This window comes from Malus sylvestris, chromosome 10 (assembly GCF_916048215.2).
Source record: "Malus sylvestris chromosome 10, drMalSylv7.2, whole genome shotgun sequence".
NCBI classification, from domain to species: Eukaryota; Viridiplantae; Streptophyta; class Magnoliopsida; order Rosales; family Rosaceae; genus Malus; species Malus sylvestris.
In genome coordinates this window covers 5722413-5794147 of record NC_062269.1, presented here as the reverse complement: position 1 = coordinate 5794147, position 71735 = coordinate 5722413, and the positions used below count along the sequence as shown (strand labels likewise).

At 38.7% G+C, this 71735-nt stretch overlaps 5 protein-coding genes and 1 pseudogene across 13 annotated transcripts in view; 3 read left to right on the top strand and 3 right to left on the bottom strand.

Annotated features, from left to right (window-relative positions):
* The window catches only part of LOC126586567 (bifunctional riboflavin kinase/FMN phosphatase), a 10641-nt gene extending 10636 nt beyond the window's left edge, over nt 1-5 (top strand). For all 8 annotated transcript variants that reach the window (XM_050251426.1, XM_050251425.1, XM_050251423.1 and 5 more), the window contains one exon: nt 1-5. This exon is cut by the window's left edge and continues 339 nt beyond it. The gene's annotated coding sequence lies outside the window, so the exon portion shown is untranslated.
* Nucleotides 6-1350: 1345 nt separating this feature from the next.
* Nucleotides 1351-5538, bottom strand: LOC126587434 (sucrose transport protein-like). Its single transcript, XM_050252503.1, has 4 exons — nt 3967-5538; nt 2025-2088; nt 1859-1902; nt 1351-1739 (listed from the first exon to the last, which is right to left on the bottom strand). The coding sequence occupies exons 1-4, from the start codon at nt 5194-5196 to the stop codon at nt 1554-1556; spliced, it is 1524 nt and encodes a 507-aa protein (XP_050108460.1). The 5' UTR covers nt 5197-5538; the 3' UTR covers nt 1351-1553.
* Nucleotides 5539-16790: 11252 nt separating this feature from the next.
* On the bottom strand, nt 16791-25149 carry LOC126587854 (protein PSK SIMULATOR 1-like). 2 transcript variants are annotated; one of them, XM_050252936.1, is made up of 12 exons: nt 24735-25149; nt 23089-23381; nt 22878-22970; nt 22686-22776; nt 20700-20778; nt 20156-20247; nt 19886-19955; nt 19518-19618; nt 17960-18070; nt 17785-17861; nt 17489-17533; nt 16791-17415 (listed from the first exon to the last, which is right to left on the bottom strand). In XM_050252936.1, exons 1-12 carry the CDS (start codon nt 24888-24890, stop codon nt 16920-16922), a joined length of 1704 nt encoding a protein of 567 aa, XP_050108893.1. In that variant the 5' UTR covers nt 24891-25149; the 3' UTR covers nt 16791-16919. The 2 variants fall into 2 exon arrangements, with proteins under 2 accessions (XP_050108893.1, XP_050108892.1); XM_050252935.1 differs by having other exon boundaries at nt 20156-20250; nt 24735-25147.
* A 3326-nt stretch (nt 25150-28475) lies between these two features.
* On the bottom strand, nt 28476-43620 carry LOC126587623 (protein PSK SIMULATOR 1-like). The gene is made up of 10 exons (XM_050252707.1): nt 43353-43620; nt 42791-43116; nt 42452-42644; nt 31414-31510; nt 30844-30938; nt 30678-30750; nt 30369-30475; nt 29108-29224; nt 28922-28998; nt 28476-28751 (listed from the first exon to the last, which is right to left on the bottom strand). The coding sequence occupies exons 1-10, from the start codon at nt 43503-43505 to the stop codon at nt 28589-28591; spliced, it is 1401 nt and encodes a 466-aa protein (XP_050108664.1). The 5' UTR covers nt 43506-43620; the 3' UTR covers nt 28476-28588.
* A 5532-nt stretch (nt 43621-49152) lies between these two features.
* On the top strand, nt 49153-50632 carry LOC126587626 (uncharacterized; annotated as a pseudogene).
* Nucleotides 50633-59284: 8652 nt separating this feature from the next.
* Nucleotides 59285-71716, top strand: LOC126587628 (uncharacterized). The gene is made up of 2 exons (XM_050252711.1): nt 59285-59543; nt 71655-71716. The coding sequence occupies exons 1-2, from the start codon at nt 59285-59287 to the stop codon at nt 71699-71701; spliced, it is 306 nt and encodes a 101-aa protein (XP_050108668.1). The 3' UTR covers nt 71702-71716.
* Nucleotides 71717-71735: the final 19 nt, after the last annotated feature.

Here is a 71735-nt window from a genome sequence, read left to right as displayed (position 1 = left end):
GGAAATGATGAAATTTGCTCAAAAAAGTGAAAATTAAAATGAATGATACTTATCTGTTGTCGGAAATTTGCATAAATATGTCGATTTTAACTGAAATTTAAAAAGTTTTTTCGATACGGATGAAATATAGACTTCACCCCTCTTTACATCTCTCTCTCTCTATCTCTCTCTCTCTCTCTCTCTCTCTCTCTCTCTTATGATTAGTTTACCCATTTATGTCTTTCTATTGTGATTTTTCTCTAATGCACAATACTAAAAACACATCGTATATACACATTGAACAAGAACCGTCAGACTAAAATGTACAGACAAGATAAACACTATAATTTGGACATATTGCCCTTGGTTCTTGCTCTTTTTAGGCCCGGAAATGAAATTATCATTTGTATTGACGATAAAAAACATGAAAGGCAAAAAGAAATGTGATATCATTGGCTCCAAATTGGGATGTGCAAATATCCATTGATTATGGGTAATCGCGGTTATCCGTCTATTTAAATTAAACGGTTACGGTTATGGGTAACCGTTTAAATAAATAAACGGTTATGGGTATAACCGTTTACCCGCGAAATTTAAATGGACGGTTATGGGTATTAACCACGGTTATAAATGAGTAACCGTTTACCCATTTATTTTAATACATGACTGCCTCTGCGTTTGGCCGTCGTCATTTCGTCATTTTCCTTACTTCTTTAGAGAGGGACAACATGGCTGTGGCGCCTACACATAACCCCCCTCCTCTCTCCTCTCTGAGTCGGTTCCTTCTTCTTCCAATTTGACCCTCCTCTCCCAACCTCCCAAAAATCACTCTGAATCTCTCTCTATGTGTTAAAGTTCGTTCCTTTAAATCGCTATGAGTTTTATTGAGAGAAGCAAAGAAAAAGTATGTTATTTTCTCGAATTTAAAGAAGCAGCTTCAATGGGTTGTGCCAATTTTTTTTAATTTTCAAGTTGTTAAAAAACATGTAGACGGGTGAAAAAAGGGTAATGGTAAAAAAAAAAAAAAAGATAAACGGGTTAAAAATGATAAATGAGTAAACGGGTATTAAACGGTTACGGTTAAATAGGTATGCGGTCATGGGTATGGTTAACCGTTTATAAACGGTTATGGGTATGGGTATAACCGTTTAAGCAAATACCCAACGGTAAACGGTTATGCGGATATGAGCATAAACGGTTATCGGTAAATTAACCGCGGTTACCTGCCGCATAACCATTGCCCATCCCAAGCTCCAATATAGTCAACCTGTACTCCTCTCATGAAAAAATATACGAGAGAAAAAACATTATACATGGAGGAGCGGCATGATTACTTTTCGTAAGCGCTAATAAAAAGAATCGAAACAATAATGAAAACTCAAATGCTCTTCTTCATTATACAAAGCTAAAGATTTAGGGGTTCAACCTTGACGTCTTTTATGACGAACATAAAACCTTGACAGAAATAAATACAAGAAAAGAAGAAAAAGTGCGACTAAATATATCCTGCTTACGCTTGGATGCATACGGTATTGATTTTTTTTCTTAAGAAGTTAAGAGGTAGGGCAAGCAAATCAATGGAAGGCAACAACAGGAGCTCTTGCATTTTTGTTCGATGGAAGATCGGGTGGCGGAGACGGTAGCATAAAGAGAGCCAATATTCCACTTGCGACGGCAGCAACCGCGCCGGCGACAAATGCCGGTAAATTACCACCTCCAAACAAATCATCCCACGGTCCACTTACGACGGATACAAACATCTGCAAGTTCAATATTTTAGTAATTAACTATGTAGTTAATTTGAATTAAAATGTAAGATAACATGTATTTTTTCAAGGAAATTTTACTAAAGAGATGAAATTAGGGAAGCATTACGTACCTGTGGTACGACAATTGCAAGATTTAGAACTCCCAAAGAAAGCCCTGTTTTAATTTAAAGATAGAAAATAGGAGAATTCAGAAAATATTAATCACCAAAACATAATGATTTGTCAGGTTTTGGAAAATTAGTATAATTAATACGTCTAAAAATTAAGTTAAATAACCTTGGCCTGCACCAGAATTGCTGGAAAATATGGATGCCAGAGCAAAGGGAATACTGTACGTCACCTGTGTAAAGATAACAAAAAACATGATTAGGTGGTAGGTAAAATTCCAACATGATGCTCTCTCTAGATCCTTTTAGTGAGGATCCTGAAGATTCGTAAATCGTGTACGTTTATCGTATATCGTACGATTAATTTTTATCAAGTATTATTTATATTTAATTTTAAATAAAAATATTTAAAATAAATTTTGATCGCACGATGTACGATAAACGAACACGATTCACGGATCCTCAGAATCCTTACAAAAAAAATCCCACAAGGGTCAGAACTCGTTAAAATTAGCAGAGGTCAATGAATATTCCTTAATTGTCACATCACATATGGATGGATTTATTTAAATGTAAAAATGAATTGCATCTAACTTTCACTTTGCCTTCAACTGATTAAATGCTTGAGAATTATGAAAAGTTGTTTTGTTCAATTTAATTTTGAGATGGGGAAATTTGTTGATTAAAAGGAGAGATTTAATTTGTTCAAAACACGAATACATACGTTATATGTCATTATATAAGTGAAAATAAATAAATAATTTTGGAAAAAAAAAAAAAAAAACTTTTCTCAACTTACATGATAAGGTATGACTTATTCTCCCGTATTCCGAACACGTTAAAAAAAAAATCTTCGAAATAAAGGAGTTGAATAACATGGGATGTGGGCCTTGACAAAAAGAAAAACGTGGGAATTGTACCGACAAATACAAAACAGGAAAAGTGAACTATTATCGATGAAAAGGATGGGATCGAAAAGAACGAGGAAAAAAAGGTAGATGCTGCCGGAGAAGATTAATTTGTATGATATGACCAAGGTATAAAATATTGATGATATCGGAAATATCAGTAGTCTAAAAATACGAAAATTTAGATGGAAATATCGGGATATTATCGATATCGATAAAAATTGAATAAAAACCACATAAATTGTAAGAAAAACTTGGGAAATTTTTATTGAAACTTTGCATAATATTTATTTAGTCAATTATCTATTAGTTTATCACAAAAAATTAGAAGGAAATGCATTGCATGATAGATATAACTAATTTAAGTTGATTATATAGCGAGCTGGCAAACATTGTGAGTATAGAAAATATGTAGTAATTAATGAAAGAAGTTTAAACACACCATACTTATTTATATACAATGAATTAGTAGAATATTTTACACTTTATATTATACAAGGTCTAAAATATCGATGTTATCGGAAATATCGGTAGTCCAAAAAAATATCGGTAGTCCAAAAACACGGAAATTTTGATGGAAATATCGAGATATTATGGATATTTTAGACCATGGTTATGACTAGTCTGTGACATGACGTGAATAAAACATTTTTTCATATTTTTATTTTATAAATATGAGATGCATTTTAAAGATATTTGCGTTATATAAGTCATTTCCATATTAGCGGTAGAAAGAATAATCACGCACATAATTAATCAATCCCCTTAAATTATGAAAAATTAATTTGTAAAATAAAACCGCAATTGCGGAGTTGTTCAAAGAAGCAAAATAGTTTTCCTTATCCTAGTAAATGTTCCTAGTAAATGCATGATGAAACCCTTTCTGCATGCACTAAAAGACTTCGGATAAAAACAAACGAAAACGCCTACTGAATACGATAACAGATAACACTTTGGTTCTTGAAAAACAGGACAAAAATATGTTACCACAAAAAATTAAACGGTAAAACAATGAAACTAATTAGTCCCCAAGCTCCCAAGTGAAAATCTGTTTTTTTTTTTTTTTTTGTCGAATGAAAATCTGTTCTAATTAATAAATAATTATTTGGTATCAGATATCTTTTTTTTTCCTTTTGTGTAAGAAATTGGTTGTGAAATTAATTAAGAAATAATAAAACGTGTAAAAAAGATTTGCAGACTTACCGCTAGAGGAATGCCAAGCACGGCGAACAGAGACAATGCGCCGGCCTTGATACCGGCAGGTGGCGGAGGTGGCTCAACTCCGATGTGACCGTGTCGGCTGGCCTCAGCCAATTTAGTGATTAAAACAGTCAAGGCCATGCAGACGGCGAGCAAGAAGTTGACAATAGCCCACAATCTCTTGACCCCACCAACCCAACGGCCGAGATGCTCGACCCCGAGAGACATGAACCCCAAAACGACAGAGTTTAACAAGAGGCCGAGCGAACCGGCCCTCACCCCCAAATCGTACAGTCGCCCTTTACGGACCTGGCCGCCGTACACCTCCTTTCCCATCCAGTCAGTGTCGAACAGCAAGAACGGGAACCACGCAATCCAGTTCAGACACGTCACCAGAAGCAACACCAGCATTGGCCTCTGCAACTCCTTGAATGCCCCAATCATTTGACCAAAAAAGGGCACCTTCGGAGTTGTCGTTGACTCCTCCTCCGGCTCGTCTGGAGCGACGTCGGCGGGGGTTTCCTTGACGATGGTGAGGGCCAATACGGTGAGGGTGATGAGGAGGGCGATGGAGAGGAAGAAGCAGCTCTTGAGATTGGCGCAGTAGATGTCGCAGGCTTTGGTCTTGGTGAAGGGGAACATTTTGTGGAGGTTGTTGTAGGCCCCAGCGGCGTAACCTAGGACGTTTCCGACAGCCATAAAGAAGGCGAACAGCGCGTTGGAAGTCCGCATTCTCTTCGGGTCGGATCCCGAGATGTCGGCGAGGAGGGCCCTGCATGGCCCTTGCAGCGTGTTGTTGGCGACGTCGAGGATCCAGAAACCGACCACGAAGACGGAGACGGCACGGGGCTTGGTGGCCTTCTCAAGGGAGTCGCCGGTGAGGTGTCCAAGATCAGCAGCGTAGCCAATGAGGAAGACGGCGACGGCGACGAGGGCTGAGCCAGCAGCGATGAAGGGGCGACGGCGTCCAAAGCGGGAAGTGCAACGGTCGCTGTGATAGCCGACGATGGGCTGGACGAGCAAGCCGGAGATGGGGCCGCAAAGCCAGATGAAGGCAGCCCAGGTGTGGGGGACGCCGAGGAGCTGGACGTAGGGGGTGAGGAGGGAGAGTTGTAGGGCCCATCCAAATTGGACTCCGGCGGCAATGGAGGCGACGAGGATGATTTTTTTCAGCGGGCTTGCCTGCTGCTCCTGCTCGGCGTGAGGATTCTTGTTGGCGTTTTCAACTTCCATGGCTGGATGGCAGGACACACTTTCTGTCTTCGTGACTATCTTTCTCTCTTTTTCTATGTCGATGTCGCTCTGTTGGGGAAACGGAAAACTAATCCTTCTAGAGAGAGAGAGAGAGAGAGAGAGAGAGAGAGAGAGAGAGAGAGTAGTTATGAAGAGTGTTGTGATGACTTGTCTGGAATTTATTGAGGTGGTGATGGCGGTGTTTGCATGGAGGAGGAGGAGGCAACTGGTGAAAGATGGAGATGGGCTTATCCGTTTGGAGTTGAATGCTATTGAGTCAGTCAGTCTCTCCCTCTCTCTGAGTCGTGAAATTCATTGAATAATTGATGCCAAGTGTAGAAAACTGCCTTTCTCACTCACTTTTTACTTCTTCTTTTTTCCCGAAAGGTATCCTCTCCCTTTCTCCTAACCGACAAGACTTGGTTTGGTGTCAGCAAGTCAGCAAGTCAAACCTCACATTCAATTATTTCCTCCTTTTTCTTTTCTTTCATTAATATATTTCTTTTTGAGAAGCGTACAATATTCATTTATGGATAAAAGCATAGACTAAAATATCCATAATATTCCGATATTTTCATCGAAATTTTTATGTTTTTGGACTACCGATATTTTTTTGAACTACCGATATTTCCGATATCATCGATATTTTAGACCTTGCTAAGTCACTCATGTATTTTACCATGCAATGTATAAAGTGTAAAATATTGTACTAATTCATCATATATAAATGATTATGGTGTGTTTAAACTTCTTTCATTAATTACTACATATTTTATACACTCACAATGTTTGCCAGCTCGCTATATAATCAACTTAAATCAGTTATATCTATCATGCAATGCATTTCTTTCTAATTTTTTGTGATAAACTAATAGATAATTGACTAAATAAACATCCTGCAAAGTTTCAATAAAAATTTCCAAGTTTTTCTTACAATTTCCGTGGTTTTTATTCAATTTTTATTGATAACGATAATATCCCGATATTTCCATCGAAATTTCTGTGTTTTTGGATTACCGATATTTCCGATATTATCGATATTTTATACCTTGGATAAAAGAACGTACAAGAGAACACGGTGCGATTCGTTACAAAATTGGCACTTGAGTTTTATATTTTTGTAATTTAGAAATCTTAAGTTCAATTTTTTCTGTTATTTAATATTATAATTTAGTGGTATATTTTTTTACTTATAAGTGAGAAATCTTAGGTTTAATTTTTGTCAAAGATGAATTTGAGCTACATTATTGTTAACCCATTTTAAGGCTAAACCCATTATCCTTCCTTTTAGTGTAGATAATATTATTTGTTCAAACAAAAAAAAAGTTCGATACTAAATTATTTTTATAAACTTGTGTGACCTAGTCCAATCTCTCACCTCTTCTTTAGTATAAATAATATAGTTGTATTCAAAATATATAACAACATAAAATGTTATACTATCCTCCGTTAAAACATTACAGATCACACTGGGTTCTTCAAACCAAAAACAAAATACACCAAAATATATAACGCCATAGGAGAAAAATAATTTTTCATTGGATATTTTTCTAAAGGGAAAATTAGGTTCACATCCTTCTTTTTTTTACTTTATTGATTAGAATTCTATTCATTTTCAATTTTTGATCAAGGTCCTTGGGTATTAATAACATCATTAATTATTTGAATAATAAAATATTTTTATTTTTAAATATATTCCTTTAGTGTTAAAAATGTTACAATTAGTATATTTATATTTATGGCTAAATTTTTTATCATATATTTTTATTTTTAGTTTGTACGTATTTTTAATTTGCAAATATTTTTTAATTTGTACCAATTTTCTTTTCATTTTTAATTTGTACCCATATATTAGTTTCTTTTTGTGCCCAATTTTTTAAAGTTTTATTTGTGTTTGTACCCATGTGTATACCATCATGTGACATTGTATATTTAATCAATGATAGAAAATTACATATGGTATATTTATGTTTTATGCCTAAACTTTGTATCATATATTTATATTTTTAGTTTGTACCCACTTTTAATTTGCAACATTTTTTTTTTAAATTTGTAGTATTTTCGTTTTAGTTTTATTTTGTACCCATGTATTAATTTCTTTTAGCACCTATATTTAAAAAAAAATTATTTGCACTCAAATTTTTTTAATCTTTTATCTGTACCCTAATTTATTTATAATATATTCATTCTTCTTTATTAATGTACCTCTTTGTTATATGTGAAATGTACATATTTTTTTGTAAAATGTACCAATTTTTTTAACACTATGGATACATTCTTTTGCCATTAAGTATTTCTTATTTTTACATAGTTTTTATCCATTTATTAAATCAAAATGTTTGAATTTTTTTTATTGTAACCGTTTCTAATAGTATTATAATGAGGGATTTTAAATTTATAGGATTATAAATCTCATAAAATATCAAACAATTAATGTCAAAACTATAAAAATATAAATATTAATAGTAATATAATGAGGTGTACAAAGTCAAGAGACTTTGATCAAACTTTGAATACTATTAAGGTTTTAATCAAAGAATGTTAAGGATTAGGGACCGCATCCAAAGTATCCATTTTCTAAACCTGAGATTCAATAATTAAATGTCTTTCATGATTATTCAACCCATTTAATGTTCTGCCACTTGGTACTACAGTCCAATGATATTTATCTTCATTGGTAGATAAGAGGTCTTAGGTTTGATTCTCGACACATGTGAATTTGAACCACATATTGGTAGTCCATTATGAGGCTTAACTCACTTTCCACCCCTTTAGTGAAGATAATATCGTTTGTTTAGAAAAAGAAAAAAAAACCCGTTTAATGTTAATTACAAATGTACACATTAAACATAATTTTTGCATCAAATAAAAGGATCAAATTAAATTTATTTTTAAATTATTTTTTATTAGGGCTAGGGAGATAAGTTCCAAACTTTACAATAATAGGAGAGGGGAAGTTTCGAAGCCGGACGCATGAATAAAAACTCAACACCTTATCCACTAGGATAAATTAACTTTTTATTTCATGTTAAATTGTGTCATTCTCATGTTAAGCCGCTTGACCAAAAACTCAAACTATTTAATAATCATAACACGAACACAAACTGTTTAATAGCAGTGCTAAAAATAGATTCAAGAACAACATTTTCGGTAAATTAATTTTAAAAGTCAAGAGTACTTCTAATAAAGTGATATATTATTAAACAATAATACAATGCAATGTGACATTTTACAAACGTCTCACAACTCTTTACTTGTAAATGAAATCGGTTAATAAAATTAAATAATACAATTGGCGTATTACAAAACGGCTTTGCAATTGTCCCGCATAACACATGTACAAAAGAAAAAGCTGAAAACTTAATACAAAATTTCATATTTTTGAAAAATTTATAAAATAAATAAATACGAAAAATGCTAATCCAATGCAAATCAAGTTCTATATATATAATAAAAAATCAAAGATAATGCAAATGAAATCGGAAATATATAACGCACAGCAAAACTATCATAACTTGGAAATATCACATGCATAATTACATATCAATTATATATTCTTCTTCAGAACAATTATATAAATTTTCTAGCATGCCGAAACGAAAAAAAGAAAAGAAAAGGCAGTTAGGTATATATGCTGAACTGCTGAGCTGAGCATGCATTGTGGTCAATGGAGGAATGCTCGTGAGGGACACTGGGGTGGTGGTGAAGTTCCTTTGACCTTGACGTACTACGTTATCCATATCATCTGTGAGAGATTAAAGCTCCCGAACCCCAAAAATTGTTGCAAAAGCAATTAAAAATCCGCAGAGATCTGTAAGTAACTTTGGAAGAGATGACCCGCCTGACTTGAATTGCTGTTACCCTCCTCATTGGATCATCATATTACATTGGCTGATTTATGACTCGAACATTTCGTTGTGTGTGTATATATAGAGTAATGCTTGAGAGACTTCATTTATAAACAAAATTTATAAATTAAATGATATATCACTTATAGAAAATGAGTACGTTTATCAATGCTTAAGTAATAATCCAGTCATTAACTTCTATTTCTTTTAGTTTACAAAATTTTGTCTACAAATTTAGTCTTTCTAGCATTACTCATATATATAATTGCTTTGGAAGATGTGATACTACTTATTTCTGGGGACCAACCTCATATCATATCCATTAATTTGTTGAAACCATGCATGCATATTCCTTTACTTCAAGGACATAAATTAGAGTTCAGATTTTCTTTTTTCTATTTTGTTTCTTTCAGTCAAGGCATGTCATTAGTGAAAGAAAGATTTAGGCCAACGGAGGGAAAAATAAATCTCAAAAAGTTAGATATAAGAGGGATTAGAATGCAGTGCATGAGCATTTGTTTGGACCCAAATTTACAATATCGGCCCGTGCAGTGGCGAAGCCAGGAATTGACTGGGGGAGGGGCGAAGTTAAAAGATTGCAAGGTTCAAAAAAATAGCAACAACCAAATCCTTACACCCTTAATCTTTGAAGGATGATTTAAGTATTGTTTTTTATAGTATCGTTTCATTATGTAACTGTAAAATGGAAAGGAAAAAAAATTCTTACACTCTTAATCCTAGAGTAGATTATACTAATATGCATAATAATTAATCCAACCAACAATTCAATTAAACAATACCAATAAGCATACAAATTATTCAATAAATAAATATTCAATTCAACTAATCATATGAAATAATCAAGAATTTTAATTTTAATTTTCACCCAAAAAATACATTTTAATTTCATATCAATAATCATAGAATCAGATTAATAATCAATAATCAATAACCAATAACCATATTAGTGCATTACCATATAATTCTATACCTATCAAACAAAATTTGTATTAAATAATTAATTAGGGTTAGGGATTGTAAATTTAAGAATTAAAAAAATTTACCTTTGAAGGCTGAAGCCGGCGGCTCAGGCGCTCAGCGGCTAGAGAAGTGGAAGAGAGTGGCTGGAAGATTGACTATCCAATTGGAATTAAAAAATATTTTTTATGTTGCTGATGGGACTTGGGGTTGCTGACATTCTGTGCTCTCTGGCAGAAAGGTTGAAAAAAACAAAAGGGAGAAGGACACGGCAGCACTGAGGTCTGAGTGGTTAGAGGGATTGAGAGCGAAATGGAACATGCGGTCCCCCAAGATATATATTTTTTATTTTGAAAAGTACAAAACGGCAGGCGCTATTTCAATTATTCTTTCATTTTTTTTTACCAGAACCAAAACGACGTCGTTTTGGTCTGGATGTTTAAAAAAAAAATTTCAAACTCAGTCTGCTGCTGCGCGCAGCAAACCCAGACATCACAAAAGCAGGGACAGCTGAACCAGTGGGTTTTCCGACGAGGGGAGGGGCTGACCCAGAGATCCAGTCCTATTTTCCGGCGAGGGGGGTGGCGGCCGCCACTCCTCGCCCTCACGTGGCTTCGCCACTGGGCCCGTGTAATCAAGGTCGTTGAGTAAGCATAGTTCTCAACCGTCGGATGAAAAAGTGGAGATAATTTTTGTTATTGTTAAAGGATAGTATTATGGTTTTTATCATAATAATTATCTATTAATATGAATTATCTTGACATATTCTTAAACGGGATGGATAGGATGCAGATTATATACCCAAGCAAGCGGTACAGTTCAAATTGATTTGGGATATCTGGCATGTGGTGGTGGTGACAGATTGACAAGTAGTCAGAAATGAATTTAAAATGATTTGAAATTCATTAAATGGGATCAGGATGCATGGATGGGTGCTGGAATTATATGTGACAAGAAAAGAAAGCCTAGCTAGGCTAGGTTTTTAATTACGATGGGATAAGTCAAGATGGGCTTTTATTATCTTTGAAGAATCAACCATCTGAAGATAGGCTTTAGCACCTATGTCGCGGATCAGTCATTTTTACGAGTTTGAGTTTCAGTCGGTTTCTGCTTATTATCCAGGCCGTGCCAAACAGAAAATATGTTCCTATAAATACAGATGTCGTGCAACGGAAAAGCCCCTCCAACTCAACACACAAACTGCCCTGCGCAAACCCGTGCTCTACGCGAAACCTCTCAACAACCTTGAGATTTTTATTTTCTTTTTTGCCAACACATCTTCAATTTGGATAAACAGCACTGTCGCCGTAGAATCAGCTGACCGCGAAGCACCTTCAGTTTAGATAAACAGCACTACGTCAAGGTCGACTGGTTATCTATCCAAGTCTCGGTCGAGAAAGGTTTTCGAATCCTTATTGGCAAAGGTCATCTCATGAACCTTCTCAGCGAATTGAGGTGTTACGAATCACTAGACTCGATGCATTGAATGCCGAGTTATTTTATGATTGGATACTCACAAGTTGGATTTAGAGTTCGGCATTCTGACGGCCGAACCACATTTACGATTAAGACGTACATCTGCTTTGAATACTTGTGTCCATATAGTCTAGTGTCGATTTGGCGTGCTTATACTCTTACGAATATAATCACCGTGACCGAATCCGACACCGACGATTTGTGAACTTCGTAGAACTAGCAGCCTTGTCTTCAGGCTTTAGAACTCGAAGGCCGAGACGTGTTCATTCCTTGGCCGCAATCGTAAGATCGAGAATTTAGCAGCGCATCCGACACAACATCAACATAATTTACTCCTCGGCCGAGCTCAGCCGACGAGTTGGCTCGCCCGCATGCAACCGAAAGACGTAGTTTGCTCATTAGTTACTCAGCCTGTGCGCCATGTAAGCTTAGTAGTTTTTAGGGTCAACGGCATTACAAAGACATGTGAGTGAAATTTGTAAAAAACTACTTGGTAGGAGTTATTTGTAATGATCATGTAATTGATTTCTAATCTCTCATATCTAATGTTTTATAGTGCATATTTTTCTTAATTTAATTTGCATAAACATCTTGAAACTTAGAAGTCGCTAACACAAACAAATGTTTTTTAAATCCTTAAAATATTACAAAAAACTTAATTACTATTTTATTGAACATTAGCTTCCTACTGGAAAATAACCCCTTGACTTTATTCAAGAAGAGAGAAAAAAAAAATAATAATCTCTTTTTTGATCGATAAAGAAATTATTCTCCTCCAACAAATTAAAAAGAAGGAAGGAGGAGAAATTATTCTGCTGACTATTATATATATTATAGTAGTACGTAGTGCCATACCTTGGTTTCCCTTTGTCGATCTGTTTATATTCTGAGCCCATGCAGAAAGGGGGAAGTACGTACCTGGCATGGAATGTATTCTTTGCCGGCAAATGAGCAGAAGCATGCCAGCATGTATTCACGTCGGCCAAAAACCGAAAACTAAAAAGAACAAATTGAACCGAAAGCTATTGGTTCGATTCCAGTTTCAGTAGCTTTCAAATCAAACTAAACCGAACCGATTCGAATAGTCTGTCCCTTTCATACACCCACCAAATTGTTGTCGTTTTATGGTATGATATGACCTAAACGCTTCACTCTCCTCTTCGCTCTCACTGCGCACGCCTCCTCTCCTCAATTTGTCGCGTCTTCATTTTTCAAAGGACGGACGTGCCAACACAGTAACACACAGGGTTTTATCAACAGTGCGTCAAAGTGGGTCAGTTGACCCCTTGGTCGCTAGAAAATTAGCTGGGAAGTCTCTCGCTTGACCCTGTGATCATCTGGACGGCCGGCATTTTGTGCACACTATGTGTTTGATAAAATGCTCTATCCAAAACTAGGCAGCAACAGGAGTTGTGCAGCGCCCAGCACCGCAAGATTCTATTTTAAACACCTGGCCAAAACGACGCTGTTTTGATCCAAATTAAAAAAAAAAAACCAAAATACAAAAAACACAAGTTTGTCCTCTCCTCTGTGTCCATAAAATAAATCAAATGCTGGATGGAAAAAACCGGCTCATTATTAGATTTAAACATATTGTAAGTTGACTATATTATTTCTACAAGGGAGGAGAAACTTACAATTGAAATCAGTTACTTATGACTTCATCATTTGGTTTCTCAAGGTCAGATTATTCTAACATTTAGAATATGAAGAATCGTTATGAACAATTGTAGCTTATAATATTTTTTTCTTAAATTTTGTATGAATGTTTCGTTTAACTTGTCATTGTTATTTCCTAATAAATTCTTTTTAATCACGTTTACATCTTTGACGCCGTAGTGTGAAAATCTTGAACCCACCCACCACGAGTAACACGTTTTTGTGTCTATTCTATTACAACAAAAAAAGAATCTTATCTGATTGGATCCGACTCTAACATTTGGTTTAATATCCAAATGAGTTGAAATTGGACAAGAACGTCAACGGCTGTCACGTCGTAAATCAAATCGGGGTCACGAGAAAGCATAGCGTCGGAGCCACGTAAGAACCAGGAACTCGTACAAAACTTCCACTTCTTTATCTTCTTAATATAACGAAATATTTTACATTAATAAGAAAAGGAATTCGATTAAGCTATAGAATAAAAAATTTATTTTAGTATCAAATTTACTATTTAAAGGATTCGAATCTAAAACCACCAATCGTAATACTGGCAACTCAACCACTTTTTAAATTGTCTGAACTCTACTGAAGGTGCAACATTCCGTCAAAAGTAAGGTCTACTTGCTGCTTTGAGCGTGACTATATGTTTTCAAAGTTATAACACTTTAGTCTTGTCCTTAAGTTTATGCTATAATTTTCTTAATGCTAAATGTCACGTGAAATCTCTAAATTTTGCTACAGTTATAATTATCCATGCTAATGCCTCTACTCACGGAGTATTCATTTACACTTATAACTAAGATCATCTTCAAATGAAATATCAAATTTTAAACGTAAAATTTAAATTTGAAGGCTTATGTGACACATTGATCTTTTTTTTTTAATTTTGTTCTCCAATCGATATGTTAATTTTTATTACATTATTTGCTTTTTATAGTTGTTTAGTATTTTAAAACAAAAGATAAGTATAAAAATTATGAAAAGCATTTATTAATTACTAAAAATAGATTTGAAGCTGTTGTCAAATTTGACAACAACTTCCTCTGCTGCCCTTTCTAGCTGGTTTGGTATTGCTGTGCTTTGAAAAAAAAACTGCTTCTGTTGTGCTGTGAGAATAAGTAACTATGAAATAAAGCAGCATAGTGTTTGGTAAACTTTTTTTGTAGAAGTGCTTTTGAAAGAAAAAAAAACAGTATGATAGTGTTTGGTAAACTTTTATGTAAAACAGTTGTAACTGTGTGAAATGACCAAAAAGGTATAATACCAGATGTGCTATGACAAGCCACGACGTCGTTTGCTAGTAACCTTCTCCTTCCTCATCTTCTCCTTCTGCACAGTCTTTGAAAATGGGACCCACCTCCTCACCTCTTTCGTCGACCGTGACCCTTCTCTCAAATCCCTCCTCTTCTGCCTCAACCTCGCTGGCGTCGGGAATACCAACCACCGCTTTCCCAGATCTCTAGCCGAGTCCCCTTCTCCGATCTTTCTCCGCTGCCGACATCACCCATTTCTTCACCTCACCCGTGTCGGAACATTAGACGATGATTTCTTCTCCGGCGATGACGACGACGCTCGCTCCCTCTTCGGCCCCAATTAGATCGCCCCAATCCTCATTTTCTCCTCCTCCCCTCACTCCACCTCCAAATTAGGGTTTAATGGAACTTATGGGACTAGGGTTTCTGAAATTATGCGCTCCAGCCTCACGTTCAAGGCTGAGAAATTCACCATTTCTGATGACAGAGCTAGCGGCAGAGATGGTGATGGAGAAAGCAATGAAGGGGAGGAGAAATGCGGCGACGAAGAAATGGACGATCGGGCTATCAATTTGCAATTCTTGATCAACGGATTGGAGCTGGGTCGCCGGGACGTGGCGACGTTGTTCTTCCTCCTGAAAGTGTGAGGAATCAAACTTTGAAAATAAGCCACTTTTTGAAGCTGCTTTTTGCAGCTTCCACTTTTTAGCTTTTTTTCATCTGAAACTTTGAAAAAAAAAAAAACTAGTTTGGAGTGTTTACCAAACACCAAAAACTCTCCCAACTTTTTTTCATACCAGCTTTTTTTTTTTTTTTTTAAATCACTCAACCCCAAACCATACCTTCATGTCATGCCACATAGGAATTGACATTTCGGTTGGCAAAGACTAATCATGTTTTTTTTTACCGTTATTGTTGATATAGACTTTTTGACATCTCCTTTGGAGATGCTCTAATACATTCTAAGTTTAATTTCTATTTTTGGCTAATTTGACACCAAATTGTAATTTTATCCAAAACAGTTTTTTTTCGAACTATTCAACTCCTTTTCATAACTTCTCAACCTTTTTTTTATATATAGGAAAGGGATTCTCTCCTAAGTCCTTCCTCTGAAATTTAATCAAACAGCTACAAACAAGGGCTTACTTTAAAAGTTAAAATAACTTTAGCCGTTGGATCAAATTTCAACAATCCAAATTTTCGAACTTGGTGGATTAGGAGAAAGTGATCCGGAGAGGATCCCTTTCCTTTTTTATATATGAACCCTCGGTTTCTCATTAGTCTAACTAAAACAAAGGTGTATCTCTGTACAAATTGACAAGAAAAGAAGTTTCAACACCACTTATTTTTCAGTTTGTTTAGTAACTTTCACATAGCTTTTTTTCATCAAAAAAAATCTATGCTTTTTCAAAAGGGTTGTTATCACGAATGACTCGTGAAATGACCTATCTTACTAAGATTGTTTCTAAAATTGAAAATGTAAAAATGAAATGGGTATCAAAATCAATGTGGCCCTTTCACAATTCTGTAAAAAAAATCTGTTATGTTTTGATCGAACATGTATATAAGTCCCACAAATTTGATAAAATATCATCATGTGGATAAATGATTCAAAATAAAGAAATAATTTGATCATCTATCGTAGCTCTGCAGTTTGATTGTTAATTTTTTTATTATTTGTTATTATTTCAGAATTTAAAATTAACTAATTTTTTACATTTTAATCCACATGACAATATTTAACTAGACTTGTGATTTAATTTGTTTTACATCAGCACATAACAAACTTTTGACAAAATTGTAACGAAATGATCACATTAATTTGCGATACCTATTTTTAGGGACTATATTGATCAATTTTTAATTTCAGGAATCATCTTGATAAGATAGGTTAATTTCAGAGACAATTTATGATAAAAATCTTTTTTTTTTTAAATTAAACAGCTATGCAATTAACCTAGTGTAGGCCTCCACAAACAGCACTACCATCAAATTTAGCAACAACCAATCAAGGGCGCCAAATAATGAGACAAACCACATTTCAGTTGAAAAGTCCAAAAGAGAACCCGAAACACAAACCATGTGATAGTAAGTTTTTCAGAAAATTAAAGTGAGATGATAAATTAATAATTTTAAAAAATTAATATGATAAATCGACAGATTGAATGACATTTCAAAACCTTTACCTTCTTTAAATCATGTGTGAATGTTTACGATGTTTACGAGTTATTTGTGATTTATTGTTAGAATTTTTTTTAGCTAAAATGGTTCCTGAATCGATAGAATTAGTCCATAAGTTTGTCCACTGTTAATTATTTTGGTTATTATGTGAAAAATCTCCGTTAAATAAGACCAAAATAATAGAAATACCCTCAAATTTTGTCAAATTATTTTGGTCCATTGATTATTAAATTGAATCGATGGATTAAACCTTACCAAAAAGGAAAAGAAAGAAAGAAAGAATTTACACATATGAGACCTTTATACAGAACATGTTGATCTGCAGCTACTTGGAGCCTTTGGTTGTGTCAAGTCCATCAATGACATCCAACAGTTTGATCCGGTCGATATCAAAGTCGATCGGCCGAGGCCTCGATGTCAGACTCTGAATGGGGAATGGATGTTTCCTGGTTTCACTTGCTAGGGAGTGTCCGCAGCTCTTACTCAGCCTATGGCGTTTGCTGAACCTGGTCTGTCCCGTGTCATAATTCTGACTCTTACTCATTCCAAGCCTCAGGTTGTTCTTACTCGCATCTTGAAGCATCTCTTGATCTTCATGTGTCAACACGGGGGACGAACAGTTGGCGTTGTCTGTAGATAACCGATTAATAACAGGAGTTGACGGCATTCCACCAACACCAGCCCCCGCCTGGCTCATCAGATGGTGTAGCCAAACGATAAGTTGACAGATATAAGCTTCAGTTACTGCCTTATCAGCATGGTGTAGTGTCTCAATCATCAGAATGCCAGTCTGGTGACTGTGTTTCCAGCGTGCCTCAAACCTACAAAGTTCAGTTAGAAAAGCTTAATAAATATATAAGGGGGGAAAAGCATAAGTGAGAGACGATAACTTACTCTGCATTTTCCCACTCTCCGACCCAGCCAAAGTTATGAAGAGCTCTACACAGACCAAATTAAAACAGTCACGACCAGTCCAAGTTAGAAAGAAAACCAAAAGTATGTTTCAAACAGTCAAATTGTCGCAGAAATATAAACGGAGCAAAAATAGCATCTGGTCACTTAAGAATTCATCATGATATTCCCAAAGTGTTTTTTGTTGTGAGAGTTTCGATCTATACGCTAATTTTTAAGAAGGGTTACCAGATGTTATCAGGCCCAATTAGTATAAATGTAAAGAGTAGGAGCTTTACTTGGTTGTGTTACATGCAACGGGAACAAGCCACTCCAATGTTTTCCCCATTTGAGCTTTGATTTGAGGTATGGTGAGCTGCATGAAACGCCTGTTTATTAAGTTAAATCTTCAACAGAAATTGCTTGAAAGGGAATAACTTTTGGAATAGCAGTGCAACAAAGAACATAGCTCACCTCAACTAACTGTAATTTTGAGCGCAAACCTGACGTTACACTGGATGGCAGCCCTTGATACAAAGTATCCCTCAACTTTTGAGCCACCGAACTTGATCGAGACAGAGACACCTGGGTGCATTCAGACATTAGCTCAGCACAAGCCCGTGACTAACAAGATTCAATATTGAGCATCTCCAAATGCCTTTTGATTTTCACACTCAATAGAAAAATGACCGACCTCTGGAATGAAAGTTGAAAAAGATTGTTCAAAAATAATATGAGAATCCTCTAAGATCCCAAATATAAATCCTAATGAACAGCCTGTTTTATCTTCTTCCTCAAATAGGACATGGTTTATTAGTTTTGGGTGTAGAGTGGGATTTAAGCCTTAATGCTTAGGGTTCAAGGAAGTGAAAAGAAAACAAACATGGTGTTCAAATGGCAAGGGATCCAAGAGTGGAGGATCCTGTTTAAGAAGCCTTTCGTGCACACTTGCATGCATATATAAAACAGAGTAATTTCAATCAGTCATATCATACAAAAAGGGCAAAATGGTGTCTGGTTTTTCCTCGTTCCAATGCCCAGGAAGACTACATTATCGCACAGTGAAATTTCTGGGTAACTTTTATAAAGCTTACGTCCACATTTGAGTAGACTGACAAAAAAGGTTGTAAAGAAACTCAACTAGTGTGTAAGACTACATTCCCAGCCCGGTGAGTTAAAAGTCGATAAAAGAAACAGGAAAACACACTTAAATCCTTTAAAAAAAATCATGAAATTTGGCTACTTGGCTTTTTGCCTCTGCCTCCAAATGACTTCTCTAAAAGCTTAGTAAATATTGATCTTAGTTTTATCTATTCACTTCTCCTTGACATAAGAGGTTGTTGAGAAATGGATCTGATAATATATGCAGATCAATTATGTCAGGTAATATGTAAAGCATGCATTAGGCCTAGCACATTTATGAATTACCTGTTCTGATATCATTATTAACATTGAAGCATCTAACCTGAAACCATTTGGCAAATAGTTGACTGATCTAGCTCCTATGCATCGAAGTGCAGGGTTCAGAATGCCCCACTTCGGATATCCTATTTTCAAGAGAATCTAGCATGGAAGTAGTCTTCAGTAGCCTCCATAACCTTAATGGTCTTTGCGGCAAGGGTATACTATTTCCTAGACACGGATTCATTAGAACGGAGCTTATACCTATACAGAATTGCCTAGATTGCCAAGTTAAAACAATTGCTGGTGGCCAGGTCTAGTGTGAGGCAGAACTTCGTGCCACGAGTCATGGTGGTGATAGCTTCTTGTGCTATGATCTTTGTTTGCAGTTTAGTTGTCCTATGAGGTTGAGCTTTGACAACAAAACAACACATGATATTTCTCATAAATGCAAACAGACTCCACAACTTCTGCAAGCTATGCTGATTTCAATTTCGACTCATTTGATGGACTAATAGCGGAATAGATTGTAGAGATGATACAAGTTTATAGAGCATAAGAAAGGAAAAACATCACCAAAGATAAAATAAAATTAAAAAAGGTTTAAATAGCAGGTGATTCAATCACTTACGAGTGTGTTAATTTGTGAAATAATACTTGCGTAATGTAATGCAATACCAGCAGGCCCCAACTTCTTATAGTTCCTCTCAGAATTTTCCACTGGTTCTTCAGCTGCAGGGGAGAAGGGAGACATATCAATATCTTTAAAGCCACAAAGAGCAATAGGAGAGACAAGTAATCTGATTTGTAAAGTCTAGATGGAAGATAACACTAATCAATAGTTTTCTTTCAGAACAAAAGTATTTGCCTATCACATGCTTCTAGATCCATTGTAACAGTCTTTTTATCAAGTTGTTATAACATTAACGAAATAGTACGAGGATGAAAGGACAAACAAGGCGGGGCCATGATTTGGATATTTCATTTTTTAATACATACCAGCACTGCCAAAAGCTTCATGAATCATTACATGTAATAAGTGTACAACGTCTACAAGCTTCTGCACAACCTGTGAACACAAGATTTCAGATTGAGTTTCTGGAGTATCCTTCACCAGATACTACTTCTGGAGTGAATACATGGGTGATAATATCAGGAAACAGGAAAACCCATCAAGGTTGATTATCAATACTCGTGACACATTAAATTCTGCATTTTCCTTCCTGTATGCACCTAGAAAGAGTTCAATAACGCACAATGACTTGCTACCTCTTCAAAAGTCTTAGACCAGAGTGATTTGTTCTTCAAACTGCTTACAAGCTTCACTTGCTTCTCTTGCTTCGCTCTTGCAATTTCAAGGTCTCCTACATGTCAAGAAATTATTCAAACCATATGATGATTTCTGATTTTCCTTATGGCTACAAATATAAAACCAAGAAAGAATCCAGTTTAAGAATTTAATAATCTACTTAAAGAAATTCAACTTGATATAGTACCATTTGGTAGTGAGGTGCTTTTATAAAAAGTGGGTATAAAAAAAAGCTGAGCTCAAAAAGGTTGGTAAACACTTAAAAACAGCTTATTTTCACTGTTTTAGGTGGAAAAAAGCTAAAAACGTGAAGCCACCAAAATGAGCTTATTCTCACAGCATAGCAGAAGCAGTTTTTTTTTTTTAAAAGCACATCAATACCAAACCACGGTTCTAAGTGCCTTTAACTCATCCATCATAAATAAGAAACAATTTTTCATTTTTACAGCAACGCCATAATGTAAAATAAAATGAAATTTGCCTGAAGAACAAACCGCAGGATACCTCTTCTAGCATTTAAACTATGCTTTTGCAGATAATCTTGTTCCATTTTCTCCAGCAAGTGCGACTCATGACATAATTCCTGGAACCACGGAACAAATTTGTCTTTCCATCAGTAGAGTTAAAAAAGGAAACAATACATGTATACCATAAACTATGCTGTTAAGTATTTGTCTCGTCAACATCATGCCTATTATATGCTATTAAAACGAGAGAGAGAGAGAAAGACATAGAGATCTTTCCCCTTGGGTTCATAAGCCTTCAACTAGTTAATGATCTAAGGAGTTACTATTCATAATTTTTCTATTTATTGGCACAATTGTACTGGAATATGGAATCCCTAGTAATGTTTCTTTGAGTTCAACCACATTATGTTCTCTTTTTTTTCATCCACATTGGATTAAGGACATGAGAATACTGGCACGGTACCACAGTTTATGGTCTAATATCTGATACTTGAAGAAAGTTGAGGTTCCACCATAAAACCAATTGACAATATGGGGAATTCTTTCTCCCATCATGTGGGATTCATTCTCAACATGCCCCCACATGTGTGGTCAATTTTCAAGCCAAACACGTGAACATAAACAAGGTGACATGGAGCACGTGTGGCTGTTGGGCTTCACACGTGGGACAACCTGCTCTGATCCCATGAAGAAAGTTGAGGTTCCACTTCCACCATAAAGCCAATTGGAAATAGGAAGTAGCCTAACTCCTTATAAGCCCATACAAGGTCCCTTGTCCCATCAATGTGGGATTCATTCTCAACAACACAGCAGGGGCCTTTTTCTACTGTTTACTTACGGCTTATTATCCGTCTATCTACAGTGCAACTATAAGAAAAATCTCAGCAAAACAAGTGAAGTGCAATTTATAGATAAGTACACGTAATTCTGATCCTGAACTTCAAATAAATGCACTCCTTAGCATAGGTGCATGTGACTAAAGTCCCCTGATTTGGCGAGAAAAGTGTGCCTCAATGCAATCCCTCTTAAGTCTTAACAGATGCTTAGCTTGACCTAAAGGATAAGCATACAATTACTTCTAAATACTTGTGTATCGTAAGTTATGCTGGACCAAGGACTACCGGCCAATCATTTCCATCACTCATTTACCATCTAACGCGAAATCCTCTTCAGTTTACCTTCTAACAAAGTTTTAGTCTCAAAACTACTAAAACCAACAAATACTCAATGTGATTTGCAATTAATCTAAGTTGACATCTATCCAACAGCAATATAATAGCAGGAGCAATCATAGCAGCAACAAGCCTTGCCTATTTCTCAATTGAATGCGTAAAGCAAGCAAAATGCTAAAGGAACATCAGATAAATAAAGAGAGAATGGTAGCTGGTAAATGACTAAAGTGAAGCACTGGCTACTTGTTTGAATACATATAGGTCGTACCCAGTGCACAAGGCTCCCGCTTTACGCAGGGTCTGGGAAAGGTGAATGTCGGCTAGCCTTACCCCCATTTATGGAGAGGCTGCTCCCAAACTTGTTTGAATACATAAATAAACAAAAACTTTTCCTCTGCATTTCACACTTTCCTTTCTGATAATATTCATGCAATGACTTTTTAGCAATGAATATGTGCAGTTCCACTAAAGGTAAATAGATTGACTGCACTTCCAACAGTCAATCTGAAAAAAAATTTAAACGGAAAACCAGACTATACAGGCACTTACTTATTCAGGTAATGGAGTGAAGCGTAAAAAGAAGATAATGAATGTTTTCTCCATCATATTCCTTAAGAGAAAATAAAATGTTAGGTAGAAAACTCATTTAACCACGACCTAGAGATAAGAGCTACTGTGCATGCATATAACGTCTTCCAAGGGAAAGAAAAGGAATTTGTGCTCTAATATTGTTTAAACTTGACCCAAACTGTGATAAACAGAATACGAATTTTTAAGCTAACCCATTAACAAATACAAGCGTAACTAAGAGACTAGCATTTTCTATAAAACATTAATACGTCAATACTCACTGCTGTTGATTGAACTAAAGCCATCAATTCTTTCATATCTGTCTGCGCTTGCTTCTTAAAATGCTTCTGTTGCGTATCATCTGAACCAATCCTAATAGAATGCACAATTCCAGATTGAACACATCAGAATCTCAGTTAAAATGTTGCAAATAACCAAGAAAGTAAATAGTCACAAAATTCCATTAGTATTACTTCTTAAAGTAGAGATCCAGATTATGAAACGTTGGATCTTTCGAATAGTTTCCAAAGCGCACCACATCTCTGATGAATAATTTCAGTTCTTCTCTGCCAAACCAAAACAGGATAACATTATTCAATTGATTTAACAAACATGTAAGGAAATAATCAGAAAATTAACGGCGAATAATAAACAACAACAAATAGTATTATTCTGATCAACCACCTCTTGTCAGAAGCAGCAATTCTCAGGAGCTCATCCATGTCTGTAGATATTAAAGTTTGCACCCCTTTTGATGGTAACACCACCTCCTTTAAATGTCTTATGTTATCCTCTGAAAGGGATTGCATTAGGTTGCCACCCTTCACAATTGTATTCACTACTTCAAAAGCCAAAATTGAAATTTTATTCCCTTTTTGTGGAACGACAAAATCAGTTGAGCTCAAATTTTTCATGCCACTACCAAGCTTGTCTAGAATTTTGATACCCCAGCCCAAAAGTGAACTTGCTTCTGAAACCTATAAAACAAAAGAAACTTATTTAGTCTCTCAAAAACTTATCCATAATTTTCAATATTCAGACCAACTATAACTCAGGCCTTACAATATATAATTAAATAACGGCAGTAAATTACTAGCAAACTACGCTGTCAATCGGCATAATAATGTTAGTGAGCATTTAGGTTTGGAAACATCTTTATTGACCATCTCTCCGTCAACATAAATAACGTTTACCTCTCCTCTTTTAATACTTTGTCAAGAAAAAGTTAACACAGAACTGATAAGGACATCAACCCATGTATGGGAAGACTACAGATATTCGTTTTGCATTTACAGACAGTTATATGAGTAAGAAAACATAGTTGGTGGATCAATCTGAAACTATTTCCTGGTAGAATGGTTCATAGAATCGGGAAGGAGTGGCCTGTACTTACAAAACTTAAGATCCGTTGATTTTATTTCATCTACATTGTTTAGGGATAAATATTGTATCTTCATTTTTCACGAACTACCAGTAGGCAGTAGCAGATATTTTCTTGTCTTCTCGGTAATGAAAAACAATTTCTAAGACAAGGATGAATGAGAAACCAAAAACATGAATGAGACACCAAAAATAGTTTTAAGACTAATGTTCAAAAACATGAATGAGACAAAAAGCCATACGACAAGGATGTACTAACCCCTTCAATCATCTTATACACAGTTGTGGGTATAAATAAACTTATAAAACTGTTCTTGAAATAAAAATGTTCTTGAAATAAAAATGTTCTCAACACCTATAAAACTGTTCTTGAGCGATGGCAAGTGCCTTCGCCCATGAGCGGTAGGTCTCGGGTTCGAGACTTGGGAGCAGCCTCTCCATAAATGGGGGTAAGGCTAGCCGACATTCACCTCTCCCAGACCCTGCGTAAAGCGGGAGCCTTGTGCACTGGGTACGACCTATAAAACTGTTCTTGAAATAAAAATCCAAAAACTAAGGGCCTGTTTGATAACCATTTGATGTTTAGATTTTAGGCTTTTGCGTTTTGTGCTTAAGATATGCGGAAATTAGAAGGGTTATCAAACAGCCGAAATTTGAGTTTAATATCTCACTAAGAATATCAAATGTAACTTTCAGGTTTGGTAGTGATATGATCACCGAAACGGCTCCAAATTTCGGGCAGTGGAGTTAGCCAAGAGCAATTCTGTGGTTTGAAACTCGGCAGAAAACACACACAACCACAAGAAATGTTAATCAATTTTACATCTGCACACCTTTTAATCAATAAGAAGGTACCAATCCAATTTCCAACAACAACAAAAAATTCCAATTTCAAACGAACCAGATAAGTAAAACAAAGTTGGGAAATTACACCAAGGCGACGAATTTACCTTTGGAGCAGCAGTCCGCTTAGGAAAGCAAGGAAACGCATCATTGAGTCCTTTGTCAGACCCATTGTCACCATATTCGTGATGGTTGTTGGGAAAAACTATATCCACATGCTGTACTTTAGGCGGCTTCTTCACCATGTTCAGAATCCCGCCCATTAATATTGAAAGAATTCAAGCCCAAATCAGTAGCAATTCCGGTAGATGTGAACAGTGGATATGTCTATAGAGAGAGAGGTGATGATGGAATGAATGAATGAAGGTGAAAAGAGAAGAAGACTCAGAAAATTCTCGGACGACTTTTCGGGGAGATGTCTATATATGTTTTAGCGCCTCTTTTTTTCCGTTACTAAACAGGCGCAGGAGGAGTTGTCTCTTTTCTCCGCGGTTACCAGGTAGGATCCTTTTTCAACATTGAACCTCGCCAAATAAGGCCTCGTTTTCGATTGGTTTGAGAGTATGAATTTTCAAAGAGGATCCTCTCATGGGCTCCTCGTTATCACGAAATCTGGCCGTTCAAATTTAATCAAACTTCTCCAAACAGTCCAAACAGGGAGATCATCTAAAAGTTATAATAATTGCAATCGTTAGATTAAATTTGAACGGTCCAGATTTCGTGGTTAGGAGAATCCCGATTCTGAGCTTAGGAGATGATCCTCTTCCATGAATTTTATATCTGGAAAAAAAAAGTTATTCATTTTAATCTTTTTAAAATATGAGAATGCCACGCCGTTTAGTATTACGATTGTGATATTTCTCTTTACTTGTAAGAGAGATGTCATATGTTCGATTCTCGTCAAAGACGAGTTTGAATCACATTATAGCCCTACTATTTAGAGTAGATAATATCATATGTTAAAGACACACAAAAAAAGAAAAAAAGACTTACATTGATCCTCGAACTTTAAATTATTTTGAGTTTAGAGCATTACACGTCTTAAATCCAACTTAGACAATTTCAAAATCAAAGTATGATTAGTCCATATACAACCTTCTTCACCCTAATAATCCTTGCATTAAAAAAATAATAAAAAAATTCACAAAGAAGCTGTCCTTTTTCCTTAACCGCCAAGCCTAAAATAGGTCAATGTCTGCATTACACCTCAAAACATGACAACTAAGACTTTACTCATGATAAAGATAGTTGATCATTTGATTTAAAATACACTTATTATATTAGCATCCCAAATATTGATGAATATACCCATATACTTAGTACACTTAACATTTGTTTTTTTCAATTGAAAGTTATCTTAATACACCCCATATATTTTCCTTTAATATCCTCACATCCTACACTTTCAACATACACCCCACATTTTTTTACCTACACTCCACTTCACATTCAAGTGCAAATACATATTTCATGTTTTTTTTTAATAACTTTTTACCCAATGAAACCGGATTGAAGAAGAATGTGGGGTTGATAGAACACCCTCATGAATCATTGGATTGAAGAATTTCATTGTATGTACAAAACAACCAATCATATGTGCATCTACGAGAGCTTTTGGTATCACATCCAAAGAGGTGAGTAGCTTGACTTGGACGCTCCACTCCTTCCCTTCTTGTTTGGGTGTAATTTGAAGCGTCATAACGAGAATCTGCAAGTTATGAGTCCTCTTTGTGAAAATCGTCAAAACAAGGCAGATTTGTTGATTTCATATGGAGATGAAGATGTAGTGGTACAGTGAATGAAAATCAGGAGGCTATTGATTAATAACCATGTGCTTTAAAGTTGTGATCAACGTGTTTGTAGTTCTATTAATTTAGGTTTTGTTCTACAATAGAGGATGAGATTGGTTTTGAGAGTTGAAGAAAAATAATTGTAGGATATACATGTTAAAGTTATGATTTGGGGTGTATTTAGATTTTTTATTTAACTTTATGAGGTAAAAATTGTCATTGCATAATAGATATATAAGTAATTTAATATTGAGTTTTCATGTGGGGTGTATTTAACATTATGTGGAGTGTTAATAAAAAAAACCTTTAAAATATTTTGTGATAAAATATAGAACTCATTTCGATTTCGTCAATAATCACCTCAAAACAACATACACGGGATTTCGATTTCTAGATAAGAGACAAGTCAACTCTAAAACTGAGAGTTGAGACGACTTTGCACTTGCTTGTGTCATGATATTTATCGCATTTTTTCTTCTTTTAATGCAACGCCTTCCCACGCAGCAATTACTTATAAGTGCACATGCATGTTCCTTTCTACCATTTTTCACGGGAATAATGGACATAAGCGCCGCATATGAATTTTGGATAAATGTTATCCTATCATGTTAATTGTTAGTGTATTTTGAGAGAGCAAGGGAGGAGCATGAACTTTGGATTATTAATTGAATATTCTGTACATACTAGCCACTAAGTATAAAAACCAGCATCCTTACCATCTACAGAAATTTAACTTCCATTGATCAAAATACATTTCTGACCCTACATTTTGACATTCAAAACGGCCATGACTTCTCTCGTTTCTCAGCATCCATGCCCGCTTCCATGACATCGCCACCGCCACAACAAAGAGCACACGACAGGGACAAATGCCGCAGATGAACTTACAAGACATACATACACAAGAACCACTTCGCCTGAGCATTCAAATACTTCGAATTGTGTCCACCCGATCAATGACATCCAGTGCTTTGCTCCGGTTGAAATCAAAGTCAATGATAGGAACGGAGGATGGCCTCCTGATTGGAAATGGATCCTTCCTACGTTCACTTGTCGGGGAGTGGTTGCTACTCTTTCTCAGCCGGTTATGCTTGCTGAACCTGGTCCTTGAGGTGTCAAATTCTTGACTCTTACTAATCCCCGGTGTCAGTTTTCTCTTACTTACGTATCGAAGCATTTCTTGGTCTTCAACTGTTAATATGGGTGATGAGCAGTTGGTTTTGTTCATACATAACTGAATTGCCTTCTGGTTGGGGGAGCAAAGAGGGGATTTAACAGGAGATCTTATTCCACAGTTTCTAACTATTGCTTTTCTAATTTTTGAGTTTGTATTTCATTCATAGAGAAAACTATCCCACAGATACAACATATATAAGAGGAGGCGTGATCAATACACTGATCACCTCCTTGATTGATGGCTTGAAAGCGACTCTTTTAGTGTAATATCATGTTTTGCTTCTGGATCTTTCTCTCCCCCTTGGCCGCTCCAGACACGCTGGAACAATTGTACTCTCCATTTGCAGAACATGGTTTTTCGTTGCTCTCATATTTTTCGAGAAGGGAATGTTGTTGCTGACAAATTAGCCAATTTAGGGCTTCTATCATCTTCTCTTGTTTGGCATTCCACTCCCCCAATAGAGATCCTCCCTCATCTGCACTCAGATTTCTTGGGCATGCCAACCTACAGGTTTGTTTCTTCTTCTTGATGTATGTTCTCCTTTCTTTTCCTAACCTTTTTGGATTCCCTTTTGTTTTGCAGTTTGTCTTGCAGGTTTTACCTTTTAAGGTTTATAGAGGGGTTTGGGCTTATGTCCGCCTAGTCTCTTCCTTGTATTTTCTTTTCCAAGAGGGTACGGTCTATGTCCCCCCCTCTTTTTCCTGTATTTCCTTTCTCAAAAGGGGTAAGGTGCATGTCCCCCCCTTCTCTTGTATTTCTTTTCTCTTGTTCTATGAGGGGTTAGGTTTATGTCCCCCCCCCTGTCTAGGTGTAACTTCTTTTTTCTTATCAATAAAATTCCCTCGTACCGCCGAGGTTCTCCAAAAAAAAAAAAAAAAAAAACTAAAAGCAGCATGCATTCCTTATCACAAGAAAAGTACAAGAAGCTATTAACCACCTAGAGACTCAACGCAATACCCAGGGGTAAAACATCTTGTAGTTGACAGAACCCAAATTACCCAGTGACGAGATGGTGGAGCCACACCACCAGTTCAAGAATGTAAGCCTCAGTTCTATTTTTATCAGCATGGTGCAGTGTCTCAATCCTCAGCAAGTCAGTACCAGCAGGTTTCCAGTTCATCGCCCATTCTCCAACCCAGCCAGAGCAATAATGAGCTCTACATAAAACCGCATCGCAAAAAGTAATCAGTAAACAGAATTGAGGAAAATGAGAGAGAGTTGTGAATAATTACATCGTCAAAAATGAAGAATGTGGACACCAAAAAAATTGGATAATATGTAATCACTACAGTTAAGAGGGATAAAAGAAAAACTAAAGAAGCTTTACTTGGTTGTGTTAGTGGCAATGGGAACTAGCCACTGCAACGTTTTCTTCATTTCCGCTTTAATTTCAGCAATTGTATGCTGCGAAAAGAGAAAAGCATTTGAAGATAAGTTATAGATCAGTACATGCAAGGGCATACAATGTAGGCGAGTTGTTACAATTCCACTTGTTAAATAAAAGTATAGATACCTCTTCCTTAAACTGAAATGACTGTAGTTTTGATCGCAAAGCTGATTTCACACCAGGCGGGAGCCCCTGATATAAAGTATCCCGTGTGTTTGAAGGCACAGAACTTGATCGAGACACCTGGTTACATTCAAACATTAGCTCAGAGGTCATGGCCCAAGTGATTTGATATAAAGCATAAAATTCCCATTTATCAAGCAACAATAAACATAAAATTTGATTGAAGGGAAGAATGATTATTGTGCCTTAACAGAAAGTAGAAAACTTCCCGTCATATACTTACCAGGTAACTACTATAACCTGCTATTTGCTAGTTATGCTATACACAACTGAAGGAAAGCTAATACACATGCATTGTCCGAACTGTAAGGTTGACAAGGATCGTGCTACAATCAATGATCAAGATGCTGCCATTTGTCAGTAGATTAGGTGGTAAGAGTTGTTAAGTTTGTTGAGAGAACGATTACTTAGAGAGTAAGCAATGTAACTAGTATAAAAGGCAACATTACTGTTGTATTCATTACCCTGAAAAATATACAAGAAGCATTTCTCATTTCTCTCTCTCTCTCTCTCTCTCTCTCTCTACATCTGCAATCTCATTACCTCCATTGATAACCTTCAAGCTCAGATCTCTACATTCTCACACGAACATCCTATACATATGGAATCCAACTGACAGAAATCAGAACCCAATACTCTATTACCGTGCATGAAATCCCCCGGGCATAGGACTGCCCATTAAAAAACAGTCTAGAGGTAGCAAAAACTTTAAAAGAACAGTAGAGGGACGGACAGACAGATTTTGGCACTTAAGAATAAGAGGTTGCACAACCCCACAAGAATATGTTTCCGAAATTGACCTGGATACAATCATACAACCCACTCTTTAACACTCAAAGTTGGTTGCTACACACTAACGACTAAGCGGTTGCATGACCCCATAATAAACATATCGAAGTCTAAAAGGGTATTGAAACTTAAAACCTGCCCTTACGGTAAAACAATTGTATTTGCACCACCGTAATAAGTAGTTCACTAATGATATCACATACTTGTTTACACTTGAATTAAGGGGACAGAAAAAATATTATCACAACGGTTGAATATTTCGGAAATAAATATAACATCCACTCACAAGAACATCAACTTGAGTGATAATAATATTCGTATGATGCAACGCAAGACCAGCAGACCCCAACTTTTTGTGATTGTTCTGAGAACCCAAGGACGAAGAATATTAAAAATGAATTTACATCGAACTCACAAGCGTATCAATTTGAGTGATAATATTTGCATAATGCAAGGCAAGACCAGCAGATCCCAATGTTTCGTGATTATTCGGAGAATCATTCACAGGTTCATCATCGGTTCCTGCAGGACCAGATAGAATCACATAAAAGTCACTTGATAATCGATTTCAATGGTAGCTTCCACATATTTCTTTTGCAAGTTTAAAAATTACTAGAGATGAACGCTATCAACAAGGTCAACTTTCCACTGCATCTCAGAGCGGAACTAGAAGGCCTCGTAGAAGACCATTATCAGACATCTCATCCAGACTTTTGAAGCATACCTGCATTGCTAAATGCTTCGTGATGAATCTCCTTATGTAAAAAACGCACAACATGGACAAGTTTCTCCACGACCTGTAAATATCAGATATTATTAGAGTTTAGAAAGAAAAGTAATTTTCGTTTGCACCTAAATGACATACAGAACTAGAAACACTTATAACCTACCTCTTCTAACATCCTGAGCCAAAATGATTTTCTCTTCAAACTTCTCAAAAGCCTCCTTTGATTTTTCACCTCTGCTCTTAAGATTGCGAGGCTGTCTACTCCGCGTGATAAGCAAACAAAGTACAATTAAGTTCCTTTCTTTACGATTGTGTAGCCATTTCATTGGCAAACACAATAATTATATAAACTGAAGAAGACACCATTAGATGAAACACCCCACGGGAATCGGAGATGTATCGACTTGGATCACCCATAGGAGCATTTGAGTGGCCAGGCATGGCAAACGTAAAGTTACAGAGAAAAACTTAATGGATAATAACAGTAAATTAATTACATATTGAACAGACTTCGGAAGTAGTATTAATGTATATTACGTAAACATGGGCATAGCAAAACTGGCAACAAAAATGTCTACAGTCGTGCACACGCATGCACACACACAGCACAGGTGAACTGAAAACCTTTTAAGTGAAATCTAATCTTAATTTCTTAATACACTCAATCATCAACTGAAAAAAAAATGCAGACAAAATTTCACTACATTGTAAAGGAAATAAAAAATGCAAATACCTCTTTGGCAGGTTTCTGGATTCTCTATTTGCTCTTGAAGCTTACACCGGTACTCTTTGTCAAGTTTGTCCAAGGAACAAATCTCATGATATAATTCCTGTAACCAAGAAAAGCTTAGTTCTTCCCTCTACAAATTTCCAAGGAATAATATCAGTCCAGCAGTAACTTTGCAGTTAGAACATTTACTAGCAACTCCAAGGCTTGTTTATTTATTAAAAAACAGAACCAAATAAGCAAACAAATACACGGAGACTGACGTAATTACGTGGACGCATTCTAAAAATGTCAAAGGCATGAGTAACACTCTATTTTCAGGCAATTATCTCTCTCTCTCTCTCTCTCTCTCCATGGAATCTCAGTGATAGCATTCAGTTACTCGATGCGGAAGGTCTACTGAAACGGTGCATAATGGTGCTGAACGCAAGAAAGATCTAAATCCAGCATGGAGAAGAGTTAAAACAATCATGCGGCTAGAAAGCCCTTCAACTCAACGAGGACTATGAGGATGCTCAACAACGTTTTCAGCATAATTGTAACAAGAAGACTAAATAGGACTAATTTACAAAAATAATAGACAAGACCTCTCAAACAGGACTAATTTACAATTATGAAAATCTTGTTAACAAAAATAAAGAGTTGCAGACAGAGCATGTATTGAAGAAGAAGAGAGAAAAGGGAATAAGAGAGAGAGAGAGAAAGTCATGGATTACATTGATACTCTATTGATCTTTACAACTATGAGAATACAATTTATATAGCCATCATGACTAGCTTGCAGCCTAAGCTATTTACAACAACAACAACAACAACAACAAAGCCTTTTCCCACTAAGTGGGGTCGGCTATATGAATCCTAGAACGCCATTGCGCTCGGTTTTGTGTCATGTCCTCCGTTAGATCCAAGTACTCTAAGTCTTTTCTTAGAGTCTCTTCCAAGGTTTTCCTAGGTCTTCCTCTACCCCTTCGGCCCTGAACCTCTGTCCCGTAGTCACATCTTCGAACCGGAGCGTCAGTCGGCTTTCTTTGCACATGTCCAAATCACCGGAGCCGATTTTCTCTCATCTTTCCTACAATTTCGGCTACTCCTACTTTACCTCGGATATCCTCATTCCCAATCTTATCCTTTCTCGTGTGCCCACACATCCCACGAAGCATCCTCATCTCCGCTACACCCATTTTGTGTACGTGTTGATGCTTCACCGCCCAACATTCTGTGCCATACAACATCGCTGGCCTTATTGCCGTCCTATAAAATTTTCCCTTGAGCTTCAGTGGCCTACGACGGTCACACAACACGCCGGATGCATTCTTACACTTCATTCATCTAGCTCGTATTCTATGGTTGAGATCTCCATCTAATTCTCCGTTCTCTTGCAAGATAGATCCTAGGTAGCGAAAACGGTCGCTTTTTGTGATCTTCGCTAGATTGCTCCGGTCATTAGTGTGGATAAGTATATAAATGGATAGAGATAGGAAAGCAAACACAAGATGTACGTGGTTCACCCAGATTGGCTACGTCCACGGAATAGAAGAGTTCTCATTAATTGTGAAGGGTTTACACAAGTACATAGGTTCAAGCTCTCCTTTAGTGAGTACAAGTGAATGATTTAGTACAAATGACATTAGGAAATATTATGGGAGAATGATCTCGTAATCACGAAACTTCTAAGTATCGGAGTGTGGTGTCGTCTTGACTTGCCTTATCTGTCTCATAGGTAGATGTGGCATCTTCTCTGGAAGTACTCTTCCTCCATCCAGGGGTGGTATCTTTAACTGGTGGAGATGCACAAGGTAATGTATCAATTTCACTTGAAGCTTACTTGTAGTTTCAGGCTTGGTCAAGCGCGATACAAACCATGTAGTAGGAGTCCCCCAAGTCGCCGAGCTAGGGGGTCTGCTGAAAGAGGTGACAGACAAGGTAAGCAATCAGAGCTTCGACTGATTGTTCACCTTCTCCCCATCTTGCAGCAGCATGAAGGATAAAGAGAAGAAAAATGAGAAGAGATGATATGAGATACTTTTTCTTTTGAAGAAGTAACTTTCCACAGGCTTATTCTTGAACTGAGCTGGAGGGTTTTCTGGTTTCCTCTAGAGTATAAGGCCGACTGAAGAATTTGAGGGTCAAAACAAGTCCATCAAATCTAGAGTACGTTCCACCCTGCTGATATGGGATACTTTTGCTTTTGACAGAGTAATGGATGTATCGGCACGTGTGCTGTTACGCTTGTCTCCACATGCTTCCTTGTATCCTTCGCACTTGCCCTATCTGTTCCTCAAGCAGATGCGGAATCTTCCCTGGAAACATAAGATGTTGAAGATGAGTACTCGAGAGCAATGCCAGGTAAGTAATCAGGTAAGGGGTTCCAAGCAGTCAGTTCCTGGCTGGAAGCTTGATTCCAAGTGCTGACTGATTGCTCTCTTTCTCCTTGTCTTGCAGGTAAAAACAAGGCCAAAGGAAAAGACAGGGAAAAAGCATGATATGGGATACTCTTGCTTTTAACCCTGATGATATGAGATATTCTTGCTCTAGTATAGCTTGTTTGCAGAGGTATTATCGGGGGGAAAGAAAGCTGAATATTTCGAAAGGCTTCGTTGGGAGTGCCCTCTCAGATATGATGAAGGGTTGAGCATTTTTGCAGGTCTGCCTGTCCGTTGGGGATGGAGGTCGACATATATAGGATTCTCCCTAACAACAAATAGTAATGTTATTCCTTTACCCTGCTTGGTCATAGCACGGTAGTGGGAGCTGCCAGTTTCACATGTTTTAACTCTGTCAGAGCACTTTGAAAAAGTGGTCTGTGGTATCTGGCTCTCGAGATTCGGAGAATGATGCCTCTTCGATTTTTGAGAAAGCAATCATGCTGGGGGTCTGGCTCTCGAGATTCGGAGAGCAGTGTCTCTTCGATTTTTGAGGAAGTAATCATGTTGGGAGTCTGGCTCTCGAGATTCGGAGGGCGGTGCCTCTTCGATTTTGGAGCAAGCAATCTTGTTGGGAGTGTTGTCTCGAATGTGAGTAAAGGTTAGGCATGTTTGCTAGTCTACCTTGCCACGAAGCACAAAGGTTGACACACAGGGACTTTCCAATTATCCAGCAATGGTACTGTTCCTTTACCCTCTCTTCGATTTTGAGAAAGTAGTCATGTTGGGAGTCTGGCTCTCGAGATTCGGAGGACGGTGCCTCTTCGATTTTGGAGCAAGCAATCTTGTTGGGAGTGTTTTCTCGAATGTGAGTAAAGGTTGGGCATGTTTGCTAGTCTACCTTGCCACGAAGCACAGAGGTTGACACACAGGGACTTTCCAATTATCCAGCAGTGGTACTGTTCCTTTACCCTTGTGGGTAATAATATGGTAGCTAGACCTTCAAAATTTATGTGTCTAAACTTTGTTAGTGCTGTTTCTTTGCTATTCTTTTACCTTTCTTGGTCAGAGCGATGTAGTGGGAGCTGCAAGCTTCACGTGCTCAACTTTGGCAGAGAACTTTGGCAAAGTTATATGTGGTACCCATGAGCTATTGTTGCGTGTGGGAAGTGGGTGATTGAACAGTAAGATTCATGTGCTTTCTACTTCACCAGAAGTCTTCGACAGAATGCCCATAATTTCTGCAAAGCTGAGTGTGCATGTGACAGGTGCTGACAAGGCTAGAAAAGTAGGTGCCTCTTCGATTTCTGAGATCGGCCCTCGTGGTCTCTGAGCAGCCCAGCTTTTGAGAAAGTGAGCGCCTCTTCGATTGATTCGGAGAACGATGCCTCATCGATTTTTGAGAAAGCAATCATGCTGGGGGTCTGGCTCTCGAAGATTCGGGGAGCAGTGTCTCTTCGATTTTTGAGAAAGTAATCATGTTGGGAGTCTGGCTCTCGAGATTCGGAGGGCGGTGCCTCTTCGATTTTGGAGCAAGCAATCTTGTTGGGAGTGTTTTCTCGAATGTGAGTAAAGGTTGGGCATGTTTGCTAGTCTACCTTGCCACGAAGCATAGAGGTTGACACACAGGGACTTTCCAATTATCCAGCAATGGTACTGTTCCTTTACCCTATCTTCGATTTTTAAGAAAGTAGTCATGTTGGGAGTCTGGCTCTCGAGATTCGGAGGACGGTGCCTCTTCGATTTTGGAGCAAGCAATCTTATTGGGAGTGTTTTCTCGAATGTGAGTAAAGGTTGGGCATGTTTGCTAGTCTACCTTGCCACGAAGCACAGAGGTTGACACATAGGGACTTTCCAATTATCCAGCAGTGGTACTGTTCCTTTACCCTTGTGGGTAATAATATGGTAGCTAGACCTTCAAAATTTATGGGTCTAAACTTTGTTAGTGTTGTTTCTTTGCTATTCTTTTACCCTTCTTGGTCAGAGCGATGTAGTGGGAGCTGCAAGCTTCACGTGCTCAACTTTGGCAGAGAACTTTGGCAAAGTTTTCTGTGGTACCCATGAGCTATTGTTGCGTGTGGGAAGTGGGTGATTGAACAGTAAGATTCATGTGTTTTCTACTTCCCCAGAAGTCTTCGACAGAATGCCCATAATTTCCGCAAAGCTGAGTGTGCGTGTGACAAGTGCTGACAAGGCTGGAAAAGTAGGTGCCTCTTCGATTTCTGAGATCGGCCCTCGTGGTCTCTGGGGAGCCCAGCTTTTGAGAAAGCGAACGCCTCTTCGATTTCTGAGATCGGCCTTTGTGGTCTTTGAGCAGCCCAACTTTTGAGAAAGCAAACGCCTCTTCGATTTCTGAGATCAACCCTCGTGATCTCTAAGCAGCCCAGCTTTTGAGAAAGCAAACGCCTCTTCGATTTCTGAGCAGGCGCCTCTTCGATTTCTGAAGCTCCGTCGAGTGCAGATTTTTATAGGGGCTGGCATTAAGTTCCAAAGCACACTTGAATCTCCACCAGTAGAAGCTTCATTCTTGCGCTTCTAAGATCTTGATTTGTCTGACCTCTTCTCTCTTCAACACCTTTGAAAATGTCTGGCCCCTCCAACCGTCGTTTTGACTTGAACCTTGTTGAAGAGGCAGCCCCGCCTTCTCCAGACAACATATGGCGCCCATCATTCGTCTCCCCTACTGGTCCTCTTACCGTTGGGGATTCCGTGATGAAGAATGATATGACCGCTGCGGTGGTGGCCAGGAACCTTCTCACTCCCAAAGATAACAAACTACTTTCCAAACGGTCTGATGAGTTAGCTGTTAAGGATTCGCTGGCTCTCAGTGTTCAGTGTGCAGGTTCTGTGTCTAATATGGCCCAACGCCTATTTGCTCGAACCCGCCAAGTTGAATCATTGGCGGCTGAAGTGATGAGTCTCAAACAGGAGATTAGAGGGCTCAAGCATGAGAATAAACAGTTGCACCGGCTCGCACATGACTATGCTACAAACATGAAGAGGAAGCTTGACCAGATGAAGGAAACTGATGGTCAGGTTTTACTTGATCATCAGAGATTTGTGGGTTTGTTCCAAAGGCATTTATTGCCTTCGTCTTCTGGGGCTGTACCGCGTAATGAAGCTCCAAATGATCAACCTCTGATGCCTCCTCCTTCTAGGGTTCTGTCCAGTACTGAGGCTCCAAATGATCCCCCTCCGGTGCCTTCTATTTCTGGGGCTCTACCGACTGCTGAGACTTCTCCTAAGCAACCTTTGTGAAGGCTCCCTCTTGTGTGTTTATTTTGACTCATGTATATGTACATATTTGTAGCTTATCGGGGATATCAATAAATAAGCTTTCCTTCATTTCAACGTATTGTGTTAAATACACCAAAGCCTTATTCGCTAAGTTCTTTGAATTTTCTTTTGTTGAAGCTTGTATGTTGAAGCTTTCTGAGTGGAGCATGTAGGTTGGGGTAGTGTTCCCTTAATTTTCCGAGTGAGGAAAACTTCTCTGTTGGAGACTTGGAAAATCCAAGTCACTGGGTGGGATCGGCTATATGAATCTTAGAACGCCATTGTGCTCGATCTTGTGTCATGTCCTTCGTTAGATCCAAGTACTCTAAGTCTTTTCTTAGAGTCTCTTCCAAAGTTTTCCTAGGTCTTCCTCTACCCCTTCGGCCATGAACCTCTGTCCCATAGTCGCATCTTCTAATCGGAGCGTCAGTAGGCCTTCTTTGCACATGTCCAAACCACCGTAACCGATTTTCTCTCATCTTTCCTTCAATTTCGGCTACTCCTACTTTACCCCGGATATCCTCATTCCTAATCTTATCCTTTCTCGTGTGCCCACACATCCCACGAAGCATCCTCATCTCCGCTACACCCATTTTGTGTACGTGTTGATGTTTCACCGCCCAACATTCTATGCCATACAGCATCGCCGGCCTTATTGCCGTCCTATAAAATTTTCCCTTGAGCTTCAGTGGCATACGGCGGTCACATAACACGCCGGATGCACTCTTCCACTTCATCCATCCAGCTTGTATTCTATGGTTGAGATCTCCATCTAATTCTCCGTTCTTTTGCAAGATAGATCCTAGGTAACGAAAACGGTCGCTCTTTGGTATTTCTTGATCTCCGATCCTCACCCCTAACTCGTTTTGGCCTCCATTTGCACTGAACTTGCACTCCATATATTCTGTCTTTGATCGGCTTAGGCGAAGACCTTTAGATTCCAACACTTCTCTCCAAAGGTTAAGCTTTGCATTTACCCCTTCCTGAGTTTCATCTATCAACACTATATCGTCTGCGAAAAGCATACACCAAGGAATATCATCTTGAATATGTCCTGTTAACTCATCCATTACCAACGCAAAAAGGTAAGGACTTAAGGATGAGCCTTGATGTAATCCTACAGTTATGGGAAAGCTTTCGATTTGTCCTTCATGAGTTCTTACGGCAGTCTTTGCTCCTTCATACATATCCTTTATAGCTTGGATATATGCTACTCGTACTCCTTTCTTCTCTAAAATCCTCCAAAGAATGTCTCTTGGGACCCTATCATACGCTTTTTCCAAATCTATAAAGACCATGTGTAAATCCTTTTTCCCATCTCTATATCTTTCCATCAATCTTCGTAAGAGATAGATTGCCTCCATGGTTGAGCGCCCTGGCATGAACCCGAATTGGTTGTCCGAAACCCGTGTCTCTTGCCTCAATCTATGCTCAATGACTCTCTCCCAGAGCTTCATTGTATGACTCATTAGCTTAATACCCCTATAGTTCATGCAATTTTGTACGTCGCCCTTATTCTTGTAGATAGGCACCAAAGTGCTCGTTCGCCACTCATTTGGCATCTTCTTCGTTTTCAAAATCCTATTGAAAAGGTCAGTGAGCCATGTTATACCTGTCTCTCCCAAAAGTTTCCACACTTCGATTGGTATATCGTCTGGGCCTATTGCTTTTTTATGCTTCATCTTCTTCAAAGCTACAACCACTTCTTCCTTCCGGATTCGACGATAAAAAGAGTAGTTTCTACACTCTTCTGAGTTACTCAACTCCCCTAAAAAAGCACTCATTTCATGTCCTTCATTGAAAAGATTATGAAAATAACCTCTCCATCTGTCTTTAACCGCGTTCTCTGTAGCAAGAACCTTTCCATCCTCATCCTTGATGCACCTCACTTGGTTTAGGTCCCTTGTCTTCTTTTCCCTTGCTCTAGATAGTTTATAGATATCCAACTCTCCTTCTTTGGTATCTAGTCGTTTATATATATCGTCGTAAGCCGCTAACTTAGCTTCTCTGACAGCTTTCTTCGCCTCTTGCTTCGCTTTTCTATACCTTTCACCATTTTCATCGGTCCTCTCCTTGTATAAGGGTTTACAACATTCCTTCTTAGCCTTCACCTTTGTTTGTACCTCCTCATTCCACCACCAAGATTCCTTTTGGTGTGGGGCAAAGCCCTTGGACTCTCCTAATACCTCTTTTGCTACTTTTCGGATACAACTAGCCATGGAATCCCACATTTGGCTAGCTTCCCCATCTCTATCCCACACACATTGGGTGATTACCTTCTCTTTGAAAATGGCTTGTTTTTCTTCTTTTAGATTCCACCATCTAGTCCTTGGGCACTTCCAAGTCTTGTTCTTTTGTCTTACTCTTTTGATATGTACATCCATCACCAACAAGCGATGTTGATTAGCCACGCTCTCTCCTGGTATAACTTTGCAATCCTTACAAGTTATACGATCCCCTTTCCTCATTAGAAGAAAATCTATTTGTGTTTTTGACGACCCACTCTTGTAGGTGATCACATGTTCTTCTCTCTTCTTAAAGAAGGTGTTGGCTAAGAAGAGATCATATGCCATTGCAAAATCCAAGATAGCTTCCCCATCCTCGTTTCTCTCCCCAAAACCATGGCCACCATGAAAACCTCCATAGTTGCCTGTCTCCCTGCCCACGTGTCCATTTAAATCTCCTCCTATAAATAACTTCTCCGTCTGAGCAATTCCTTGCACCAAGTCTCCAAGATCTTCCCAAAATTTCTCCTTCGAACTCGTATCCAACCCTACTTGAGGTGCGTACGCACTTATCTATCTCCTACCCTTTTGACATCTACAACATCTTGTACCAAGGTCTTGTCCACGATGATGCCAACACCGTTTCTCGTTCTATTTGTGCCCGAATACCAAAGTTTAAACCCTGAGTTTTCTAGATCCTTTGCCTTACTACCAACCCACTTAGTTTCTTGTAGGCACATAATATTTATCCTTCTCCTCACCATAACTTCCACTACTTCCATAGATTTTCCCGTTAAGGTTCATATATTCCACGTTCCTAAACGCATTTTGCTCTCTTGAACTCTACCCTTCTGTCCTAGCTTCTTCACCCTCCCCCGTCTAATAGGATCAAAGTACTTCTTTTGTGTGTCCCGGGTAAAGTTGATAGGAGCATATGCTCCCAAACAACTTTGAGTGGAGTCGTTCGAAAAGAAGTTTCTATGGCCCCCTTGCTCATTTAACACTGCATCCGGGTGCCGATGGAGATACAGCGACCCTTGCTCACTTATCACTGTGCTCGGGCCACACAGCGCGCCACTTACGGGTGACGCCCTAGCTTTAGCGCGATTTTGTTCTGGATTCATTTTCATAAGGATTCGACGTGATCATGGAGTGCCGGCTGTCGACTACCTGACGCCCTCCCCCTCCTCCTTTATCCGGGCTTGGGACCGGCCATGTAAGACATAGGCGGAGTTCAGCCTAAGCTATTTAACTAACTAATTTGATAACAACCTAACTAACTATTGTTGAGCTGGAATGATATATTCAACATCCCCCCTCAATCTCAACTGGGATTTCCAGTTTGAGATTGTATGAGTGCTTGAGAAATGCAGAACAATGAAATCCTTCTTGTTGATGTACTCGTAGCCCTGCTCCCATCGCTCCCATCATCAATGAATCCTCTGTTCTTGATGATTACAGGTGTCTTCATCAACTCGACTAGAGTTTTATCCCTGTTTTCAACCACAGCAGCAAGATTCTGCAGCAATTCATCTCGAGTCTGGTCTCGAGCCATCTCAACTGATGCAGCCACCCTAAAACTTCCTCATGATTCTTGACTGTTCAGTGGTGTGTTATCCACAAAATTATCATCCTGAAGTTTTACAGTCAATATTCCCAACAACCCTTCAATCTTGACACTAGTCGCTACACAAACTAATCACTACACACATTGAATCTTTGCAAGAACCCTTCAAACACTTTCTGGCTATCGGCCTTGAAAAAGTAAGTATACGGCTATCGGCCTTGATACTTACAAGATACACAGAAAAATCTTCACTGAGAGATGCACTCCGGCAATCAGCCTTAATGGAGTTGCACACAATAACAACAAACAAGACTTTTCAAGAACGTTACTCCGGCTATCGACCTTTAAGGAGTAACACACAATATCTGAGACAAAACTTTTCACTCCGGCTATCGGCCTTGTGGAGGAAACACATTAAATTCAGCACACTCTTGGCAATCGGCCTTTTTCAAGTGCACAAATCTCAAACAAGCAAGAACTACTATCAATTCAATCACACTTTGGCATCGGCCTTTAACAAGTGGATATCACAAACAACTTCACAATTCTATCAATTTATCAATAACGGCTTCGACCTTGTATTGATCATATACACATGAAACTGACATTTACACAAACACATAGAGTGCAAGAACTTCAACCATACACAGAAAACACCATGAAACTTGAACCAGAGAACCCAGATAGCATTGTACAATTTTGACTCTAGAGAACATCTCGCAAGAAATACCTGACTGAAGAAATTACCAAAGATCGTCCCTTTGAACTCCCTGCAATATCGTCACGCAACACCCAGAAACGAAAGCACCAAGAACCATCAATGAAAGATCTCGCCAATAACCACCAGCGAAAAAAATCGTCCCTTCGAATCGTCCAAACCTTCTGTGGCAATTGGCCTTTAACAAGGATGATACAGCAGAAAGACTTCAAGATTCAACACTCCAGCAATTGGCTGACACAATTCATCAAACACTTGGAGTGCACCGAGTTGATTTCTCCAAAAACACCCATTCTTCATCCAGAGACAACCCACCAAACAGCTGAAGTGCACAGATCTTTTCCCTGTTGAAATACCTAGATTCGAGCACCAAGAACAGCAAATCGTCCCACAGAAACAGAGCAACGTTGTAGAAAACCCAAACTGTAAAGAACACCTCCAACGACACAATGTTGCAGCGGAAAAACGAGAGATCACCAAGGAAAGACCTCCGGCGATGATACCATGTTAACAGAAATAAAGAGTTGCAGACAGAGCATGTATTGAAGAAGAAGAGAGAAAAGGGAATAAGAGAGAGAGAGAGAGAGAAAGTCATGGATTACATTGATACTCAATTGATCTTTACAACTATGAGAATACAATTTATATAGCCATCATGACTAGCTTGCAGCCTAAGCTATTTAACTAACTAATTTGATAACAACCTAACTAACTATTGCTGAGCTGGAATGATATATTCAACAAATCTGAACTCAGATTCATTTTACCAATGCAGTGCCAACACGCATCCATCATTATAGAAGAACGAGAACAATCCCTGATCTCATTCGAAGGCAAGTCACAAATGGATCATACAACTGCAACTAAAGGCTGCATTCTCTATACGTTTACTTACATGTGTATTTGAAACCAACATCATCATTTGCTGCATTACCACCTCTGCATCTTCCTTCAATAGCTTCTGTCGTGCAACCATAATGTTTGTGAAAGGGCACTGGTTAAGATAGCGATCCAGATTATGCCACTGAGGGTCTTTACAACAATTTCCAAACCGCGCTACTTCTCCGGAGAGAATTTTGAGCTCTTCCCTGCCAGAATTGTACCAGAACATTATTAATCTCCGACTTCATATACAATTATTCAATAAATAAACACCACATGTTAATTGAAAAAAAATAGTTATAGCTTGTTCTGATTGTCCAGAAAATTATACTAGGAATTTTCAGTTATCAACCTCTTGTCAGCTGCAACAATTCTCAGGAGTTCATCCATATTTCGTGAAACTAAATTCTGGACCCCTTCTGATGGAAGCACAACCTCTTTTAAATGTTTAATGTTATACGTTGACAATGATTGCATTAAATTTGATCCCTTGACAGTTGTGTTTGCAACTTCGAAAGTCAAGAGTGAAATTTTAGTCCCTTTTGTTGTCGCCGCAGAGGTAAAACCAGTGTTTGTGTTCAGAATTGCCATGCTACTACCAAGGCCATAGATTGCATCCACTGCCCTCCCAAGGCCAGATGTACTAGCCCTGCCCAGCAGTGAGCTCATTTCCGATATCTATAACCGAAAACAAAAACAAAATACAATTTAACATGTCTATTCAACATCAAAGCAGTACCATTCGTACCCTAAATATGAGATTCTGAATAACATAGGAACAGAAAGAAACCAAGTTTGAAATTCAAGATGATAAGAGCAGTTGTACAGGAGAAATAATTAGCCATGATTATAATATATATATATATATATGTATGTATGTATGTATGTATGTGTGTGTGAAGGTTTTGATATACCTTGGGAACAGCCAGCTGCTTAGGCAAGCAAGGAATCCCATCAATGATATCAAGTTCTTCATCAGGGCCATTGCTGCTGTCATGCTGACTCTTTAAGTTTATGTCAACATATTCTACTTTGGCCCTCCTTTTCACCTTCTCGAGAATCCCCATTATGTCTGTGTCGTCAGTAATCACCCTAGAAGAACACACACTGGATTTCGATTTCGATTGAAGAGTTATGGAAGAAGAAAATATAAGAATGATGACCTGAGAAGAGACAAGTCAACCTACAACTCATAGTTGAGACCACCTTTCGCTCGCTCATGTCATGATATATTATATTTTACCGCGTTTTTTATGCAACCTGTTCTCTCACCCAACAATTACTTATACAATAACGGTGAAAGCAAAAATTTTAAATTAAATTTGTAAACAAGAATGCTAGGGATCAAATTTTAAAGAGTAATATTAGAAAAATTAAATTTGCAGATAAAATTTGCAAACTAAATATTTTGTTACCAATAGGATTGAACATGTTTATTAACATTTAAGTAATAACCCGATAATGAACGCCATGACCGGTCAAGGCGAGGACAGGTCTAATTTTGGACCCATTATTAACGACCTGAGGTATTTCTGTTTGGACATGATGAGATTGGTGGTTAGTCATGTGCATCGGGAAGGAAATTCGGCGGCTCATCGGCTTGCTCGATTAGGGCTTAATTGTACCCAGGAGATTGTGTGGTTCGAGGAATCTCTGGATTTAATTCATGACATTCTGTTTGAGGAAGGATTGTAAGTTTCATTGTTCATTTGAGGATAGGTTTTCTGTTTGTGCAGGACACTCTTTTCCTTCGACTGGGTTGAAACCCCCGGCAAGGTTTTTATCGAGGCCCATTATGCACACTATCCTTAGTTTGTACGAATTCTTATTGCTTAATGAATATCGTATTTTGTTCAAAAAAAAATAATAATAACCCGATAATCAACTTTCATATCACTTAGTTTACAAAATTTTGTTTATAAATTTAGTCTCTCTTGTAATACACAATTTTAAAACCAAATGATGTGGCTACTGATGATTGAATTGTTACTTAAGTGTTGATTAACGTGTTTATATTTTATGGGGGACATATCATTTTGTTTCAAATTATTTGAAAAAAAAATTTGAAGGTTTCAAGAAAAGGGTTTGAGCTAAGTTTATTTTATGAAAGGGCCCAACAAGTTGTTTTTTTTATTTATTTAAAATATGTTTGTCCTTATCATTAAATAAAGTTAATAAATAATTTTTATTAAAATACGAAGTTTTAAAGACTTTTTCATTAGTCTAGCATCTGAACATAAATTGCAGGATTTGCAGTTCTGTCTTATATGAACCTCGATAAAACTGAATAACATGGCACTGTCTCCTATAAAATATAAATCTTCTACCACATTGCTCATGTAAAAAAAAAAGACAATCACAACAAAAAATTAGGAGCATACTTTTATTACCATCATAAATATAGTGTATACTTATTATATACATAACCACTTGCGACGTGTTTTTGTATTAATTCTAATTAATTTTTATATTAAATGTTACATTTTTAATTTTGAAATAAAATTAACTAAAGTTAAGTGAATGACACGTAATAAATGATTAGGCGTACAGTAAATAAACAACATAATTTATAGCAGTGAGCAAAAATACTCCCTAAAAAACTGAAGCTTCAAGAATAAAATATGAAGTTGCTAATATTAGCATGCAAACAGCTAACAGTTAGCATTTTATACAGTTTGTCATAAAAAATTCACATCCACAACCAATTAGAAGACAACGTCTAATATGGGTATTTAATTAAATGTCTTTTAATTTTTGCAGTGCTGTTCGGTTTTTGTGCGGTTTCAGAAGGCTAAACCCGAAACCAAACCGCTTTCCTACACTGCATCTCAATTTCAAACCAACAATGTTTGAAAACCACAAAAACTGAACCTTTAGATGCGGTCTGATTTGATTCGTATTTCAATTTCGATTTCATGCTCTAAGTGCCTACCCCTACTTCTCCTAATGTCAAGACGAAGCTTTTCAATGTATTGAAGGTACCAAAGGAAAAGGAGTAGCACATAAGATTTGCTATGCCAGATAGAATATAATCGTCTTCAAAGGTAGTAACAGATAAAAAAAAAATTAAAATTAAGTTCTTACGAGATGGTAATGATTACTACTCTATTTATCACCGTTGAATGAATTGAAATTTTGAGATTTTTGTTTATCTATTACACAGATTTCGAAATTTAAACTCATCTCTCACTGATAAATAGGATAACTTACATCACCATCAAGCATCACCATCACTTGATGGTGGTGAGCAAAAAATAGTGACTCTTTTTTTCACACATCTATTTAAACATGCACTTGTTTGCCCACAATGTATTTTAACTATTAGCAAACTTTTAAGTAATAATAAAATTGCCACTTAAATTAGCAAATGATATTTAACAAAAATAGAATTTGCTAAATGCCTTAAGAGCTGAATTGTTTTTGTTGATGTACAAAATCAGCGAGAACTTTGATACAACAGAAAGTGTTAAGTTTGTGACCTTCGCTAGATTGCTCCGGTCACTAGTGTGGATAAGTAAGTAAATGGATGGGGACAGGGAAGCAAACACAAGATGTACGTGGTTCACCCAGATTGACTACGTCCACGGAGTAGATGAGTTCTCATTAATTGTGAAGGGTTTACACAAGTACATAGGTTCAAGCTCTCCTTTAGTGAGTACTAGTGAATGATTTAGTACAAATGACATTAGGAAATATTGTGAGATAATGATCTCTATTTATAGAAGAGAGTTTCTAGTTTCATTCTAACATTGACACGTGTCGTCTTGTGATTGGCATCTGATGTTGACACGTGTCGCGCTATGATTAGCTTCTGATGTCGACACGTGTCGCGCTGTGATTGGCCTTCTGGTTGGAGGGAAACTCTTCTGGGTCCTTGACGGTATAATGTTGACCGGTGCTCAGTAGTTTCAGGATTGGTCAAGTATGGTACAAACAGTGTTCCCCTAAGTTCCCGAGTGAGGGAAGCTCCTCGGTTGGGGACTTGCAAGATCCAAGCTATTGAGTAATCATGAAACTTCTAAGTATCGAAGTGTGGTATCATTTTCACTTGCCTTATTTTTCTCATATGTAGATGTGGCATCTTCTCTGGAAGTACTTTTCCTCCATCCAGGGGTGGTATCTTTAACCGATGAAGATGCACAAGGTAATGTATCAATTTCACTTGAAGCTTACTTGTAGTTTCGTGCTTGGTCAAGTGTGATACAAACCCTATAGTAGGAGTCCCCCAAGTCGCCGAGTTAGGAGATTTGTCGAATGAGGTAACAAACAAGGTAAGCAATCAGACTTCCAAGCAAGCAACCTGGATCGGAGGTTCGACTTCGGCTTCCGGTTGATTGTTCTCCTTCTCCTTGTGTCGTAAACAGCAACAAGGATAAGGAGAAGCAAATGGAGAAGAGATGATATGAGATACTTTTGCTTTTGAAGAAGTAACTTTCCACAGGCTTATTCTTGAACTGGGCTAGAGGGTTTTCTGGTTTCTTCCAGAGTATAAGGCCGACTCAAGAATTTGAGGGTCAAAACAAGTCCATCAAATTTAGAGTACATTCGCCCCTGACGATATGGGATACTTTTGTTGTTGACAAAGTAGTGGATGTATCGGCACGTGTTCTGTTACGCTTGTCTCTACATACTTCCTTGTATTCTTCTCACTTGCCCTATCTGTTCCTTAGGCAGATGTGGTATCTTCTCTGAAAGCATAAGATGTTGAAGATGAGTACTCGAGAGCAATGCCAGGCAAGTAATCAGGCAAGGGGTTCCAGGCAGTCAATTCCTAACTGGAAGCTTGATTCCAAGTGTTGACTGATTGCTCTCTTTCTCCTTATCTTGCAGGTAAGAACAAGGCCAAAGGAAAAGACATGGAAAAAGCATGATATGGGATACTCTTGCTTTTAACCTTGATGATATGAGATACTCTTGCTCTAGTGTGGCTTGTTTGCAGAGGTATTATCGGGATGAAAAGAAGCTGAGTATTTCAAGAGACTCTGCTGAGAGTGCTCTCTCGGATGTGAAGAAAAGTTAAGCATTTTTTTTTTATTTGCAGATATGTCTGGCTGTGGAGGATGAAAGTCGACATATATAGGAGTATCCCTAACAACAAGTAGTAGTGTTATTCCTTTACCCTTCTTGGTCATAGTAATGGAGTGGGAGCTGCAAGCTTCACGTGTTTGAACTTTGTCAGAGCATTTTGAAAAAGTGGTATGTGGTATCTGGAAAGCTGATGTTGCGTGTGAAGATTGCAGACAAGCTTTATCCGAGGAAATCTGGCTCTCGAAGTTCGAAGAGCGGTGCCTCTTCGGTTTTCGAATAAGTAATCTTGTCGGGGATCTGGCTCCTGAGATTTAGAGAACAGTGCCTCTTCGATTTTTGAGAAAACAATCTTATTGGGAGTCTGACTCTTGAGATTCGGAGAGCAGTGTCTCTTTGATTTTTTAGAAAGTAATCTTGTTGGGAGTCTGGCTCTCGAGATTCGGAGGTGGTAATTCTTCGATTTTTGAGCATGTAATCATGTTGGGAGTCTGGCTCTCGAGATTCGGAGAATGGTGCTTTTTCAATTTTTGAGAAAGCAATCATGTTGGGAGTCTAACTCTTGAGATTCGGAGAGCAGTGTCTCTTCGATTTTTGAGAAAGTAATCTTGTTGGGAGTCTGGCTCTCGAGATTCGGAGGGCGGTGCCTCTTCGATTTTTGAGCAAGCAATCTTGTTGGGAGTGTTTTCTCGAATGTGAGTAAAGGTTGGGCATTTTTGCCAGTCTGCCTTGCCACGGAGCACGGAGGTTGACACACATTAGGACTTTCTAGTTATCAAGCAGTGGTGTTGTTCCTTTACCCTTGTGGGTAATAGTAGGGTAGCTGGACCTTCAAATTTTATATGTCTAAACTTTGTCAGAGATCTTTGGCAAAGTTATCTGTGGTACTCGATGAATTGATGTTGCGTGTGGAAAGTGGTGCCTCTTCGGAATCCGAAGAGTGGTGCCTCTTCGATTTTTGAACCAACGGCCCTGTTGCCCTTTCTTTTATAAGGGCACCAATTGTGTGCAAGAAGTACATTCAGAGAGTTATTGCTTGTAGGAATTTTCCCCTTACTTCAGAGATTTATTGCACCTCATTTATCCTTCATCATTTCTGATAATGTCTGGCCCATCCGACCGTCGTTTTGACTTGAACTTTGGTGAAGAGGCAGCCATGCCTTCTCAAGATAACATATGGTGCCTATCCTTCTTATCCCCTATTTATACCATATTTAGGGCCTCGTATTTAGACCTCGTATAAATACTCGGGGGACTTAAATGTAATTATGTGATAAAGGAATTGGGAAATATGTAATAAGTGAGGAGTCCTTATTCTATAAAAGGACTCATCACCCTCACAATAAGGAGAGGCCAACTATTAGGCCTGAAACCCTCTCACATCCCCTATCATATTACAAAGGCTCTCTCCCCCACTTCTTAGAGAAATACAATACAATCAGTATGTACGTAGCCCAAACCTTGGGGTGAACCACGATACATCTTGCGTTATTTACTTTACTTGCAGATTCACGGTCAGATTTACGTTGTTCCAAGACCTCCGATTTTGTGCATCAACATTTGGCGCCGTCTATGGGAATCGACACAAAAAACTATCTCGGTTCTCTTTCATTTTTTCACCTCCACCGTGAATCTGCAAAAATCTGCAAAATCACAAAAACCCAGAAAAGATACCCAGATCCATTTTTTCATCTCATCACTGACCTCATCAGCAGTCATTTTCCCGCATTCCCCCTACACAATTTTCTCGGTAGCCAAACAGTTATTTTCTCTGACTCCAAACTCTTTGTTTCTACAGAGCCATTAGCCATTGCTGTCACTTCCAGAGGCCGGCCCTCCCACCTCCAAATGCCCAGCAAATGGGGCAACTTGGAAACCAGTCCGGGCCGGATGACCGGTCCCAGTTCCCCATTTTCTTTGTGGGAGCGCTGTGTTTTGGTTTTAATCTGCTCTTTGTTTTGTGATCTGTGTACGGAATGATGGATATGGCAAAGATATCTAGTTGCACTGCTGAGGGAATACTTGCAAATGCGGCTTCACTTTCCAATGAACCGCTTGTCCATTCTTAGGAACTTGAAGAAAAACTGAAAAGCCTGCATCAAACATTAACCAAGATTCAAGATATCACGTGTGAAGCTGCTGAGAAACCACAAGATCTGCGTGATGAGGCAGTGGCGTCATGGGTGCAGAAACTTAAAGACGTAGCCAATGATGCTGATGATGTCTTGGAGGAAATCAACTATGAAGTTCTCCACCATAAGCACGAAATACAAAACCATTTGAAGAGAAAGAGCCATCAGCCATGGCTGTCACTTCCAGAGGCCGGCCCTCCCACCTTGAAATCCCCAGCAAATGGCTCAACTCAGAAACCAATCCGGGCCAGATGACCGGTCCAATCTCCCCATCACTCCCAGAAAACCCATTGTTTCACTTGCCTCTCGTCCCCCGTTGCTGACGCTCCAACTGTCACATTTCCATTCCCACTAAAACTTGAGCCTGAGTGTGCGTGCCTTCTCCCCGGGCGCTATCGTAATCGGCACAAATCAGAGCTTTCTCTCTCCTCCGAATCCTCCCAAGCGAGACCGATCTGTGACTTCCAAGGTCGGTTTCCAACTCCATGTGAACACCCCTCTCATCTCTGCTCATAACCAACGGGGCATCTGGATGGTTCTCTTCGCCACAGAAGCTTTCGGTATCTGGTCGGAGAATAACACGAAGATTGGGAGCGCATTGAGTGGGGCGTTAATGAGCACATTGATCGGACTTGCAGCCAGCAATTTGGAAATCATTTCTTCAAATTCGCCGGTGTATTCGATTGTGTTGGAGTTCCTGTTCCCGCTGGCTGTTCCGTTGCTTCTGTACAGGGCAGATTGGAAAATAGCAGCTGCACTAACAGGCAGACATATCGGTGGAGCTATCAATTATGTTGCTATATTTGATGTTCTTGGGGTCTCTCCGTCAATTTTAGCTTGTTTACGTTAGCTTCTATAGTACCTCCTAAGCCTCCAGTATCTGGTGATGACATTGCAAATGATGCAGACTCTGAGGCTGCAAACAAGCATCCTCTGATACAAATTGCTACGTCCCTTGCCGTGTCCTTGGCCATCTGCAAGGCTGGCCACTACGTCATGAAATATTATGGAATTCAATGAGGCAACTGTCAAGTGCATGACCCCATACCTATTTTCTTTTCTTTTTTCTGAAAAAAAAAGCCACGAAACAAAACAAAGGGGCAGCACTTGATTGGAAAATCTTTAAAGAGACCACTTGAGCCAGCCAACATTGAGTGAAGGAATATTTTGTGAAAACATGTTCATTTAAGCAACATCTATAAGCATGCAATTAACAATTAAAGGCGGAATCATGCTTGCATGCACTTAAAAAACAAAACATTAACCATGAAATTCAAAGCCTAGTAGATTGTTGAACCAAAACTCAACTCAAAACAAAGTGAGTTGAAATTGTACCTTTGTAGATTCCTCTTTGCATAAGCAAAGGCTAATCACCCAGAGAGAGGGCCTTCATTCCTTGCATATTAAATCTATGGATTTGGATGGAAGAATAGCTTTCTCCAAGTTCCCAAAATTGAGAACCTCTAACTCTCTTCACCAAGGAGAGATTGGAGAAGAAATGAGTGACCTTGGAGTAGTGGGATTGCAAGATGCACCCCCTAAGGTGGCCGGCCTCTTTAGAGAGAAATGGAGAGACAAGTTCTCACCAATTTTCTCCAAAACAAACCCTTAATGAATTTTGGCTATAAAGTCATATTTATACCTTTATTCATTTGAGTGGCAAACTTGTAAATAAGTCCAAGTTCACTACCCTAAACAATATGGCCGGCCATTAGGATATTTTGGACTAATTGGGCCTTTGTGAATCATTATTCATTAAGTTGTCATACAACTTAAGTTAATGGGCTTGACGTTCGAAGCCCATTGGGCCTTAAGGTCCAAAACTATCCCGAGGTCTTTAACGAACTTATTCGTTTGATTAATTAACATATTAATTAATCCTTGCCATAAATAAATGATTAAACCATTTAATCATTCTTACTCATCTCCATTGTTTCTTCAATCTCCACCTTACACAGTGTGCGATCCATTAGGTTCCTTTTAGCGAGGCAATGGGCGATTAAAACCATTTTACATCGATTGTGAATTGAAACTTACTTTCAATTCTCCCTTTAGTGATTACACACGTTTAGGGCTTCCACAAACCATGAGTGACACCTTGCAGCATATCATGGTTACCCAAGCTAATCAGAAGAGGTAGAGAAAACCTATTCAGTTTGGGATTACAAATGCAATACGGTCTTTCTCTAATACAATACTCTTGACCACATTGTTTGGTTTGATAGTTTATTTATTCATGTCTACTATCCAATGTGATTCGTGTGCTTATATGATTACCTTGAATGTGATTTGGAACGCATTCCTAAATCTCATTCATACTCTGGCCAGAGATTCTAAATCATATCATAGAGTATTCTCCCCCAACGGTTTGAAGGTTAGAGATCCCTTGTTGCGCATTCACTTGCCTCCATGGCTAAGTGGCTTAACCCCAACGATGCCATGGACACTCCAATGGAATGACGTTTGACATAATCAAAGATCAAGGACTTAACCACAAGACAACTGTGATGCCTCAGGTTAAATGACTACTTTGCATTATCCCAACCATGAGTTCTCATGTGACATGAGTATGAGAACTCTTCGTTGATCGCGTTCAGTGAACTCATTCTCTACTGAGCACCTACGTACTTGTCTTGATGTCACACACACCAATGACTTGAGACTAGTCACTCTCCCTGAGAGAAGACATAGCACGTACCGATCTTGACGGACTGTCAATGCCCAATTGACAATCCTATGATCAGGAACATTTAGGATGTGTCTACGAAAGAATGGTCTCTTGAATCTAACTTCATTAGATTGCATTCTCCCAATCACATATTCCTTGGACTTTATCGTTTAAGCATATAACATTTATATGAGACGGCTCAAACAATAATCTTTGCCCTTTATATTAAACTAGATTAGTTTAACATGTGAAATGTCCGTAAAGTATCATCATATGATTGGTTTTAGGGCACATTTCCAACAATCTCCCACTTGCACTAGAGCCAATTAGCTTGTTCATCAGTGATGATACCTCTTCTGTAGTCATTTCAAAAATGGCTGAGTAGTAGGCCTAGGCAATGGATATCTATATGTTATCCATAGAAGCAATCTTGAGAATAACGACGTCACCATTATACATGATTCTCAATCATGTGGTTCAGTCTCTCATATGAGTTCGGACCTTGATGAGACCTTGATTCCCTGGCTTGAGCTATTGCCCCATTAGTGTCATACACTTTCTGGTTAGAACCGAATAGAGAGTTCATAAATGAACTTTCCCATCCAAACAACATTGTTGTAAACTTCTATATGGCAATATATTTTGCATTCATAATGGAACACACTAAAGTCATTACTTTAATGTTTCCATCCAAATATCTCTTTAGTCATAACAAAGAGATATCCGTTTATCTCTTCATTCATAATGAAGAAACATCCAATGATGGATTAGATTCATAATCTAATACATTTACGCTTCCATTACGTTACTCTAATTCTTCCTCGATCTTTGAGGAATTTATCCTTTAGTATTTCTTAAATACTTAAGGACTCACTTGACAGTTGCCATGGTTCTGATCCTGGGCTTGCACTGATATCGTCTTGTACCGTTCTAGGTACAACTCATATCAATGTTTTTCATACAATATGAAATACATAAATCACCTTTATGCGTATGCATAAAGGATTCTATTTACGCATTATTTCTTTGGGAGTCAAAAGGGCACGTTCCCTTTGAGAAGGGCAACTTGCTAGTCACACTAGAGTCATCCTTCTAATTGAAGTTTATCATCATATGAGAAACTTCCTAGCATCTTTTGTCTATTATTAGGGATTGATATAATCAAATTATATCTTGAAATCTATCAATATAGATTTCCGTCCCATGTATATAGACTATGTCTCCCATATACATTCTATCTTCATATAATGTTTAAAGTCATAACTTTAACGAAGAAATATTCTTTTCATTTCCAAAATTAATATATCATATATACATTCATATATATCACATATATATTTATATATATATATATATATATATATATATATATATATATATACACAAATTTAGGAATATGATTAACTCCCACTAATCTTTTGTAAACCTAGTAAACAAAAGATTCATTTACATCTTTATGAGAAATCAAACGATTTGACCTTTCTCTCATAAGACGCTTATAGCTCCCACTAGCTTGCTAAGATCCATGATGGATGGATCTCTACAACTTACATGTCTTGTGATTCATAGTTTTTAGACATATATTATCAAGACTATCTTAATAATGGTTTCGAAAAACCCATATCATGTGCAAACATTGAATCACCATTTAGTTGTAGCTAGCAATCTTCGAATTAATTGAAACTAAGACTACGTCAAAAATGGTTCCTTCAAAGTCAACCATTCTCTTTGATTGTAGTCACCTTAAGCTACCAATTAGCTTATGAAGGTTTCATTATTTCGGGTTAAATGGTACTTTACCATTTCCTTGAGTATATATTGTATATACACTCAATGTAGTCATAAGGATTTTCATTCTTATTTCTTTCGAATTAAGAGGTGTAACTCTATGACATAGTCATAAAGTTCAAACCATTCAACTGAGACGGTTTATAAATCCTTCTTGACTACCTTGAAGCTTGTGGTATGGGAACTAGGTTGTTATATTTGTTGATTACTATCTTGTCTCTCAAAGAACCCATTCTTTGAGTTCTATCTCTCGTTCATTTGCTCTTAGGCAAATCACATTGTAGGATTACAATGAACTACCCAACAAAACAACATTTGTTAGTTGGTTTATAGAAGCGATATCCAAAAGTTAATTTAAGGATATCCTACAAGATTGTTATCAAACAAATATTGCTTATAAGCACACAACCCCAAATCTTAACATGTTTTAAGATTTGTCTTTCTTTCCAACTACATCTTATGGAGTCATGAAAATATTGGAAGATCTTCTAATTGACAATCATATTGTCTTAGAAGTATATATATCCTATATATGGGTAATAGATAACAACCAACGAACTAAATCTTATTCGAATTCCCCAAATCTTAACATGTTTTAAGATTTGTCTTTCTTTCCAACTACATCTTATGGAGTCATGAAAATATTGGAAGATCTTCTAATTGACAATCATATTGTCTTAGAAGTATATATCCTATATATGGGTAATAGATAACAACCAACGAACTAAATCTTATTCGAATTCGTTCTTCTCTTAATGGAGAAATTCATTATCTTATGATGCTATTTTCCTTGATATCTTTCAAGGAAACTCATCTAAAGTGTTACCTTTCCTTGGATCAAATCTAAGGAGGTAAATACTTTAGATGTCTTACTCATCTACTTACATTTCTTGAATTCTTTGAAACATTTTGCAAAGTATTCAGACTTGTGTTTATTCAAAATAAACTATAGTCCAACCGAGAGTGATCTTCGGTGAATGTCATCCAACATGAGTAGTATTATGTTGTGGACAAGTGCCACTAACATCTAAGTGAATTAATCTCAACAACTTTGTGATTCTTTCTTCTTTCCAAAAGAATAAACAACAACAACAACAACAACAACAACAAAGCCTTTTCCCACTAAGTGGGGTCGGCTATATGAATCCTAGAACGCCATTGCGCTCGGTTTTGTGTCATGTCCTCCGTTAGATCCAAGTACTCTAAGTCTTTTCTTAGAGTCTCTTCCAAAGTTTTCCTAGGTCTTCCTCTACCCCTTCGGCCCTGAACCTCTGTCCCGTAGTCACATCTTCGAACCGGAGCGTCATTCGGCCTTCTTTGCACATGTCCAAATCACCGGAGCCGATTTTCTCTCATCTTTCCTACAATTTCGGCTACTCCTACTTTACCTCGGATATCCTCATTCCCAATCTTATCCTTTCTCGTGTGCCCACACATCCCACGAAGCATCCTCATCTCCGCTACACCCATTTTGTGTACGTGTTGATGCTTCACCGCCCAACATTCTGTGCCATACAACATCGCTGGCCTTATTGCCGTCCTATAAAATTTTCCCTTGAGCTTCAGTGGCCTACGACGGTCACACAACACGCCGGATGCATTCTAACACTTCATCCATCCAGCTCGTATTCTATGGTTGAGATCTCCATCTAATTCTCCGTTCTCTTGCAAGATAGATCCTAGGTAGCGAAAACGGTCGCTTTTTGTGATCTTCGCTAGATTGCTCCGGTCATTAGTGTGGATAAGTATATAAATGGATAGAGATAGGAAAGCAAACACAAGATGTACGTGGTTCACCCATATTGGCTACGTCCACGGAATAGAAGAGTTCTTATTAATTGTGAAGGGTTTACACAAGTACATAGGTTCAAGCTCTCCTTTAGTGAGTACAAGTGAATGATTTAGTACAAATGACATTAAGAAATATTGTGGGAGAATGATCTCGTAATCACGAAACTTCTAAGTATCGGAGTGTGGAGTCGTCTTGACTTGCCTTATCTGTCTCATAGGTAGATGTGGCATCTTCTCTGGAAGTACTCTTCCTCCATCCAGGGGTGGTATCTTTAACTGGTGGAGATGCACAAGGTAATGTATCAATTTCACTTGAAGCTTACTTGTAGTTTCAGGCTTGGTCAAGCGCGATACAAACCATGTAGTAGGAGTCCCTCAAGTCGCCGAGCTAGGGGGTCTGCTGAAAGAGGTGACAGACAAGGTAAGCAATCAGAGCTCCGACTGATTGTTCACCTTCTCCCCATCTTGCAGCAGCATGAAGGATAAAGAGAAGAAAAATGAGAAGAGATGATATGAGATACTTTTGCTTTTGAAGAAGTAACTTTCCACAGGCTTATTCTTGAACTGAGCTGGAGGGTTTTCTGGTTTCCTCCAGAGTATAAGGCCGACTGAAGAATTTGAGGGTCAAAACAAGTCCATCAAATCTAGAGTACGTTCCACCCTGCTGATATGGGATACTTTTGCTTTTGACAGAGTAATGGATGTATCGGCACGTGTGCTGTTACGCTTGTCTCCACATGCTTCCTTGTATCCTTCGCACTTGCCCTATCTGTTCCTCAAGCAGATGCAGAATCTTCCCTGGAAACATAAGATGTTGAAGATGAGTACTCGAGAGCAATGCCAGGTAAGTAATCAGGTAAGGGGTTCCAGGCAGTCAGTTCTTGGCTGGAAGCTTGATTCCAAGTGCTGACTGATTGCTCTCTTTCTCCTTGTCTTGCAGGTAAAAACAAGGCCAAAGGAAAAGACAGGGAAAAAGCATGATATGGGATACTCTTGCTTTTAACCCTGATGATATGAGATATTCTTGCTCTAGTATAGCTTGTTTGCAGAGGTATTATCGGGGGGAAAGAAAGCTGAATATTTCGAAAGGCTTCGTTGGGAGTGCCCTCTCAGATATGATGAAGGGTTGAGCATTTTTGCAGGTCTGCCTGTCCGTTGGGGATGGAGGTTGACATATATAGGAGTCTCCCTAACAAGTAGTAATGCTATTCCTTTACCCTGCTTGGTCATAGCACGGTAGTGGGAGCTGTCAGTTTCACATGTTTTAACTCTGTCAGAGCACTTTGAAAAAGTGGTCTGTGGTATCTGGCTCTCGAGATTCGGAGAACGATGCCTCTTCGATTTTTGAGAAAGCAATCATGCTGGGGGTCTGGCTCTCGAGATTCGGAGAGCAGTGTCTCTTCGATTTTTGAGGAAGTAATCATGTTGGGAGTCTGGCTCTCGAGATTCGGAGGGCGGTGCCTCTTCGATTTTGGAGCAAGTAATCTTGCTGGGAGTGTTGTCTCGAATGTGAGTAAAGGTTGGGCATGTTTGCTAGTCTACCTTGCCACGAAGCACAAAGGTTGATACACAGGGACTTTCCAATTATCCAGCAATGGTACTGTTCCTTTACCCTCTCTTCGATTTTGAGAAAGTAGTCATGTTGGGAGTCTGGCTCTCGAGATTCGGAGGACGGTGCCTCTTCGATTTTGGAGCAAGCAATCTTGTTGGGAGTGTTTTCTCGAATGTGAGTAAAGGTTGGGCATGTTTGCTAGTCTACCTTGCCACGAAGCACAGAGGTTGACACACAGGGAGTTTCCAATTATCCAGCAGTGGTACTGTTCCTTTACCCTTGTGGGTAATAATATGGTAGCTAGACCTTCAAAATTTATGTGTCTAAACTTTGTTAGTGTTGTTTCTTTGCTATTCTTTTACCTTTCTTGGTCAGAGCGATGTAGTGGGAGCTGCAAGCTTCACGTGCTCAACTTTGGCAGAGAACTTTGGCAAAGTTATCTGTGGTACCCATGAGCTATTGTTGCGTGTGGGAAGTGGGTGATTGAACAGTAAGATTCATGTGCTTTCTACTTCACCAGAAGTCTTCGACAGAATGCCCATAATTTCTGCAAAGTTGAGTGTGCGTGTGACAGGTGCTGACAAGGCTAGAAAAGTAGGTGCCTCTTCGATTTCTGAGATCGGCCCTCGTGGTCTCTGAGCAGCCCAGCTTTTGAGAAAGCGAGCGCCTCTTCGATTGATTCGAAGAACGATGCCTCATCGATTTTTGAGAAAGCAGTCACGCTGGGGGTCTGGCTCTCGAAGATTCGGGGAGCAGTGTCTCTTCGATTTTTTTAGAAAGTAATCATGTTGGGAGTCTGGCTCTCGAGATTCGGAGGGCGGTGCCTCTTCGATTTTGGAGCAAGCAATCTTGTTGGGAGTGTTTTCTCGAATGTGAGTAAAGGTTGGGCATGTTTGCTAGTCTACCTTGCCACGAAGCACAGAGGTTGACACACAGGGACTTTCCAATTATCCAGCAATGGTACTGTTCCTTTACCCTCTCTTCGATTTTTAAGAAAGTAGTCATGTTGGGAGTCTGGCTCTCGAGATTCGGAGGACGGTGCCTCTTCGATTTTGGAGCAAGCAATCTTATTGGGAGTGTTTTCTCGAATGTGAGTAAAGGTTGGGCATGTTTGCTAGTCTACCTTGCCACGAAGCACAGAGGTTGACACACAGGGACTGTCCAATTATCCAGCAGTGGTACTGTTCCTTTACCCTTGTGGGTAATAATATGGTAGCTAGACCTTCAAAATTTATGGGTCTAAACTTTGTTAGTGCTGTTTCTTTGCTATTCTTTTACCCTTCTTGGTCAGAGCGATGTAGTGGGAGCTGCAAGCTTCACGTGCTCGACTTTGGCAGAGAACTTTGGCAAAGTTTTCTGTGGTACCCATGAGCTATTGTTGCGTGTGGGAAGTGGGTGATTGAACAGTAAGATTCATGTGTTTTCTACTTCCCCAGAAGTCTTCGACAGAATGCCCATAATTTCCGCAAAGCTGAGTGTGCGCGTGACAGGTGCTGACAAGGCTGGAAAAGTAGGTGCCTCTTCGATTTCTGAGATCGGCCCTCGTGGTCTCTGGGGAGCCCAGCTTTTGAGAAAGCGAGCGCCTCTTCAATTTCTGAGACCAGCCTTCGTGGTCTTTGAGCAGCCCAACTTTTGAGAAAGCAAACGCCTCTTAGATTTCTGAGATCAACCCTCGTGATCTCTAAGCAGCCCAGCTTTTGAGAAAGCAAACGCCTCTTCGATTTCTGAGCAGGCGCCTCTTCGATTTCTGAAGCTCCGTCGAGTGCAGATTTTTATAAGGGCTGACATTAAGTTCCAAAGCACACTTGAATCTCCACCAGTAGAAGCTTCATTCTTGCACTTCTAAGATCTTGATTTGTCCGACCTCTTCTCTCTTCAACACCTTTGAAAATGTCTGGCCCCTCCGACCGTCGTTTTGACTTGAACCTTGTTGAAGAGGCAGCCCCGCCTTCTCCAGACAACATATGGCGCCCATCCTTCGTCTCCCCTACTGGTCCTCTTACCGTTGGGGATTCCGTGATGAAGAATGATATGACCGCTGCGGTGGTGGCCAGGAACCTTCTCACTCCCAAAGATAACAGACTACTTTCCAAACGGTCTGATGAGTTAGCTGTTAAGGATTCGCTGGCTCTCAGTGTTCAGTGTGCAGGTTCAGTGTCTAATATGGCCCAACGCCTATTTGCTCGAACCCGCCAAGTTGAATCATTGGCGGCTGAAGTGATGAGTCTCAAACAGGAGATTAGAGGGCTCAAGCATGAGAATAAACAGTTGCACCGGCTCGCACATGACTATGCTACAAACATGAAGAGGAAGCTTGACCAGATGAAGGAAACTGATGGTCAGGTTTTACTTGATCATCAGAGATTTGTAGGTTTGTTCCAAAGGCATTTATTGCCTTCGTCTTCTGGGGCTGTACCGCGTAATGAAGCTCCAAATGATCAACCTCTGATGCCTCCTCCTTCTAGGGTTCTGTCCAGTACTGAGGCTCCAAATGATCCCCCTCCGGTGCCTTCTCTTTCTGGGGCTCTACCGACTGCTGAGACTTCTCCTAAGCAACCTTTGTGAAGGCTCCCTCTTGTGTGTTTATTTTGACTCATGTATATGTACATATTTGTAGCTTATCGGGGATATCAATAAATAAGCTTTCCTTCATTTCAACGTATTGTGTTAAATACACCAAAGCCTTCTTCGCTAAGTTCTTTGAATTTTCTTTTGTTGAAGCTTGTATGTTGAAGCTTTCTGAGTGGAGCATGTAGGTTGGGGTAGTGTTCCCTTAATTTTCCGAGTGAGGAAAACTTCTCGGTTGGAGACTTGGAAAATCCAAGTCACTGAGTGGGATCGGCTATATGAATCTTAGAACGCCATTGTGCTCGATCCTGTGTCATGTCCTTCGTTAGATCCAAGTACTCTAAGTCTTTTCTTAGAGTCTCTTCCAAAGTTTTCCTAGGTCTTCCTCTACCCCTTCGGCCCTGAACCTCTGTCCCATCGTCGCATCTTCTAATCGGAGCGTCAGTAGGCCTTCTTTGCACATGTCCAAACCACCGTAACCGATTTTCTCTCATCTTTCCTTCAATTTCGGCTACTCCTACTTTACCCCGGATATCCTCATTCCTAATCTTATCCTTTCTTGTGTGCCCACACATCCAACGAAGCATCCTCATCTCCGCTACACCCATTTTGTGTACGTGTTGATGTTTCACCGCCCAACATTCTGTGCCATACAGCATCGCCGGCCTTATTGCCGTCCTATAAAATTTTCCCTTAAGCTTCAGTGGCATACGGCGGTCACATAACACGCCGGATGCACTCTTCCACTTCATCCATCCAGCTTGTATTCTATGGTTGAGATCTCCATCTAATTCTCCGTTCTTTTGCAAGATAGATCCTAGGTAACGAAAACGGTCGCTCTTTGGTATTTCTTGATCTCCGATTCTCACCCCTAACTCGTTTTGGCCTCCATTTGCACTGAACTTGCACTCCATATATTCTGTCTTTGATCGGCTTAGGCGAAGACCTTTAGATTCCAACACTTCTCTCCAAAGGTTAAGCTTTGCATTTACCCCTTCCTGAGTTTCATCTATCAACACTATATCGTCTGCGAAAAGCATACACCAAGGAATATCATCTTGAATATGTCTTGTTAACTCATCCATTACCAACGCAAAAAGGTAAGGACTTAAGGATGAGCCTTGATGTAATCCTACAGTTATGGGAAAGCTTTCGGTTTGTCCTTCATGAGTTCTTACGGCAGTCTTTGCTCCTTCATACATATCCTTTATAGCTTGGATATATGCTACTCGTACTCCTTTCTTCTCTAAAATCCTCCAAAGAATGTCTCTTGGGACCCTATCATACGCTTTTTCCAAATCTATAAAGACCATGTGTAAATCCTTTTTCCCATCTCTATATCTTTCCATCAATCTTCGTAAGAGATATATTGCCTCCATGGTTGAGCGCCCTGGCATGAACCCGAATTGGTTGTCCGAAACCCGTGTCTCTTGCCTCAATCTATGCTCAATGACTCTCTCCCAGAGCTTCATTGTATGACTCATTAGCTTAATACCCCTATAGTTCATGCAATTTTGTACGTCGCCCTTATTCTTGTAGATAGGCACCAAAGTGCTCGTTCGCCACTCATTTGGCATCTTCTTCGTTTTCAAAATCCTATTGAAAAGGTCAGTGAGCCATGTTATACCTGTCTCTCCCAAAAGTTTCCACACTTCGATTGGTATATCGTCTGGGCCTATTGCTTTTTTATGCTTCATCTTCTTCAAAGCTACAACCACTTCTTCCTTCCGGATTCGACGATAAAAAGAGTAGTTTCTACACTCTTCTGAGTTACTCAACTCCCCTAAAGAAGCACTCATTTCATGCCCTTCATTGAAAAGATTATGAAAATAACCTCTCCATCTGTCTTTAACCGCGTTCTCTGTAGCAAGAACCTTTCCATCCTCATCCTTGATGCACCTCACTTGGTTTAGGTCCCTTGTCTTCTTTTCCCTTGCTCTAGATAGTTTATAGATATCCAACTCTCCTTCTTTGGTATCTAGTCGTTTATACATATCGTCGTAAGCCGCTAACTTAGCTTCTCTGACAGCTTTCTTCGCCTCTTGCTTCGCTTTTCTATACCTTTCACCATTTTCATCGGTCCTCTCCTTGTATAAGGCTTTACAACATTCCTTCTTAGCCTTCACCTTTGTTTGTACCTCCTCATTCCACCACCAAGATTCCTTTTGGTGTGGGGCAAAGCCCTTGGACTCTCCTAATACCTCTTTTGCTACTTTTCGGATACAACTAGCCATGGAATCCCACATTTGGCTAGCTTCCCCCTCTCTATCCCACACACATTGGGTGATTACCTTCTCTTTGAAAATGACTTGTTTTTCTTCTTTTAGATTCCACCATCTAGTCCTTGGGCACTTCCAAGTCTTGTTCTTTTGTCTTACTCTTTTGATATGTACATCCATCACCAACAAGCGATGTTGATTAGCCACGCTCTCTCCTGGTATAACTTTGCAATCCTTACAAGTTATACGATCCCCTTTCCTCATTAGAAGAAAATCTATTTGTGTTTTTGACGACCCACTCTTGTAGGTGATCACATGTTCTTCTCTCTTCTTAAAGAAGGTGTTGGCTAAGAAGAGATCATATGCCATTGCAAAATCCAAGATAGCTTCCCCATCCTCGTTTCTCTCCCCAAAACCATGGCCACCATGAAAACCTCCATAGTTGCCTGTCTCCCTGCCCACGTGTCCATTTAAATCTCCTCCTATAAATAACTTCTCCGTCTGAGCAATTCCTTGCACCAAGTCTCCAAGATCTTCCCAAAATTTCTCCTTCGAACTCGTATCCAACCCTACTTGAGGTGCGTACGCACTAATCACATTGATAAGTTCTTGTCCTATTACAATCTTGATTGCCATGATTCTATCTCCTACCCTCTTGACATCTACAACATCTTGTACCAAGGTCTTGTCCACGATGATGCCAACACCGTTTCTCGTTCTATTTGTGCCCGAATACCAAAGTTTAAACCCTGAGTTTTCTAGATCCTTTGCCTTACTACCAACCCACTTAGTTTCTTGTAGGCACATAATATTTATCCTTCTCCTCACCATAACTTCCACTACTTCCATAGATTTTCCCGTTAAGGTTCCTATATTCCACGTTCCTAAACGCATTTTGCTCTCTTGAACTCTACCCTTCTGTCCTAGCTTCTTCACCCTCCCCCGTCTAATAGGATCAAAGTACTTCTTTTGTGTGTCCCGGGTAAAGTTGATAGGAGCATATGCTCCCAAACAACTTTGAGTGGAGTCGTTCGAAAAGAAGTTTCTATGGCCCCCTTGCTCATTTAACACTGCATCCGGGTGCCGATGGAGATACAGCGACCCTTGCTCACTTATCACTGTGCTCGGGCCACACAGCGCGCCACTTACGGGTGACGCCCTAGCTTTAGCGTGATTTTGTTCTGGATTCATTTTCATAAGGATTCGACGTGATCATGGAGTGCCGGCTGTCGACTACCTGACGCCCTCCCCCTCCTCCTTTATCCGGGCTTGGGACCGGCCATGTAAGACATAGGCGGAGTTTTTCCAAAAGAATAAAGATTCGAACATTTCGCCTCCATACAATTTTAATAAGAAGGTATTGGATCCGGATCTAACGATCCAAAGCATCCATCTATGACCAACTCATAATTTATGTTTTAGAGGTATCACAACTTTAGTTGGGATTAGTCACTACCTTGCAACCTTTTGGGTTTTAAGCATCATTATATTCTAAACAGTTAACACTACCATATCATCTCTACTATAGAGATAATTAATTAGATTACAATAATCTAATCATTCATTAATAAAGAACAATGTTTTGTCAAACAAAACATTTATCCATTTTACATAGTGATGGAATTTAGTTCCTTAAAATTGGAATATAAAGACAATCTATGTTTTTCCAATTTCTTTGGTAGTTCATATGAGGAAGTAAGTATCATCTGCTTTCGCAGAGATCTACATTTGATTCACGTTTCGAATGTGAAGTACTTTCTCTTCTCTCATTAATCTTCTACTTCTTATTAGCCACATTTTTACAACGATTGTAAAACATAGTTACTAATACGGAATCAAGAATTCAAGTAGAAGAACCAACTGTTTTGAACTTTTCAAGAACAATTTACAACACCTTCGAAAGGTGTGTTCTTGACACTTGCAAGACATTTCTTGCAAATACCCTTTCCAATGTCCATCCTTTCATAAAGAAAGTTTGTTCCCTTGGAGTTAATTTACTCTTCTTCATTTGACTTCTTCTTTGACTACAATAGTCATGGTCCCTAAACTCCCACTATCTCTCTTGAAACTTATTTCAATTGTGTTATACACATCAAACATTTTGGAAAGCATGTGGTTATTGTTCACTACATAGTTTACAATAAACTTAGTGAACCATTAGGATAGAGACACAAAGGTGAAGTCCTTGCCTAGTTTCCGTCTCGTTAAGTGATTTATCACTTCAACACTCAATGATTCAAAATCATCATAAGTCAATGTTAATGGACTATTTTTGTCAACCAACCATTATGTTCTAAACATAATTACAAACTTTCAAGAGTTGTACAAGGCAACTCTCATTTCTTCATACAACAATTTGTAAGTGAAGAATCATGGCACATAAAGTGTCCATGCCTTTGTGCTTTCTTCCCAAGTTTTTTGTTCATATAACAAAGAAACAAGCACTAAGGGTTGTTCAAAGCAACTCATTATTTCTTCATACAACGATTTGTAAGTGAAGAACTAATAACACTAAAAGTGTCCTTTTCTTTATGCTAATCTTCGTAAGTTCCTTTGTTCATATAACGAAGGAATAAGCATTGGTTGTTTGTGTTGTCCTCTTCATGATAGACTTTTCTAACATGTTCTTCCAATGATACATTATCATTAGGAAGATTGTGAGGATGAGACTACTTAGGTACATATACAATCCATTTAAGACAATCTTTGGGATTGTGTTACCAAGTCCGGAAACTAAAGCATTCGGCTTTTCTTTGTCAAGTTTTGGATAGCGTTTGCAAATATATTGGTAAACAAATACATAACGAATATAAATTGATTGATTTTAAGCCATTTGATTCGGGTCTTTAAATCAAATAGCACCACCCATTATTTTTGGCAAATTCCATATCCCTCATTGGAATTCGAGAGTTTTGGATGAAACTCCTAGTAGGGTATAGGAGGCTCACTATTACCAAGCCCACCTCATAATTATATCATGTTGGCTAGCGTTAATAATAATGAGAGAATACACTTACTCATTTGCATCTAATGCAAGTACCCATCTTATTTGGCCTCTAGAGAATGATTGCCTCAGAATTATATCATGTTGGCGTCATTGCACTTAGTTAAGTCATTCCCACCATGCCTAGTTCGTGTAGGGGTTCAAGCATAGCCTCAGAATTATATCATGTTGGCTAAACTCGTTGCCTACCTCACTTCATCATGTATGTATATAGAACTCCTCATGAGTGTAAGCACGCACTTTGTACTCCCCCATTATAGGGTGAAGCCGGTGTACGAGTCACAAACGATCGGAGCCTACCATGGTGGAAGGCCTCGAAAGAGTGTTCAAAGCACTCTCATGCTTATCAACTTAATAATGGTTTGGTTGAGGGTTTTAGGTCTCATCACATATAAACATACATTTTAATCTCTATTAAAACTATTTTGGTCCTATTACAACTATTGGTCCATATGATTGTTTTTAGTTGTATATAATACTCCCACTATGCTTATAAAACGGTTTTTAAAGCAAGAGTATATGATACTACTAACATAACCTTTGCATTCATTTGATGGACTATATAGTTGCCTTAGGGCCTTAGGATGACTATGAACCTTTGTTTAGATTCAACACGAGCCTTGTGTTGAATCTCGGTCTAGGGAAGTGATTGATTTTAGTTACGCGTTTAATCACATTAAGGCGTGTTGTCTTAGGGGCGTTGGACCCAACTACTTCATTTTCATGCATATCAAATAAAGCAAGAAAGAAGTACATCAAAGTAAAGGTGAGCTTATGCTCATTACAACATTTGCATAAAACAAATTACTTTAAAGTAAAGAAGGGCTTATGCCCTTTTACAACATTTGATCAAATCAAATTACAACCAAAATCTAATCTACACATTCCCATGGTTCAAACAAATTTGAAACGGCCTATCACATAGCTCAATTATATTAGGCTTAGGTTCATAATCACCCTTTAATTAATTAACACTTTAACTAATTAAATTGAATGCAACATTTTCATTTGGTTTTTGTATCCATAAAATTGATTCAAATGGAGCTAAACAAAATGAAAATCCAATTCTCATTTAAAGAGACAAAACAATTTTGTTCTCTACCTAATTTGGGCCATAAAGCAATTAACCTCAACTTTTGGGCTATATTGCAAAACTTTTGGGGTCACTTTGTAAAGACACAAAAGTCCACTACTTCATGTAATTACAATAGAACCCAAAATTTAATCAATGTAAAAACTTCATTAAAGGAGCAAAACAATTTGTCCTTTAGCGTTTTTGGACCTAAACGTAAAAACGTAAACTTTTAGGCCAAAGTGCAAATACACAAAAGTATCAAAACTTTATGTAATTGCATAAAAGGCCCCAAAAGTATCCCCACTAGGGGGTGGCCGGTTTTGGAAGAGGATAGAGTGATGTGTGTGTTGATTTGTGAGTTTTAGACATAAAGCAACAAGTGGTGCAAGTGGTGTGTGTGAAAGGAAATTAATCCTTACACACCCATCACCATTTCCATCACCATTTCCATCACCATTCAAATAAATATCTAATGCAATAAATCATTTGAAAAACATAAAACATAAACTTTATGAAATAAATCAAAACTTTGAATCAAAACACAAACCTTTTTGTTCTTGGCAAAAATGTCAAGAACAATGAAGAACATTCATGAAAAACCCAAAATTTTTCCATGAACTTTTTTCACCCAAAAACATTCCAAAACCATTCAAACTTTAGGGAAATAACATCTAACCAAACTAGAGTACATAGGGGTTCCAAAAGTCACCTTAAAACACTTTTAACAAGTCAAACAAGAACCCAAAAATCCACCCTTTGGATTTGGCCGAATTTTCCCAAAGTCATGGCACCAAATTTTAGCTCCAATATTCATGCTCATATAAACTACATCTACAACATTTGAGATGGCAAATTTTCTAACAAAATTTACATTCAAAGAAACAAGAATAAAGCTTGTAACAATTACAACTTTTAAATCACAAACTATGAACCACAAAACCCAAAAGGATTCACCAACTACTAGACCTAGGCTCTGATACCACTTGAAGGAATATTTTGTGAAAACATGTTCATTTAAGCAACATCTATAAGCATGCAATTAACAATTAAAGGCGGAATCATGCTTGCATGCACTTAAAAAAACAAAACATTAACCATGAAATTCAAAGCCTAGTAGATTGGTGAACCAAAACTCAACTCAAAACAAAGTGAGTTGAAATTGTACCTTTGTAGATTCCTCTTTGCATAAGCAAAGGCTAATCACCCAAAGAGAGGGCCTTCATTCCTTGCATATTAAATCTATGGATTTGGATGGAAGAATAGCTTTCTCCAAGTTCCCAAAATTGAGAACCTCTAACTCTCTTCACCAAGGAGAGATTGGAGAAGAAATGAGTGACCTTGGACTAGTGGGATTGCAAGATGCACCCCCCAAGGTGGCCGGCCTCTTTAGAGAGAAATGGAGAGACAAGTTCTCACCAATTTTCTCCAAAACAAACCCTTAATGAATTTTGGCTATAAAGTCATATTTATACCTTTATTCATTTGAGTGGCAAACTTGTAAATAAGTCCAAGTTCACTACCCTAAACAATATGGCCGGCCATTAGGATATTTTGGACTAATTGGGCCTTTGTGAATCATTATTCATTAAGTTGTCATACAACTTAAGTTAATGGGCTTGACGTTCGAAGCCCATTGGGCCTTAAGGTCCAAAACTATCCCGAGGTCTTTAATGAACTTATTCGTTTGATTAATTAACATATTAATTAATCCTTGCCATAAATAAATGATTAAACCATTTAATCATTCTTACTCATCTCCATTGTTTCTTCAATCTCCACCTTACACGGTGTGCGATCCATTAGGTTCCTTTTAGCGAGGCAGTGGGCGATTAAAACCATTTTACATCGATTGTGAATTGAAACTTACTTTCAATTCTCCCTTTAGTGATTACACACGTTTAGGGCTTCCACAAACCATGAGTGACACCTTGCAGCATATCATGGTTACCCAAGCTAATCAGAAGAGGTAGAGAAAACCTATTCAGTTTGGGATTACAAATGCAATACGGTCTTTCTCTAATACAATACTCTTGACCACATTGTTTGGTTTGATAGTTTATTTATTCATGTCTACTATCCAATGTGATTCGTGTGCTTATATGATTACCTTGAATGTGATTTGGAACGCATTCCTAAATCTCATTCATACTCTGGCCAGAGATTCTAAATCATATCATAGAGTATTCTCCCCTAACGGTTTGAAGGTTAGAGATCCCTTGTTGCGCATTCACTTGTCTCCATGGCTAAGTGGCTTAACCCCAAAGATGCCGTGGACACTCCAATGGAATGACGTTTGACATAATCAAAGATCAAGGACTTAACCACAAGACAACTGTGTCAAAGGACTACTTTGCATTATCCCAACCATGAGTTTTCATGTGACATGAGTATGAGAACTCTTCGGTGATCGCGTTCAGTGAACTCATTCTTTACTGAGCACCTACGTACTTGTCTTGATGTCACACACACCAATGACTCGAGACTAGTCACTCTCCCTGAGAGAAGACATAGCACGTACTGATCTTGACTGACTGTCAATGCCCAATTGACAATCCTATGATCAGGAACATTTAGGATGTGTCTACGAAAGAATGGTCTCTTGAATCTAACTTCATTAGATTGCATTATCCCAATCACATATTCCTTGGACTTTATCGTTTAAGCATATAACATTTATATGAGACGGCTCAAACAATAATCTTTACCCTTTATATTAAACTAGATTAGTTTAACATGTGAAATGTCCGTAAAGTATCATCATATGATTGGTTTTAGGGCACATTTCCAACATTGAGAACATGTTTAGTAAATATGCCTATACTGTGCCTGACAAGTTCACGTTAGGAGAGCTGTGGACCATGACCGAGGGGAACAAAGTTGCATTTGATTTCTTTGGATGACACGTCGGTCTTGCTGGAAAGGAGAACAGAGTTGCCTTTGAGAAGATGCCCACTCTAAAAAGAAAAAGCTTCATATTATTATTTCTATCATGATTCCTTTTGTCTGCCAGGTGAAGAAACGGAGAGAGGTGAAGCAGAAAAGAGAAAAGAAGAAAGCAAAAGCAATCAAGTAAACTGAGAAAAACGAAAGTAAAAGCAAAAGCAAAAAGAAAAGGGAAATGGCATTATTTCCTTGTCTGTCATCTGCCGAAAGAAAGAAAAATAAAGAAAAAGCAAAAGAGAGGCACATGGGGACACTGCAAAAGCAAGGAATAAACACCCCACCATAAAGATGTGATTTACTTTTCTTGTTTTTGTATGATGTGATTTATTTTTCGTATCTTTCGGAAATATCTGTATAAACCCCATCAGAGGGTAAAAAAAACGGCAAGCCCAAAATAATGGGCTACAATGTCATGTGGAAGGCAAAGGCCCATATGCCCAAAAGAGCCAGGCCTTCTATTATCACCAACCAGGTGATCAAAAGTACGCCCAGTACTCCAAAAATTATTCGGCAACCTGTCGCTATTACCACCAACCAGGTGATGAAATGTACAACCCATACTCTAATATCATTTGGCAACTAGCCATTCATGCCACCAACCAGGTGATGAAATGTACAACCCGTACTTTCCTTCATGCCACCAACCAGGTGATCCAAAGTACGCCCAGTACTTCAAATCATACATAAGCATTACTCATGTCAATCATACATAAACATTCATGAGTATCACTCATCAAATCATACATAAACATTCATGAGCATCACTCATGTCAACATCCATGAGCATCGCTCACGTCAATCAACAAAAACATTCATGAGCATCACTCATGTCAATCAACTTCAAAAGCTTCATTTACAAAAGCTTCATTTACAAAAGCTCCAACTTCAAAAGCTTCATTTACAGAGCTCCAGCCTCAAAAGCTTCATTTACAGAGCTCTAGCTTCAAAAGTTTCATTTACAAAAGCTCTAGCTTCAAAAGCTTCATTTACAGAGCTCCAGCTTCGAAAGCTTCATTTACAGAGCTCTAGCTTCAAAACTTCACTTGCAAAGCTTCACCTACAAAGCTTCAGTGCAAGGTATACAAATACCGCCTCCGAACAACCGCCACTTCGGCCCATACATGGATTCAATTTGAAGTCTCCAGCCAACAGACTCTATTGACCGAAGACTTGGGGGACTACATTATGTACCATATATTGGGCCTCAACTAGGCCTCATGAAAATACTTGGGGGGACTTAGCCCATTATCTACGTACTGAGGAGCGAGCCCTTATTCTATAAAAGGGACTCCCTCACTTTCATTAGAGAGCACTCATGAAAAATACTTGGGGGACTTAGCCCATCACTTATGTATTGAGGAGCGAACCCTTATTTTATAAAAGGGATTCCCTCACATTCGTTAGAGAGCACCGCCGCCAGCTGAGCAACCGCATCGCCACGAGCATCACTTCTAACCCATTATTCATGTACTGAGGAGTGAGCCCTTATTTTATAAAAGGGACTCTCTCACCTCCGTTAAAGAGCATCGTCGCCAGCTGAGCAACCGCATCGCCGCAAGCATCACTCCTAACCCATCATTTATGTATTGAGGAGTGAGCTCTTATTCTATAAAAGGGACTCCCTCACCATCATTAGAGAGCATCAACTCTAGCCCATCATCCATGTATTGAGAAGTGAGCCCTTATTCTATAAAAGGGACTCCCTCACCTTCATACGCCACAAGCCGAGCCAACCAAGGCAACATAAGCCACGAGCCGAGCAGCCTTGCAGCATTTCCTACTTCTAGTTGAACATCATTTCAGATTGAGCACCGCCTCATATCGAGCATCAGTTCAAGACAACATCTAGTTACTTCGGCCCACACATGGACTGAATTTCAAGTCTCCAGCCAAAAGACTATTTTGACTGAAGACTTGGGGGACTACTGTTTATACCATATTTAGGGCCTCGTATTTAGACCTCGTATAAATACTCGGGGGACTTAAATGTAATTATGTGATAAAGAAAGGGGCAAATATGTAATAAGTAAGGAGTCCTTATTCTATGAAATGACCATTCACCCTTACAATAACGGGATGCCAACTCTTAGGCCTAAAACCCTCTCACATCCCCTCTTATATTACAAAGGCTCTCTCCCTCACTTCTAAGAGAAATACAATACAATTAGTGTGGACGTAGCCCAAACCTTGGGGTGAACCACGATACATCTTGTGTTATTTACTTTACTTGCAGATTCACGATCGGATTTACGTTGTTCCAAGACCTCCGGTTTTGTGCATCAACATCCCCTACTGGTCCTCTTACCATTGGGGACTTTGTTATGAAGAATGATATGACCGCTGCTGTGGTGGCCTAGAACATTCTCACTCCCAAAGATAACAGACTACTTTCCAAACGTTCTGATGAGTTGGCTGTTAAGGATTCTCTCACTCTCAGTGTTCAGTGTGCAGGTTCTGTGTCTAATATGGCCCAACGCCTATTTGCTCGAACCCGCTAAATTGAATCATTGGCGGCTGAAGTGATAAGTCTCA

Excerpts from the sequence above, each read along its gene's own strand:
- LOC126587434 (XM_050252503.1), bottom strand. The coding sequence starts at position 5,196 with ATGGAAGTTGAAAACGCCAACAAGAATCCTCACGCCGAGCAGGAGCAG. Across the intron at positions 1,903-2,024 it reads CAATTCTGGTGCAGGCCAAG|GGCTTTCTTTGGGAGTTCTA; the intron begins GTTATTTAACTT and ends AAATTAAAACAG. Across the intron at positions 1,740-1,858 it reads TTGCAATTGTCGTACCACAG|ATGTTTGTATCCGTCGTAAG; the intron begins GTACGTAATGCT and ends TTGAACTTGCAG.
- LOC126587854 (XM_050252935.1), bottom strand. The coding sequence starts at position 24,890 with ATGGGCGGGATTCTGAACATGGTGAAGAAGCCGCCTAAAGTACAGCAT. Across the intron at positions 22,777-22,877 it reads CTGGATCTCTACTTTAAGAA|GATTGGTTCAGATGATACGC; the intron begins GTAATACTAATG and ends GCATTCTATTAG. Across the intron at positions 20,251-20,699 it reads TAGTTTAAATGCTAGAAGAG|GAGACCTTGAAATTGCAAGA; the intron begins GTATCCTGCGGT and ends CTTGACATGTAG.
- LOC126587623 (XM_050252707.1), bottom strand. The coding sequence starts at position 43,505 with ATGGGGATTCTCGAGAAGGTGAAAAGGAGGGCCAAAGTAGAATATGTT. Across the intron at positions 43,117-43,352 it reads AGCAGCTGGCTGTTCCCAAG|ATATCGGAAATGAGCTCACT; the intron begins GTATATCAAAAC and ends TTTCGGTTATAG. Across the intron at positions 29,225-30,368 it reads TCACTCAAATTGATACGCTT|GTGTCTCGATCAAGTTCTGT; the intron begins GTGAGTTCGATG and ends GAATGTAACCAG.
- LOC126587628 (XM_050252711.1), top strand. The coding sequence starts at position 59,285 with ATGTCTGGCCCCTCCGACCGTCGTTTTGACTTGAACCTTGTTGAAGAG. Across the intron at positions 59,544-71,654 it reads TCTCAGTGTTCAGTGTGCAG|GTTCTGTGTCTAATATGGCC; the intron begins GTTCAGTGTCTA and ends TTCAGTGTGCAG.